This window comes from Strix aluco, chromosome 1 (assembly GCF_031877795.1).
Source record: "Strix aluco isolate bStrAlu1 chromosome 1, bStrAlu1.hap1, whole genome shotgun sequence".
NCBI lineage: Eukaryota > Metazoa > Chordata > Aves > Strigiformes > Strigidae > Strix > Strix aluco.
Window position 1 is genome coordinate 150,082,621 of NC_133931.1, and position 71,382 is coordinate 150,154,002.

Sequence of the window (71,382 nt, forward strand, 5' to 3'; positions counted from 1 at the left end):
GCAGCCAGGGCTCTGGCTGCCCACCACCCCAGGAGGCAGCTCCCACAGCTGGTAATGGAATTTTTGCCTTCTGGCCCCCCCTAACACTGGCTCCTCAGGGTGGTTGGGTGCAGGGAGGAGGGATTGTGCTTTGCCCATCTCTGGGTGCACGGCTGAGATCTGGGACAAAGTGATGCCCCGGCTGGCTGTGGAGCTGTCAGGCCTCTGCACCAGCAACCAGGGAAGGCAGCAGAGGATGCAGGCTCCATCCCTCCTGTGTGTTAAAGTACAAACCGTCTGGCTGGGGTTGTGGGCCTCTCTTTAAAATGGCTGGTGGAAAGGAAAGCCATAATCTGAGACTGGTTTTGGGTTGTTCTGCCTCCTCAGGGCTGTATTCCGTGGTGCATTTTTGGAAAGCATGGTTTTACATGAGGGGAAGTTTCCCAACAGGCTCTCCCCCGCTGTCACGTAGGAGGAATGGCTCAAGGTGCCAGCCAAAACCATCACGGCAGTGATGGCCTTGCCAAGAGGGAAGGTTGCAGGTGTGCAGCTGCATAGCATGGCAAGCAGTTTAATAAGCTATCCATCCCTCACAGCAAGCTCAGAACCAGCCCCCCAAAAGTGGCAGTGGCAGGGGGAAACCCACGGCATGAGGGCATTGTGTTTGTGCCAACCCAGCAAGCGGCCTGCCCCAGCACGAGGGCATTTGATCTGGCAGGGCTGATGGCCGGCTGAAGCAAAAGGCAGCAGATGTGAAACTCATGGCCCCACAATGTACTGAGAAGAGTGGAGGAAGAAAAATGAGTATGTGCCAGGGAAGCAAAAACTACAGTGGGGGAGGGATGTTTGTATAAATAAAACTAATTGCCCAGCATGGCAGTGGCTCTAGATTTGTTGTTTATATCTTTTCTTCCCAGGTTCTGCCTATCCCAGATCACAGGTGCAGCACAGCTTCCTGAAAAAAGCTGCAAAGCAGACCAGCAACAATGGGAAAACTTCCCTGAATGCCTCTCCCATGCACCTAGAAGAGTTGCACAGCACAACCTTGACAGGCACTGCAAAGAGAGCAGCCTTGCAGCATGGCAGGGAAGCCGACAAGCGCAGTAACAGCACCCACTCCTCCCTAAAGCCTCATGAAGAAATTCAAGCCCTGATTCTTCAAAGGATGTGAGGGATCCTGATTACACCTTGTGTAATCATGACTGGGAAATCGCCCTGCCACATGAGAGAAAGCATGGTGAAAAAGAGATGGAGGCAGAAAATAAGGAGCTGGGATCATTTTCGTAAGGATAGCTGTAGGAGTTATTCGCAAATTCGTTAAGAAGGACCCGTGTTTCATGCATGCCTTAATGATCTGGAAAAAGAGGTGAGCAGTGAGGTGGCAAATCTGCAGATGGCCCCAAATTGTTGTAGCTGCTTGGGATGAGTCTGTGAAGAGCATTTCTATGGTGAGGCCCCTGCCCAGGAACTTGGCCCTCAATTCAGAACGGTGGGGGGGTCCTGCTCATTCAGGGCTTGCTGGTGACACCCTTTGTGCTCTGGCTATAGCACACAAGGCAGCAGGGCTTCCACTGCCCCATCTTTCTGATGAATCCCAAAATAAAGCCTGTGACAGCATATTTTGGAGTCCTCCACCAGTCAGAGATCATGTACCCTGGGTGTAGTTCAAGCAGAGTAACAGGGAGGCAGCTGTCCGGGCAGACAGGAAGCCAGGGAGGAAGAGATGGGGAATATTTTCCTAAGGCACAGCCTCTCAACTGAAGTCTGAACAAGGGGGGCTCCCATGCCCTTATCTCCTTAACTCTGCCCCCATAAATCCACCCCTCACTCATCAAAACCAAAGGAGGCTGCTGCTCTTCTTTAAAAATCAGGGAGGCTCTCATCCGAGGCTGAACTTTGATGCACCACCAGGAATCAAAATGTCCAGAAATGCCTGCTTTCTCATATGTTCCCTATACAGTTGAGTGGTGGCCAAGGAGGGGTAGGATGACACTCAGGTCAGGCTGCATCCCACCACCCATGTACCCGTGGTGGCCTCACCAGCGCCCAGGGCTCTGTCCAGGCTGTGTCATGCCCCACTCACTGACAGAGAGATGCTGCGTGGTGCACATTGCCAGGTCCAAGGAATGCAAAAAGTCATGTGGAAATACAATGCATAATCAGACCTTAGTCATATATATATCTATCTATAACTAATATATTTATATGGAGTAGGTATAAGAAAGTCATGAAACATTGGAGAGAGGAATCAGACACTCTATGTCACAATATTTTCTTTGATTTTTCAAAGCCTGTGTATAAAATGGAGATAGTGCTTTACACAGGGGTAACTTGCCCATCAGTGTTTGTAAGATGCTTGGACATTGACAAGGTTGCAACCACAGAAGTAGGCAATAGAGTGGCACTGTGCTCCTTTTAATAAGTCTCATTAATCTAGAAATTAAACATAAGGTGTTTGAGATTTACTGAGAATGGAATGGAATGGAAAAGAAGAAGGGAGGGAGAGGGGGAGGGGGAGGGGGAGGGGGAGGGGGGGAGGGGAGGGGAGGGGAGGGGAGGGGAGGGGAGGGGAGGGGAGGGGAGAGGAGAGGAGAGGAGAGGAGAGGAGAGGAGAGGAGAGGAGAGGAGAGGAGAGGAGAGGAGAGGAGAGGAGAGGAGAGGAGAGGAGAGGAGAGGAGAGGAGAGGAGAGGAGAGGAGAGGAGAGGAGAGGAGAGGAGAGGAGAGGAGAGGAAACAATTTCTGCCAACAACAGATGCCAGAGCCTCCCTGTGGAATAGGCACAAATCCTGAGGAAGACTGCGTCATAAGCCACTTCCTCTTGGACCAGAAAGCAACAGCTGTGTGCTAAGCCTCTACTGCATCCAGGCACAGGCTTAAATGAGCTACATTGAACATCAAGACACCAGCATCCCCACATTTCCTAAAGATTTTGGTCAACTTATTTTAAATTCAGGACCTGCCTCAGCAAGATGGGAAATTTACACCGACTCAGATCCCAGTTTCAATGGGTTTAAATATGTGCTCAGCAGCACATGAGCCTGATGGACCAGACTGTTTAACGCAGCAGTCTGTGAAGCTATGGAAAACACTAAGGCTAGGTCTCATTGCACTTTCAACCTGCTTAAAGATGTTAGTGTGTGTGTGTGCTAAGATGCTGTGCTGAATCAAACCTGAGAAAAGCACCTTGTAATGCCGTGGTTGGTGTGTTAGATGGCATTATCTTGTACATGGGGGGAGCTGTCAAAACTCAAGAAGATAAATTGTGTATAGCTTCAGAAAGCATGTCTTTCACGTTTTCACATATATAATAGTGTTGTGGCAGCAGTAGTGAAGTGATAAAGTCGAGTCTTGAGGTAGCTCAGCAGGAATGAATAAATCTTCATAATTGACAGGCTGTAATAATAATAAATATGTGAAGAGTTTATTTCTCCCTCTATCCAGTTAGAAAATGACTGCACGGGAACCCTTGCCAGCAACTGGGACTCTTCTAAATAATCTAGTCAATCCACTCTGCAGCCTCTGCCAGCTTCAGCATCTCAATAATTAAAAAGGTACCACTTGTAGCTAATGGTAAAAAGAACAGATGTTTCCCCTCAGAAGCTTTTTCCTTCTTCTTTCCCATCATTTCCACTGCCTTAAGCCACACTCTGTCTGAGTATCTCCCAGTTATGCTGGCATGCCTGTTCCAGCAGGTTGCAGAGGCAAAGCCCAGTGCAGTCCCGCACCCTGGAGCACATGAAGGATGTATCTGCAGAAGCAAAGCTGGGTTTATTGTACTGAAGGTGATCACTGTCATTAGCTGGAGACTGAAGTAGCAGCATGTTTTCAGTGAGCTGGCTTAATACCCTTATCCATTTTCCCACTGGCGCCCAATGACCTGAATGCCAGGCAGGATGAAACACACAGCCATGGGCGCAGGCTGGCCAGGGGAGGAACCTTCAAAGTTATCCCACCTCTGCATGGAGGTGGCTTGTACACAAAACTGGGAGTCGTTGTCTGCTAAAGGTTTGTACAACACCCTTAGCCCTGGCACCAGTCTGGGCTGTGCTCAGCCTCTGCATTCTCCAAGTGTGAATTTTGAAGGTTGCTCTTCCAGAAGCTCAATGGTGCTGTTTTGCTTTCCTCTGACATTATAGCTCTTCTGTGGCCCAGTTTGCTTTGGTTGTTACTACAATCACACAGTATGTTATCAGCACTCAATAAATGCCACAGCCTTCTCAAGGTGAGATAAAAGATATGAAATACGAACGCATCACTGGGTTTTTAGTTTGGGGCTTACAATATGCTTAATCAATCTGTCACAGCATCTCAAAAGGTGGCATGATTTCTTCTGTTTAAAATTTGTGGTTTACCCTGTGAAAGGGGATTGTTGCTGTTTGCTAGCATTTGACATAGTAAAAATGACTACTGGAATGCTACAGGTCACTAAAGGATGTTGGCAATAAAACTGCAAACATTTGCCACCTTTAAAAGGAGTTTTTCTATTTGAAGCTTAGGATTTATGATACCATAGTATGGCAGATTTGCAAAGAAGATAAACAGAGTTCCTGGGTTTGGTCTCAGCAAAGCTCAGTCCTCGTGCACCTGATAGACAGCAGCATGAGAGTGACATTGACACAGTTTTATGCTTGGTTGAGCTATTGCTGGCTCTGATCTCTCCATTCCTGCATGGTGCCCGAAGTGACCTCTCTGCTCCCCTTCTAGGAGCAAATATGAACAGGTTCAAATATAAACTGTCCTAAGTCAACCAAAGCCTAACTGGCTCATTGAGCTAGAGTAGTTAAGGCACATAAGATGGTGTGACTGACATTATCCTTCACATTAACCTTTGATTCCATAGGTCAGATACATGTTTATAGAGGGGCAAGCCGGGGAGGTGGAGGCACAGATGAAGCACAGCAGTTGAAAGCCCATCTGCAGACCATAAAACCTGTCATGAACCTCTCTATACAAATACTGCAGTCCATAGGTGAAAGCAGTGGAGCTGCAAGGGTTTCACCAAACTACAAAGTAGTCAAACTACTGGCAGCTACAGCCAAAATGTCATGTTGCTCTGAACATGGAATTTCTCAAGGCCCCTTTGGGGTGAGCAATGATCAAAGAGACAGCAATGGCAGTCCAGTGACACACCTTGGGCCATGAAGGGTGGCCAGACATGGAGTGGGGTCTGGCAGAAATTACAGCAGAAAGGCAGTAACTGGCAATGTGGAGGGGAAGGAAGGGAGTTGATGGGGGGGAGGGAAGGGAGTTGATGGGCACAGGGAGCCAGAAAGTGGGCACAGCAACCTCTTCCCCCATAGCAACTGGTCACCAGCACCACAGACAGTTGGCAGTGCCCACATCAGGCTGTCTGGCTGCGCGGCACAAGGGGTACCAGAGCTGGGGAGCAACCCCTCTGCCTGGATCCAGCCTATGGCAGAGGAGAAATGAGTGACCCCAGGATCCTCATCCTCAGCGTATGAGACCTGACAGCTTAGCTGGACTTCCCTTCATGGACCTGGCCCCATCAGGTCCCATTCAACCTCCAGGTAAAGCTGTACAGACCCTTGCATCCTTCCTAAGGCAATGAAGGGCTGGGTGAGGCAGGAATATCCTCATTTCCCTTTCATTGTCCAAATATCCTTTGCCCTGGAAGGGTTGCACAAAGCCTGCCTGCCAAGACAGCTGGACAATATCCATCAGCCTGCCTTGGTTGTGCTGCAGGGAGTATTTCCAAAAGCAGCTGAGTGACATAGGCGCTCCTATCATCTTGCAAGTCAACAGGACTTGTGCTCCTTTGAAAACTTCCAGTCTGCATGAACAAAGGTCTTTAAATATTTTTAAAGCCACTGGAGAGGCATATAAATATTTGGGTATGGTCAGCCCTATTTTAGACAAATAAAACTACCTACAGGGACCCTCAAAGATGCTCACATCATGCCAAGGATCAGTGTGGGGCTGATGTCTCCTCTGAAGGTTGCTTGTTTGATCTGTTTGCTGTTCTGATCCCTCTTTCCTCTTCCTCTTCAGCCCCTGCAGAGAAAAGTGGTGACATGATTTATAGATGTATTCCAAGGTATTTGAATATTTCCAGCCAGCTATCTTGTTCCTGCTACCTGCTCCAATGGCTGCTGTGCTGAGGGCTCCCTGAACAAAGGCTCAGGACAAATGAATCCTTGTCTTCACTCCCAAGGAAGGTTTAAAAAGAATCACCTCCTTCTTCTATTATTTCCTTGTCTTGTTATTTTAATTTTTTCCCCTGTGCAGACAGCAGCATTAAGCCCACTAAAGAATGAATGAATATCAATGAGACAGGGCGAAGATGGAATATGCAGCAGTTCTTTCCCAAAGTTATAATGAAAATATCTACAGGGAGGTGGCATTGCAGCAGATAACACACACACACCCCCACACACCCCATTTTTAGGAAACATCCACATTTACTGAAAAATACCTCTTACATGGACAAGTTTCTAAATGTCCATTTAAGTTCATGGTGCACAAACTTTTCTAGCAATTTCATTGAGCGATTGCCTCCTTTCTGTTACAAATGGAGATGCAGCCAGAGCCCAGGGATGCAACAGGCTGGGAACACTAGAAAGTTAGACACGGGCTTTGCTGTGAACTCCCAAATCAAGGACTATTTCCAAGTATAAAATACATTACTCAGGTATTAAAGGAATTGATTCCTTGCTGACAGGGAAAAGAAAGAGGGATGTGTTTCTAACAAGGGCAGAGAGAGAGAGACACTGTCTATCCCATCATAAACACTGCACCAGCTAAACCCTCCCTTCAAAACTTTCTGCTTACAGTCTGTCTGAGCCCAGCCATTAGCCCAGGATGCCTTTCAGCCGCATCCCCTCCTGCTGCAGCTGCAGGGATGCCCTCACAGCTCTCCAGTTTTATTAAAAATCAGGAGGGAACCAAGTATTTAGTGAAACAGGGACTGAAGCCCAAAGCTGGAGCACGAGACTGCCGTACGCAGCAGGAGCTGGTGGCTCCCCCAGATATTTTCTCTGCCCCTGCCCCGTACCCCTCTTTTCTGTAGTCTCCCATAACAGGGGAACAACAGCTGAGAGTTACAGGACATGTTTCCCTTACAAGGCTGCCCAGGTACTACCCAGCTCCAGAGGCTTTCATGGCCTTGGTAAAGGAGGAGCGGCATGGCCCCAGCAAGGGGCAGATCAGAAAGCAGAATATTCCATGAAGCTGTGAGAAAAGAAACCCTGCTCTGCCTTCCCCCTGACAAAACATCCACAAAAAATAGCCAGCTTTAAAAGGAAATTTTAGTTAAAAGATAGTTGATAACACAGTTTTTGAAAAATGTGAGTGCTAGGCTTTTCACTGCAAAGAAACGTCTCACAGCAGAGTAAATATTTTGCAAGCAATACGAGCATTTCTTGTGATGGAAAAAACATTTCCCATGGAAACTTCTGATGGTGAAAACAGGCCTTTCTGACAGGGAAGCATAAACAGAATTGGATTCTGGTTTCAGTTCTTCACAATCTGCTCTCTGCTCGCCAAAACACAGGGGCAGGGTAGCTCTCAGGAGGGCTCTGCAAGGGCTCACCAGCCCAAAGCTCTGCGCAGCCGCCTCCTGAAAGCCACTGTGGGATGGATGGAAGGGACAGAAGTGGTGGTACAGCGCATCCCATTCTGGCAACCCTACGTATGCATTTCGCAGAGTCATGGGTACCATAGGCATGTAGGGTTTGAGGATGTGATGGGAAGAGAGGGCTGGACGGCTATGGGTGGCCAGTTGGCAGACAGCAGTGAGCTGGACTACCAGGAGGGGGAAAAGTATTGGGAGCCATGAAGCACGACACAAAAGCTTGCCAGTGACTGGTGCAAGGGGTCAGGATCCTCTTAAAAGAGTAAAAGAGCTGCTGGGAGAGGGAGGGCCAGTAAGGGAGCCTGGGGAAGGATGGAGGAGGCTCTGCCAGGGCAGCAGCCCGCACAGATGCTCCTGCCAGCTGGTCGTGCCACTTCTCTCATCCAAACGCTTGCTGCCGTCACATCTGCTCTAAGTGTGAGGCCGGCTGTGAGCATAAATGCAGCTTACTTGTGTGGCTCCGAGCAGAGGCAGAGGAGGCTGCAAGAGCGTGGCAGCGGGCTGGGGGAACACAGGAGTGTGGGCAGGAGATGGTCGCTCTCTTGCAAACCAGTTCTCATATTAACTCAGCAAGGCTGATAGTCAAACAGCAAGAGGTTGCCAAGCTTTTGCAGAAAGCACAACTGAGCAATGTTGGTTGACTTGTGCTCTGTATGTAAATACTTCCCCTTCTCTGACTACAGTGGCAGCCCTGCTTCGGGGTCATCTGCACCTAGAACGCTTTGAGCATCACTAGTAGCAAACAGCAATATAATTGTTGCCTCTGTTGTGACCAAAAACCATTTTCCCTTCATCTTCTGTCTGAACTGCATAATCACCGGAGAGTCAAGTGGTTGGGGTTTTTTTTTGTATGATAAAAAACTCAATGCTGCCCTCTGTCAGAAATGCAGCAGTACTGGTCTTAAGTTGCTTGTCCTTAATTAACAAGTACTATGGGTTCTTTCCGTGGCACGGCTTTTAACCATAAATCCCCCTCCTCACATCCGAGCCCGCTCATAAAGGCGAGGAGGCGATCCAATTGCTTTGCGCCACACTATTTCATGTGCTAAACATCTGATGGTGATTAATAACGCAACTCAGCTGCTCAGCTAGTTAGAGTGACGGCTAACGTAAGGATGACTTAATGAAAAGAAGATATATTATTGCCCAGGTAAAAAAAAGGAAAGAGTGCTGCTACTGTTTCTGTTTAGTGCCGCTTAAGTGGAAGAATACATGGGCGCTCTGTTAACGCTGATTAACCTAGTGAGCAGGATAACTTCCCATTTCATGAAGGCCAAGTTGGGGGCAAGCCCCCCAGGTATACTGGCAGAAAGACGGCCAACCCCCACCCCAGTGTGGCACAGCACCCCCAGCTGGTATAGCTCAGTCCCATGCAGCGTGGCTGTAAAATGTGCATGTGGTGGTGGTGTCCGGGCTTGTGCTGTCTGGGCTTCTGCCCAGGGGTGGCTTTAACACACCAGGAGAAGTGATTGCCTTTAAAGGGATAAATTACAGCTCTTAGCAATGTATCTATCAAATAAATGGCTACATCCAGAGCTGTTTGGTCCCAGCACACTGCGCCATAGTAGAGCAATCAGAAAAAGAGTGCCATTACAGGGGATGCTGCCTGGCTAAGTCACCTCTCAGCGGGGTCTGGCAACATTCACACACTTCAGACTTATAGATTGCTGCCCACAACCCCCAGCGAGACAGGATGCATGTGCCAGGCACCCCACAGCTGCCCCCGGAGCACATCCGAGACACCTTTTCTCTGGCAACGTGTCCTGCAGGCACGTGAGTCTCTCTCTGCAAGTGTGTGACAGCCGTGGAGGGGATCAAATGGCCAAGAGGGTGATGAGACCCTCCCGTCTCCTTGCACCCCAACACTCATTGCCTTTGCAGTGCTGCTGGGGTCACCAGTATGCAGTCCTCTCACCTCCCTATGATGAGATGTTACAGGGGAGCCCACCTTGCAGGCAATCTGTCTGCAGCCAAAGCAGGTCTGCCCTCGGGGGCCACTGCGGACAGCATGGCCACGCTCTCCAGCGAAGGCTGGCAAGGCCAGCAGCCAAGGGAAGGAAATCTGTGCTTGTAAAACACCACATTTGGTCTGGAGCCACAAGCACAAAGCACCGGGATGCGTCGCTTTTCAGGCGGGTGTTGCCCTTGAGAAGGCACAGAGGTCTGGGATGAATTTTCCTGAACGCTAACTGAAGACACCGCAGATATCACTTGGTTTCACAATGAGTCACTGAAACTCGAGAAAAGCAATTCACCAGGGAAATCAAAAGGAGTAATTAAGAGAACATAGTAATTAAAAATGTATCCTAAGAGATCCTGTACGTGACATCCGCACCAGACAGAGAAGCATGCCTTTACCCACCGCAGGTTATGTGAAGTCTGGGGAACGCTGCAGTCACAAAATCGCCATGGTTACAGATGCACAAAACTGAGAGCAATGAGACGCCCTGCTCTGCTATGACCACAGCATGCATCTTCAACTATTAAATTGCAACTGTTTAACTGACCCTTGATTATGTAATTTAAAAAGAAAGAATCCCAGAAAGTCCTAATATATTCAGGGGTATAACAGCAGACAGATTAGAGATTTTTGTATATGTGCACTGTACAGGGTGTGGGGAGGAATACATATGATGTTATTGAGCTGTAAATTGAGGTACTCATTATGCAGTCCTCATTCCATGTCCAAAACTTCTGCTTAGATTTGTTTATATCACCTTCTGTCCCAGAGATGCCTGCATTTGTTAAATATATATTTATATATTTAACTGATGTATTATATGTGTATTTGTGTGCATGTATACTAAGATGTAGTTGTAATACATCATAAATCCTACATACTAATTATCACATGCTAATGTAGCAAATTAGCTGTATGTTAGTTTCCATCAAAAGCAGATTTCCTTTGCATACAAGGTGCCAGATACAACCTCATATGGCCTGATCAGAGTGGAAATGACGGGTGCATAATAACCACTTGAATACACTTTCCATTCTATTTTGCTGACATAAATCCTAGTGATAAAAGCGTAAGAAACCACCAAGGGTTTTAACATCACACTCTTTACTGCACATGATAAGGAAACTGGATTTTACTGTCTGAATGCATTCCCAAGGGCACACTGGTACACCGACATGTTTTTAGGGTAGTGGTAGTAAAACCCAAACTCACTTTTCAGATTTCTTAAGGTGTCTTGCTATTTTTCCAAATCCTGTCTTCATCTGATGCTGAAGGGCTGCCACAGCAAACTTAGCGGGCAGCATCTTGACACTATAAGCAAGTCTATTGGCAGGAAAAAGCTGTCTGGAAGCACAGGCTGTGTCTACAGCAGGAAATAACTCACATAAGGGTAAGACCAGAGCCAGATCCTATATCTTGCCCTGAGGTTCCCAGTCCATAGGACTGTAATAACCCACCATGCTTGTTCTGGTCACCAGAGAGCAAAAAGCTTTTCTGTGGCAGCGAGGAGGCTGCTCCTTCCTCTGTGAGTATAGATATGGGACAAACAAATTACATACTCATACTCCCACTTTTTGCACAGATGTGGCTCCTAGCTATGAATTAAGGCTTGCTGAAGGTGCGTGGAAAGAGGTACGGCAGCTTTCACTGAGCCACAGAGTCTATTGCATCTCACCAGTAGTTTACAGGAGTGCTCTTCTGAGTTGAGGCTGTCTCTCAGCAGAGGCGACAGGATAACTGGCCTTGTTTCTGGGAAGAGGAGGACACTAAACAGCAGCCTTTTTGCTCAAAAATCTGAGCTTTCCTTTTGTTTTCAAAATACAGGTTTGTAATTCCTAAGCCATGGATATGCAGTATAAAAGGTAAAATGGTTTTCCTTGGAAGCACTGGAAACACCTGCTCTATAGATAATAATGCATCATAACACAGAGCAACATGCATTTCAGACACCGAATTTCACTAAAGTTGTTACAAGTAGTGGTTTGTAGGCAATGAAATTACTGGCAGCAGTTGGCTGTAAAGGATTATAACTGCTGGGCTGGTAATAGGACTCAGGCATTACATAAACCCTAATTAGAAAGGGAGTCATTTGCTTACCCGTACATGATTACACCTTAGTCCTGCCACACTGCCATCTCGGCTCAATTTCCCTGCAAGTAAGGTGACCAGAGCCTGTAATATCTACTGTGACACGTGTCTGCAAGTGTTTCGGTGTGAGCTGTGCTGTGTGGTGCCCCTGCAAGCTCCCATGCAGCCCGTGCACACAATTCCTTTGGCCTGCACAGAACAATCCATGGGCTTCTGTGGCAGCTGAAATGGGTCCTAAAAGTTTAACTTTCAGTTACTGGGGCTTCTTCACCCTAAAAAACAAGGTCTTGGAACCAGCCTTTTCTCAAAATCTGAATTTTCTGAGCAGTTGCTTTCCTCTGTGCTACCCAGACATTTAACTGTATGCAGCATCAAGCTGCCTGTCTGTGCTCTTCACAGAGGTTCTTGCTGCTTTTATTGGCCTCACTGCCTTTGCTGGTTGAGACATCGCTTTCCCCTTGACTTGTTCAAATATCAGTAGGGGGCATTATTGTCTGTGGCTGCCTAGTCTCAGAGCGCTGCCTGCGATGCCTTATTTCATTCTAACAAAGGCTCCGTGAACAGAATCTGTGGCAACTAGAGACCTAAGCCTGCTTTGGTGGGTAATCCTACCAGGAGTTAACAATCCTAGTACCAAACCCACAGCTGAAAGACTGGGACCATACTGTCATACTCACACATTAAATCTATTATTTGAAGAAACGATCTGTAGCATAAATTTGTCTATAATAGTTCCATCAGCAGAGTCAGATGAGTTTTGCATGCACCTTCTTTGCTAGACTAAATATCACTATGTCTCATAAGCAGGAATAGAAGAAGAGGAATATAGTCTACTGCAAGTTAGATTCAAAGATAGGAACACATCTCAAAGTTTCCACATAGAAGAGTGGTATTTTGCGATTTTACTTTTGTAACACTTAGATTTCTAAAAGAGTCCAGATCCCATTCACCTTCAAATTTTCACTATGTGTCAGCACACAGTGTCTCTCCTCTGGTCAGATTTTCTTTTGTTATTCTTTGACTTTGGAACTAATAAAGTTGTCTTCAAACATGACCTACAGCAGTGCTCTGACATGAGCGTGTACTTGTGCCTTGGATCCAATTCATTCATGCACATAGGAACGAGCAGAGGGATCTATGTGCCACTAACACCCTGAAAATAGGACTTACAGAGCGTCTTTGCGTACTTTAGCGTTGAGACCACTAAGGTGGGTGAATTTCAACTCAATATTGGACATCATCTTCAAGCTAAAATGGGATTTTCACGACTGGGCTTTACTTACTGAAGATTTCTATTACAGCCCCAGGACAAAAATGCTAATCCAATAGCTTTCATCTTTCTACAGTCTCTCCCACCTCATTCCCCAGCCATATTCTGGGGTCTGCTCTGAGTGGAAGGATATGCAGCAACAAAGACTGAACAGATGGTTCGGTGATTCTTTAACAGTTGTGCATTTAGCCACTAGCCACTATGAAAAAGTTGGAATTATTCTTATTGCATAGCCTTCTCTATGGAATAAATCAGTCATTTGCTCCAAGAAGAAGCAAGACTCCTCCTCTCCTCTATCCCTGCTCCAGTACTCAGGTGAGACCCATCAGATCTGCATCATGCACAGTGAAGAAGTGCAGAGGACTATTCTGTCCCTTAAACCGGAGCTTAGTTGGGAATGTCAGCCTCATCTAGGGCAGCTGTGCTGGGTTTGTGTGTGTGGTGGATTTTTGGTAGTGAGGGAGGGGGCTACAGTGGTGGCCTCCTGTGAGAAGCTTCTCGAAGCTCCCCAGGCTCCAAGTTGGACCCATCTCTGGCCAAGGCCAAGCCAATTATCGATGGTGGTTGTGCCTCTGCAATAATGTACTCAAGAAGGGGAATCTGGGAGGAGGAGTTGGAGTTGTGAGGAAGAGTTTTGAGGAGGACACGTATGTGAACACTGAGGCCAGTGGAAGAAAGGAGGAGGAAGGGGTGGGGAGGTCTGCCGGAACAGAAATTCCCCTGCAGCCCATGATGAGAGGACAGGCCACCCTCCTGCCACCATGGAGGTGGCCAGTGGAGAAGAGACCCACCTGCAGCCTGTGGAGGACCCCACACCAGAGCAGGTAACTGCACCCAAAGAAGGCCAAGGCTCTATGGGAAGAAGCCCCCACTCTTGTAGTTGTAGTCTGTCTTTTGCCCGTGACTATAATGGGTAGATCACCCCTCTCTATCCTTATCTCAATTCCTGAGCCTTTTGCTTTATTTTTTCCTTCCCATTGCTGAGGGGGGAAGGGGTGAGTGAGCGTCTGCGTGGTGCTCAGTTTCCCTCTGGGCTCAAACCACCACTGCAGCACAAGAATTGACATCACGAATAACCACTCAGGCCATCTCATCTTCCCAAAAAAGAGACCAACACTATCTGACTTGGAAAAAGAAGGAAGAAAAACTAATAGTGTTGCTACAAAGGTTAGCTTTGGTCTGGGACCGTGAGGACTGGCATCTTCTAAACTCTTTGAGTGGTACATTGTTGGTGAATGCAGCTTTTGGCTGTTCCAGCTCACCATATGTCAGTGACTTCTTTCAGACTAATAATAAAGCAAGCCAATGATAAAGACTGGGGAATACTAGAAAGCTGCAAACAATTCACACATTTAAATCAGGCTCAAGTGAAAGAAGCTATTTCCAAAGTATTGGTTTGCATGTTTACTGTACTATATGTATCCCATACCAAGAATTACTCACTCCTGGCAGCATCCTTGCCTGTGAAGCACAGTAATTGCAATTACACTTCCTAAAGAATTCCAACACTTTACCTTAAACAACCCAAACGCCTTTTGTCAAACTCACCTGAAAGGAACTATTTTTGATTAAATGTTTGAGAAGTCACGACAGCCATCAGGTCTGACTTCAGTGTAAGCATTCCTTCACGTGATGCGTCATTTTGGTGTGTGGAAAAGAAGATTAAAACTCTTTCACCACTGGGTGCTACTCTGTAAGCTAATTGCTACGCTAATGTGCAGATGTTCTTTTGATACAACCTTTTTTATACTCCACACAGTGGGCTGTTTAGGTTTTCTGTGAAGAAAATGGAAAGAGACCCAGTAGGTGCCTGAAGTACTGTGTGTTTGTTATGATCCACCTCACTCATCATAACATCGTATGAGTCGATGTGCCTGTGAGTTCTTTTTTTTGAACATCTAATGCAGTCACTAGGAGTTGCCACTATAGCGGTGCTCTCTGTGGAAAATAAAAGGACTGAGGAGAGAGGACAGGTTTAAAATCTACAATTTAAATCCAAATGGCACAAAAGGAAGAGCTTAATTTTCTATATCATTTCAGGCGTGAAGCAGAAGGTGACCCCATGGAAATCATTTTAATAACATAAATGAGGTGGGATGTGTCATCTGTAAGTGAAGGAGAAGGGGGAAGGCAGCCGTGGTTCACAGAGGGCTGTACCTGCAGGGAGACAGAGCAGCTTCAGATGGAGTTGATTTTTCTGTCAGCATAAAGTGCAGGAGGGGAGAGCCAGGGCATGCTTACAGACAGTGGTGCTCTGAGGGAGGAGGGAAATGATGCTGTCTGAGAGACGCTCTGCCTTTCTCTAAGATGAATGCAAGGAGCCAAATTCCCTGCCCAAAATGCACAGACAAATGTTATGTGGTTTTGGCTATAAGAAAAAAAAAAAAAAAAAAATAAAAAGAAAAAAGAAAATTAAAGAAAAACAAAGGAAAAAAAGAAAGGAAAAAAAAAATGTGCAAGGAGCTGTTGCCCTGGAGACTCCCCATCCATCTTGTATATAAATTCTCCCGTAAACAGACAGGTGCTCAATTCGTGTTACAACCTTGAGGTCCTGTGCTTCCAGCAGAGCGGAGCCTTATTCTTTGTCTTGTTTTCATTTATTTTGCTGTGTTAGTTAAAAATTGAGCTCCTAGCAACATACTTTCTGGGGCAGGCAGACTCCAACAAGGGGAGCCAGCTCTAATAACCGAAATGGGCATTAACTGGCCGTAGCTCTCCCAATTCACTATTCTCTTCAACTTCTGCAATACCCAGGGCTGCTACTGAGAAGGGCACAGTTCTTGTAAATTGTGTGCAAGTTCACAGGGGCCAAATATTCCCACTTCAAAGCAATGTTACACAAGGACTGGCAGTGGGCATGCTCTCCTTCTGGCTGGCCTGGATCAGGGTCACCTAGAAAAGTGGGACAGCCAGTTTCCCTTCGCAGTCACGGTCCAGCCCTCAGAAGAGGAGACAAACAGACCATTTGTTTCATGGTTGCTTTGGGCACCTGAGAAGAAAGATCTGAACCCTTTCAGGCTGGAGACAGCCAGTCCAGTCTCCTCTGGGGATGAGACCTGCTGGAAGAGTGGTGGGAGAAGGGTGGATCTACCAGCACTTCCCCAGGAGGTGGGCAGTGGGCATCACTGAGCAGAAGAATTGCCTGTAACTCATCCTGGCTCAGTTTTGCCAACCACGATATTTGTACTTGCAAACTTGAGAACAGTTAACAGATTGCTGAGAATAGAAGTAATCTGTCTGAAGAAAGACTAGGGTGAAAAGAGAAGGGGATTTTAACATTAGATTTGATGTTTCCTATTGTTTTTCAGGATGGACACAGCTCTCAGCTGCAGTCAGTGGGAAGCTGCAGTCTTGGAAGGGGGAATAATGCCTCCTCATTTCATAGCCATGTGTCATTAAATGAAGGTGACGAAAGTCAGGCTGTGCTACGCTGGGACAAAGCTCACATCATACGAAAAACAGGTATGAAGATAAACAGGCTGGTCGATCAGGCGATCAGGTCCAGAGGAGAGCCATGAAGATGATTGGGGGGGCTGAAGCACCTCCCTTATGAGGACAGGCTGAGAGAGTTGGGGTTGTTCAGCCTGGAGAAGAGAAGATTCCAGGGAGACATCATAGTGGCATTCCAGTACTTAATGGGGGCCTACAGAAAAAGTGGGGAGGGACACTTTATTAGGGAGTGTAGGGATAGGATGAGGGGTAGTACTTTTAAACTGAAAGAGGGTAGATTTAGATTAGATATAAGGAAGAAATTCTTCCCTGTGAGGGTGCTGAGACACTGGAACAGGTTTCCCAGAGAAGCTGTGGCTGCCCCCTCCCTGGCAGTGTTCAAGGCCAGGTTGGACGGGGCTTTGAGCAACCTGGTCTAGTGGAAGGTGTCCCTGCCCATGGCAGGGGGGTTGGAACTAGATGGTTGTTAAGGTCCCTTCCAACCCAAACCATTCTGTGATTCTATCACTGCTGTCACAGTTCAACCATCAAGTGAAGCAGGAATGGTTATCTTCTATGTCCAGACCTCATACTTTTGCTATGGAGGTGTAAGACATAAAACTGTTTTCCTTACCTCTAAACTGACTTCCTAAAAATAGAATGTGCATCCCCAAAAGCATACGTGAATGAAGGGCATCTTAGGTAATTAGAGATGCAGAGAGGATTCAGAGAGTGAGGATGATCTGCAGCAGAAGTACTCTTCAATGGAAAAAACAAAATTCTCTCCTGTGTGATGGCTCAGTACTAATGTCAATAATCTCTTGGAATTTCAGAACTGAAAGAGATGGCTGAAGAGAGACTCTCCAAAAGAATGTCCTCTCAGTGAATTTCAGATGTCAGCAGGTAAAAACTTCAGTATCTGAGCTAAAGAGTGACATGGTCACCTGCTCAGATTAGTCATCCTAAATTACATTCTAGCCACAAGATACCAGATATTTTCTTGAGAGGTACAGATGAATACATGGGAGACATAACACAAGCTTAAAAAAAATAGAAAACAAATATTCTCCTAACCACAAGTTGGCAGAAAGAACTGTTAAAAATCCTGTCCCCAAAGAGCTCATGAATAAAGGAAAGAAGCTCTTTGGAAAGAGAGACGGATCTTGTGAAAGCTGAGGTGAACCGTATTTTTATTAGTTATCACCAGCCTGAAGAGTTAACCACTCTTTTATTTTGTTACAAACAGTTACATATAGAAAAAAGGAAACTACTCCTCAGTGAAGACTTTGTTTTGTTATTTTATTAAAGAATAAATGCCATTTCAAGTTACCATTTGCTGATGTTAGTTTTGTTTCTCAAACAGTAGCAGGAAGCCCTGTGGTACTGAAACCCAGCTGATACATCACCCTGGTACTTTTACAGTAACATATGAGTGGTAGTTTATTTCGTTTTCAAAATCAGGTGCTTACGGTTTGGTGAAGGTGGATCTGCAGCCTTAATCCATCCCCTTGTAACTACAGACTAGAATCAGACTTTACACAGGCATGGTTTACAGGAAGAGGCAGAAGGAATAGATGGGGCATATTGTTAAAAAAAAATGTGACTTGATAAATTATACTTCATGATGTATAAATAAGAAGGTAAGACCAGCTGTATCAAGCCAAATCAAAGGTACAAATTTATGTAGTCACAGTTCAGGTTGCAACAGTCTGGTGAATACACAGACATGTTGCACATTTTTAGTAATGTCTCTTACCAACAGTTATTCTCACAGAAGCAGGACAGAGTCACACGTTAGAGGAATTCCTGCCAGCAGAGATGGGAGGATGAGAGAAGTTGTGGTGATAGGAGCCCCTCTTTATGGAGGGCAGCAGATGTGAGAGGGTAGGTCAAGGCACACAGGGCTGGGGAAACTGAGTCAGACAACTAAGAGTCAGGAATGTCATTAATATGGGGGTCATTCTCAATGACAGGGGCACCAGGAGAAGAAGTTGGAGGGCTTGTAATGACAAGACAGGGTTAGCAGGTCTCATATCTATCTCATATGGAAGAAGAGTGATTAAACGTGTTGCACTCCTCCTGCGTTCAAGTGATCTCCCCTCTCACACCCTGCCAGTGGCAACGGCCAGCATTGCTCCTACCACTTCCAAAACTGCCTCTGGGTTGAACACTGCTCAGTGCAGAAGGGAACTGGTCTCTTAGGACCTGTGTAATGCTTCTCACCGGATCCAGGCCCATGTTCTCCCATTTTCTGCCGGACAGCTCTCCACCTCAGCAGTTGTATGTGTGACAGCGTTGTCATCTTAAATGGGCAGATTACAGAACACCAGAAATAGCAGAGCATCATCAATTCAGTTGCTGAATGACACGAGGTACTAAGAGTGATGAATCTTTCCTACCCGGACAAGAAATGATTGATTTGAATAATTGCCCAAGAATATTCACATGACACTCGAACACAGTTGCTGTCATGATTACCAATGTCTTTCTTCCTCACAGCAAGTCTATAATTGGCAGGACTGTCTCAGATAATTTATACAGCAACAAGATTTTCACACTTTCCCAGTTCCGGATAGTTGCTAATATTTCATAAGACAGTCACTTTAACATACAAGGGAACTTTCATGAGTTTTTGGCACTTCTATTGATGTCAACTGTCACTGAATTTCTACATTTTCCTGTCTTTTTTATTCATTGTCACTAGTAACTACCTATTCCTTCTTTGTATTGTGGAGGTTTGTATTTAGACATGGTATTAGATTAGTGCAGGACTTTTTCTGTATTTAAGAGGAACATCTATTTAAAGTCTATATATGAATCTCTCTACAGTTCTGTTACAAGGGATAATTCCTTATTTCTCACATCCTCAGTAGCTTGCCTGTACCATGTTGTCAAATAAATGAATGGCTAAATAAATAAGGTGTTTTCTTATCTAACTGTCCTGCATTCCAAATGAAGCAGACCACTCCAAAACCAAGCAGAAGTTGCCACTGCTTCACAAGGAGCTAGAAAAGAGCTACCCTCTTTGTGCTTTGCTGTTGTGCTAGCGCAGATTGTCACACGCTGCTCACTTCTGCAGTCAGTGGGATCCAACTGTTAGTGGCAGAAAGCAGGGGTCGGTGCCCTGGTTGTGGTACTCTAACTCTTTTTGTTCTCTTAATAGCACCACAAAACTACTGAATATCTTTAATTGACATTCTTAAAAGTTTTTTCAGTATCTCTTTCTATAGAATAGTCATGTTTGCTTACCTGTTTAGCTGCACACGTGTTCATTTCACCTCATTTTACCTGCAAGAAGAGAAAAAAAGCCTTAACCTTCCCTGGCAACGCCAGCAATTACCCAGCCCTTGGGCTCAAAGAGCGCAACACTGGGACCAGAGCTGCGCTTTCAGAACACCAGGTGCCCTCACCATCTTGTAGACACGAGTCACTTCAGTGGCAGAGTTGCTCAGAAGCAGATTTTTTTATTTCCTTTTTTACTCTTGCATGTGTTCGACATCAGCATGTGAAAAATTGATACCAGAGGATAAGTACCGATCATGATACAGCTATTACTGGCTTTCGGGTACTCCAGAGAGTGGGGCCACTGCTTGTATTTTCCAAATAAGAGACAGTTTAATGAAATCTTGCTCTTCGGAGGCAACAAAATGTCTATCCCCTCCAAACAAATTCATACACCTGAGGCAGAATGATATGAATATGTATCATTTCTTTAGTGAATTAGATGAATTCGTAAGAGAGGTTTGAGGCATGTAGCACTTTCAAAATCCCTCGTTCAGCTTTCTCTGCTGCCTGCATTTAGAATACACTGAGCTGATGTGCAGAGAGTTACATGCTACCTTTAGTCCCAAATGGCTTCACTGACGTTTTTGGCTGAAATGGTTCTCTTTGGCAGGATGATTAGACAGCAGCACACTCCATGGATGTTGCTTATTACCTTTTACAAGTCTTGAATCACTGGTGCTCATCCAGTTTTACATACTGGCTGGTCAGCCCACAAGCTCTGCTGAGATGTGACTACACAGGCAGACTGCCACATCCCTTGGACTTGTGTGACACCCTATACCCACCTAACAAATTTTACAGAGCTGACATTTAAAAAAATCTGGGTGTCTCAATCCCAGCAATATCCTGCCAACAATTTGTGTAGATGCTCTTGTCTGTCCTGGTGTAGAATGGTTAACAGCGCCAGTGCCCAACAAATATCCATTTGTGCAACACACACAGACGCAGTGAGAACCCTGGGAGAGCAGAGGCATTAAATAAACAGACAAAACATCTGAGGCAACATTGCACAGAAACACACAACAAAGAAGCGGGTGGATCTAGTTGACTTCAGCGGAGCAAGGCTTGGAGTGCTGCTGTGTTGATGTTCATGAGCAGGTACATCAGCGGCTCTGCTGGACTGGGGCAGCTTCCAGGATCAAGCCCTCAGACACTTCCTCATTCAAAGAGGTTGCACATACTAAGGGAGCTATAACCCAAGTGCAGAAGATGAGGTGAGGATGTATGAGGTGGAAGCATTTCAAAGTTTGCTTGAGGTTGGAGATACAGCTCTGTCTATTGTACTGTAAAAGGTGGCTCAACTGTTCTAGCTCCTAATTGTGAGCCCATCGTCTGCCCGTGTCTCTAAAAGCTAATTTATTCCCTGAACAGTCCCATTGGAAGTGATTCAGGCAATGTGTGTGGTACCGTGATGAAACTCAAGTTTGGGCCAGGCCTCCAGCTGCCGTTACACTGGTTAGGAGTGTCTTATAGGTCCCATGTCGTACCTACCAGCCTTGCGCAGACATCTTGGGCAACATAAACTGTCTAAAATGGCACTAGGCACCTGTGTCTGGGTACCTAAAGTGACTGTCCCTGCCATTAGCATATTCACACTGCTTTCACTAGCTATCTCCTGTAATACCTTGTATTAAGGAAAACACTTCCCTACCCCTTACAGGCAGTAGACTTAAACAGATGTGGGTCTACAAACTTGTTACTCCAGGAATAATGAATGAACTATTTTGCATGAAAAGTTTATCAGATTATGCTCTTTTCCCATTACAGGTTATTCTGAAGCAGACATGACAATAAATCACTGCAATCCTATGAATATTTCATAGAAACACATTTCAGCTTATGGGTGTTCTTTTCTTTCTTGAATGATTATGTCTGTGTCTTTGGCCATTCATCGTCTGTGATACGTGACTGGCCACTTAATTCAAATTACTGTAATGTCTGGCTTTTTGACTCATTCATTAAATATTTCATAACAAGCAGGAAAAGTAGCACTGCAGATGACATTTATGTGAATATGCAAACAGGTATTTGTGAAATTTTAGTCAAGATTTCTACTCACAAATGCTTTGAGAAAATTAATAGAGCTCTCTAAACATTGTTGAAATAAATACTGACTTTTTATTCCAACAAACATTAATGAAAATGGTGACAATGATGATTGTTTTGCAATGTTGCTCTAGTTATAAGGATGCAGGTCCAGCATTCTGAAGTCTCTGTAAGACTGGAGTATAACTCACAAACCTAATGAGAAACGGAGTAGATGGGATCTCTTGCAAGGGATTTCATTAGTGTAGCAGTTCTTAAACAAACTCTAGAAAGTGAATCTCAGCAGCCTGATATTTACCTTGTCAGTCTATGGGAGCTCAACACTAAAATTCAGAGACCGTAATGAAATTAAATTTAGAGTAGCAACAAGCATTTCTGAAAACCCTCAGTTCTTGTGTGTGTTTCTTATAACACAAGTTGGTTCTTCAGATCTTTAGCTACAAAATCTGCAAGACAGAAAAGGAGGCTGGAGGAAGGAGTACTAAGCTATTAAATTTGATTTCCCCCAAATGTCTATCAGCTTTTCAGGGGCAAGCATTTCAACTGTTAAAGTTTCACATAATTTCCTGCACACATGTTTAGCAATCCTGTCACTCTGGGAGCATTTAATTATACATACAAACACCAGCTAACGTGAAAGATGCTACCAAACCATTATTTGTCCTTCTCACTGACCAAGAGCACTGCATGGGTGAGGAAATGGAAAGCTCCCATGGGAAATCAAAAGCCCCGCTGAAGCGAATGAGAAAATCTCCCTTGGGTTTGGGAGAGACTGGTTCAAGCAGAGGTGCTGTCCACACAGGTGTCCATGTGCTCAGCTGATTCGACCTCATATATCAGATTCAGTGCATTCTTGGTGGTTTACTCAAGCTGTAATAGTCTTGGTGCTGCCCTGGTGCCAAACCCCACCATGTAAACGTGACCTGCTGCTGCCGTCACACTTTCCCTGGTGGGAAGGAACCTTCCTCCAGTAAAGATGCAGGTGCCTGTTATCTGTCGGGTTTTGCTGGTAGATTGGAAGCCACGTAGCCATAATAAGGATGGTCACCCTCCGCTTTAGCATGGATATTCGGAGTGAAAGAAATCAAGAGGCCCGGGAGTGTGGGCAGCAAGCTAGGAGGGTCTCGGGCAGATGAAAGCTGAGGGTCAGGGGGGGATGCTGAGGGGCAGGGGCAGGCCGGTGTGGGTAGGCGGTGGGAGGACAGCAGGACGGTGAAGTGGAGTTGAAGGAGGTTTGGGGGAGAGGTGAGGACCGGGGGGCGAGCAGTGCAGACGGCTGGGAGAAGCAGAGGGCTTTAGGGGGTTGTCTGGCTGGGAAGGCGAGGACCGTGCAGCCTGGGGAGAGAGCTGTGAGGGGAAACCCCCGGACTGAGGTGGGAGCCGAGCTGACTGGGACCGGCTCGAGGGTCCGTACCACAAACCCCGGCAGGGAGCCCCCCCGAGGAGCCGGGGCACCCCGGGCACCCGCAAACTACACCCCCCAGCGCGCCTTTCGCGGCGGCCGCCACTGAGCGTGCGCAGCGGCCGCCGCGCCTCCGAGCACGGCGGGCGAGGGGCCGCCCGGCCCCCGCCCCGTCACCGCCCGCCGCCGCCGGGAGCGGCGGTGCCGCCCCGCCCCGGCCCCCCGGCGGACAGCGCCCGCCTGCGAGGAGGTGGCGGCGCCGCCCGCCGCGGGCGGGGAGGCCGGGAGGAGGCGGTAGGGCCGAGCCGGGCCGGGCCGGGCCGGGCTGAGGGGGCGGCTGCTGCCTTCGCGCCGCCGGCGGCAGGTGAGGCGGCGCGGGGCGGGGGCGGTAGCGGCCCGGGCCGGGCACCCGCAGAGGGCGGATCGCGGGGGCCGGCGGCTGCCGCCTCTTTTCTGAGGGGAAAGTGGGTGCAGGGGAGGCGGGGGGACCGCGGCGATGTCTCTCGTGGTCGGCGGCAACTCCACAGTGGGGAGGCACGGGGCAGCGGGCGGGGGAATAACCCACGGAAGCCCCCCCGGGCTGCCCAGAGCGGAGCTGGCGCCTCGGACACGGGAACCTTTCGTCCCCAAAGCCGGGGAGCGAGAGCGGTCCGGGGCAGGCGACGCTGTGAGGGTTAGTCCTTGTAGGCAGCTGCCTGCACCGCGGAAACGCGGTTCAATTAAAACTCTAATAACCTCCCTAGAGGTCAAAGACGCTGCAGGTTTAAAGCCTGCTAGGGCAAGCAGAGATGTAATTATGTTCTCCTGACAATTTTCCTTGATGGCTGAGTGCCTTGGGAACCCCCCCAGGCACCTGTCTTCAGCTTCGAAAGCTTATCAGTCCGTGTGAATTTGGCCCCAGTGGATACGGATGCCGAATTTATCGCATCCTGCCCCTTCTAATTATTGTGTGCTGACTAAGCATGGTGGAAAAGTTTCTCTTGCATATGTCAGCTCCCGGTGCGTTGCACGTGTGTGTTCTGAGGTCAGGCTTACGGGTCTGCTTGTGTCCCCTTGCTTCCGTCCAGCCCCTCTCATTTAACCCAGTCTTTAAACAGGTTATTTAAGATAATGGCTGCTGCTTTGAAAGGAAGTGAAGAGGCTCGCTCTTCTCTGGTGATGAGAATAATGACTGTATCTGAACAACTGGTAAAGGCAAGGGAACATATTGGTGTTTTCACACCAGTACCGTAGTTGGATAACTATTGACAAATGCTGACTTTTAAACGGTGACTGCTGATTTAGGAGAATATGTTAACTTTGGTAATAAAACAGCCATGGCTCCTTTTAATAGCGTTCTCAAAACACTTGAACTGATAGATTGGCTTGTTAGCTCAAGCCTTGACTTAGCTGAGAACCAGAAGAGCTTTTATTCTCTGGGAGGACCTTCTCCTCCAAACAAACCTGACGTATGCTAAACACATCAACTGCAAGACAGGATGTTTATTTTGCAATGTCATTTTCAGGAACGTGGTAGATACCAAATGCGTGAACTAGATAGAGGAAACCTGCTTTGCAGTCTGGTTTTCTGCAGGAGTGCATTTTGAGCGGTTTATGATTGCAGGGTGGCAGTTCTGCTTGGAGTCTCACTTCTGTGTTTTAATTAGCTGTCATCAAAGCTGGAGCTGAGCCTCCAATACTTGTGAAGCGTGCCATGAACATGCGCTGTAGGGTACCTGGTTAATGTTTTGGGACTAATTGCCTAGAGCCCGTTCCTTATTAAGCAGTGTACAAAATGGATTGACTATATGGAAGTCTTTCCAGTTAAATTTCCAGTCTCCTGAATTGCATCTTGCTGTGAACTTACTGAGGTTTGCTTCAATCATCTGAAAATTGGGTATTCTCATTCTCCTTACTCTCACCCCCTTCTCTTACAAATGGTTGCTTTAACGTCTTTGGTAAGCACTGTTAGTTTAAGCAGTTCCCTATGACAGCAGCCGACATTCAGTTACTGTTCCCCAGAGTTTTTAACAGATTTATCTGTCCTGTGCTCTAACACAGCAAGGTCTTTAGGAAGTGTTTTAAAGCATAGAGGCTTAGAGATCGTCCACTAGTAAAACTATCATTTTATTCAAATAATCAAAGCCATAGATGACTTCTCTCAGCAGAAGAACCTGCTTTCTATTTAAAATGGCTTTTCCAACTGGAGCGTATCTAGGCTGTGAAGGAGTGGATTTTTCTAGGAAGTAGTGGGAGGCAGGGAGAATCATGAAAACGAAGGTGGCGCAAAGAAGAGCATTAAACCACAGAGCTAGAACCAGATTAGAGGTTCTCAGCTGTACAGAAAAAATTTTGCCTTCTCATGCTGTGGGACAATAATATCTTTGGTTGTTATCCAAGGTGGTCACAGAATTCGGTTTTGTGGTTCAGATCGAGGGGTAAAATGCATCTGTGGGCCCATAAAGCTCGGGGAGGAGTGGGCTAGGAAGGGTAAGTGGAATTCTGGGGAAAATGGGTGACACCTTGTTTTGCTGGCTACCTTCCTGGGAAACCAGTGGCTGCTCCTGAGGGACTTTGCACAGTCGGCACAGAGTGCTGGCGGAGGGTTAGCATTGGTCAGTGGTTCTGCTGTGCTGGATGAATGCATGACATGGGACCCTCTTCCTTCTCCTTGTAGGTCTTCACCCCTTTCCTTCACCTTCTGTGGTAGGACGTGTTCCGTCCTCCTCCATCAGCACGCCGCCTGCTCCGACAACATTCTGCCTTCTTCCCTCCACAACTGTCTCTCCTTGTCCTGGAAGTGAACTGGTAGGTGTGAGGTGCTGGAAGAAAGCAGGTTTCTTTCTTTGCTCTCCAAGTACGCAGGCTGGGCCTGGTGGCACAAGCAGCGGGAAGGTGGCTGCTCACATTTGGTCATGCTAGACAGCCCTTGGCTCTGCCTGCGTTTGGAGCAAGCTGTGAGCGGGGCATTGGACTCAGCGTGGTGGAATTTAAACTGCGAGTTTTCAAAGCCAATTACCGGACGCAGTCTGTGTCTGACAAGCTTCAGTTTCGTTAGCTGCCTCCCAGGAGTATCGAGCTGCGCGGCTCACCTTTGCAGAGATCAGATTCTCTTTTGTGATGCTATTAGGTGTTTTTAAAAATAGCTTCATCAGTCCACTTTAAAAGAGCTGGTCTGCTCTGATAACAGTGCCTGCTGGTGCTTTTCCAGATAAGGAACTTGTCAGTTTCCTGCTGTCATACATGCAGCTTCTGCCCTATTTAGAATACAGCTTAAAAAAAGACTACAAAATAACCACCAGTCTTGTGTAAAGATTTTTGTATTTGGTTTAGGAACAACTGAACACTCCTTATTTAACTGCTTTGGACGGTATTGGTTTATGAAGAAGATAGAATCAAACTAGCCGCAGAATTGAAGGTAATAACTTCATATATCTGTGGCTTGAAGAAATCTCGATCAGAAGATCTCTTATATAACAAAGTGACAACAGGCCAAAGATCTCTTCTTTTTTTCTTTCAGTCCCAGTTAGAAGTTCATTAGCTTTTAAAAGGATCTGAAGTACTACATTGTGCATCTATGTGTATAATCTATATGGTGGTGGGAAGCAACCAGATGAAACAGTATAAAAACAATTTCAGTCTCTTTTGGGGGTCTGAAAAGTAGTTGTGTGCTTGTGCACACCAGGAGTATTGTGGGGAAACTGCAATTGCATGACATACCTAGTAATTCATTCTATAATGGTGTATGCAGGAGCAATGTTCTAATTTACTAATTTCTTTGATGTTTTGTGAGCCGATGGCATTTTTTAAAAGGTCTATTAATTCTGTGGGAATTTGATAAAGGCTAATTGCTGGTGGATCAGAAGACAGTAGCAGTCAAAGCGAGACTCCTGACTTCTCTGCTCTCAAAAGAAAGGCAGCCCTCTGCAGCCTCATTTGTAAGCTACTGTCCTCTTAGAAATCCTTGCTCAAGAATATTCACCAGTGTCCTCAGCATAAATTGGGAACTTGTTGATCGCTCTTGATTAATTGGACTGTGCTCCATGAGCCAGTCACTTTCTATTACAGGACAAAAGCACCAGGAAGATCATGGCTTATTGTAGGACCCAGTGTGCTGTGAATTTTCACAGGAAAGCCCTTTACTCTTTCCCTTGTTCCCTCATTCTCACTTGCTTCTCAGTTCCTTTCTTGTCCTTTTTCCTTTCTCTGTTTCTTTCTCTTTCACCATGTCTTTGACTTAGGTCTATTCATGTACTTTAAGGACCCACCTAAGTGTTTGCAGCATAGGATGTAAGTACCTATTTGCACTGTATCATCAAAGGATCACATTTCCAAATTACAACTTTTCTTTTGAACAAGAAGAAAAAAAGGTTCCTGGTTGCTATGGTGATGATCACTATATAAATGCCTATAAATAAACAGCTGATTCTTGGACTTTGATTTGAAGTATTTTTGCTTTTCTGATGAGATATAATTAAATATCAAAATGGGAGGAGGTGACATTTTACTAATTTTATTAAATACATGTTATTTGTATGCCTTCTGTTTTATAGTATTTCTGCTGAGAACAATTAAATAGTAAATTGTTTATTTTCCTCTCTGTAGAAAGTTGATGTTTTGAAAAATCAAAGTCTAGTATTTATAGAAAAACTTTTAAATGCCAAAAGGCACTCCACTAAAAAGGTGGTGTCCATTTTAAGTTTAATCAGAACATAGATTTTGAGCTAAATACCTATTTTTCTTATCTCTAAGAGACTATTATGTGCTGTCACAACATTTAAGTTTCAGTCAAAAGTGTCTGTAAATGTAATTATGTTCTTCTGCAGTATTTGAAACCCCACTGGGGCACAACAGCAAAACTTGAAAATGTCACTGACTTTTTCTTTTATGTTAAAATGACAAAGACAGAGTAAAAAATTGGATATTCCTCATTGAAGTTTGAGGAGGAGAGGAGAATTGACTTTTTTGTAAGCCTTTTGTTCTCAGGTCCATGATGTAAAAGTAGCTTCCTCTCTGTGCTGAAGGTGATAACTAAAATGGATTGGATGGAGACAATAAACTGCTGCTTCAGAAGTCAGCAAGTAGCCATCAGCCATTGCTAAAAAAGCTCTTTTCATTAGTAAGCTCTGGAGCCCAGTCCACCCACTTGCAGTTTCTGAAGCACGACTGCAGCCCAGTTTCCCACCAGTGCACTGGAGTATTCCCCCTCACAGGTGTTTCTCAATCAGGACATGGGTGCACTTTGTTTAACAGCAAAGGAGAGTTTATAATGGAAGGAGCTTGCCTTAGGGGAAGGAAAATAGTTATTTATAATATACAGAAACACTCCTTTGTCAAAGGCTCAGTCTAGTTCCTTGGTGGAAACTGATTTTGCCACAGTGGCCCAAAGAGAGATTTCTTCAGTCCTAAACTGTGGAGTGCAGCTTGTGGTCTGGTAGGGAATAGATCTGCTTTCTACCACCGTCACAGCTTTGTATTCAAAGAAGCTCTCAGATTTCCAAAGAACTTTGAAGCACTGTCCTGTCCTGTTAAACGTTTGGTAAAATAACACCACATTATTCACTGTCTTCATTCCCTCTGTGCATTCAGATTCATATCTACTTGTTTTACCAATTTAAAATATATTTGACTAAACCCCTTTTACTTCAGAGCATGTGTAATTGGGAGGACAAGGATACACAGTATTGGGTTTTTTTTCCAGTTACACACAATTACTTTTCACAGAGCAAAACACGTACATCTGCACACAGCTATTGAAGGTAGGGGCAGAACAGGAGCAAGGAATGGTGTCCCCGAAGGTCTCGCCTGAGCAGTGACAGCCTGCCCAGGTTTGATTTATGTTTCATAGGCCTGTCACTTTTGTCTCGGCTGAGCTGCTGCTGTGGCCAGGCTGGTGAGGATCACCTGAAGAACAGTGAGTGACAGCTTCAGTGATTTCCTGGCAGTAAATTAACCCCAGAGCTGCCTCTGGACCTGGCGCTTTGTGCCATGGTACTGCGCTCACCTCCCAGAGGGTGGCACAGAGTCCTGACCCTGACCCTGTGCCTGCCTCAGCACTCTGTTTTGTGTGAGCTTGAGGCCAGAATCAGGAGCAGGTTGTGCTTTCTACCTACTGAAAGGTGATTCGAGGTTTGCGTGTATCAAAGGCGGTTTTACCTGCATTGAGGTTAGACCTGCAGGTCTCAGCTGCCTTCACAGGATTCTGTGGCGGACAGTGGACAAGGCAATCCAAGGTCTCTCCCAAAAAGGCCATTGAAAAGGCTGATGAGGTTTGTAGGCATCTTGAACCCAAACAGACTCTGTGCTGCCTACAGGAGCAACAGGGAGATTGGAAGGGTGGCAACAAACAAGGACTCTTGAAAGTGCTCCAAGTTCACAACCACTCCCAGGCTAACTGCTTGGCTTTGGTGTACCTGGAGACCATGTTGATGTCGGAGCAGGACCAGGCTCCAGAGTCACAGAGAGAATTTTCTCAATTGGAAAGTACTGTTACTGCTAGTACATACTGCCTTTTAATGGAGTGATATCTTTATTTAGAAGCCTTTTCTTAGGGTAGGAGGATGAAATACATATATTGATATTAATGACAGTATGAGCTGGTGAGGACAAGAGGTGGAGGGAGCTATTGTGTGTTGCCTTTGCTGGTGTGGATAGGACAAAGGGTGAAACAGTGCATATACCAGATTTTTTTTTTTTTTTTCTTCTTCAGAAGTTCTGCTTTTCTGTGTGTGGTTTTTTTTTTCTTTCAATTTTAAAATTTTTTTTTTAATGGATGGATATGATCCAGGACCATCTGGTGGAATTTGCCGTTGTCACATCTAGGTTTTCTGATGTATTGCCTGTCAAGTTATAGTGTATGTTCAGATGAGTTTCTCATATGATGTGCTGACAACTACTGACAGCCCTGAGATGGGAAGTTGGAAGCTTGGGGAAAGAAGAGAGGGGCAAAGTTAGCTGTAAAAATGTAACCTTGATCGCTCTTGATTGGTGGATTTCATTTCTGTACCTTTTTTAGTAAAGAAACGTGAATGAGTGAACTCTAAACCAAGTGCATCTAGGTGCACCTAAGGTACTGTAATTAAACTTGGAAGGTTTGTAGTCCACTCCTAGTTCTGTCATTGATTTTTTTTTTTCTCTTTAACACTGGGTTCCTCATTTAATCTTTCTCTGTCCTTAACTGTCCATCTGTAGCCACTCTTATACTTATTTAAATTGCAGCCCTTCCTTCCTCCTTTACTCCTCAATCCTTCCCCAGTCCCTCCTCAGAAAAGAGATTTTACCACCAGGTATCCTAATAATTGTGGTATCCTAATCCTAATTCTGTAGTAAAATGAGCTAAGATTTTTGGCAAATTAGTATTAACCTTTGCAGACAGATCACATGTACGAAAGCAATAAGCAACTCTGAAATAGCTACAGTAATTCTTTTCTTGCTGGTATAATACATAATTAAAGCAGGGGGTTTTGATGTAGAGGTCCATGGTGCAATTGCATTTTCTCACACACTGACAAAGATAATGCTGTACTTCGTAATCCAGAATCCAAACAAGATATAAACCAGTTCCATTTTGTTCCCCATTTTTTCTGCTGTAATTTGAAGCCTGAGTAGCAATTAGGCTGGTGACAAGATAAATTTCACAACTTGTTATCATTCTTCATTTTTTAATTGGCCAGATCAGTACAGAAGTGATTTGTGTTTGAACTTGAAAGGTTCTTAGTTTATGTAGTACTGGTAGAAAGCATAGTGCAGGTACTTATGAATGTGTTAGAAGGAAGCCTGTTTGTAAACAGAGATGGGATTGCACTGCAAAGGCACGTCCAGGTGTGGTTCCGAACACAGATCCACCCCCCCATCCCTCTCAAAGCTGCAATGGTTATACTGGGCCTCCTGCATCTTAGGTCCTGCCTAAATGTTGACGAAGTTGGAAGTCGCCCTTGGAAAGGGAAAAACTTTCTTTCATGGGGGTTTGAAGCTGAAGATGACAGTCCCCACGCTCAGGGGACTCTTGCTGCAGTTTGCTAAGGAAGAAGCTGGAAAGCATTTACTTGTCTCTACTCATTCCTGTGTCTCCTTGGTGCTACCTCCTGGCCTGGAGACTGCGAGTGCCCTTCTGTAGCTGTGGAGGGACGTCGTGCTAAACTGACCAGGCCAGTAGAGCCTGAATATAGGAAAAAGCGACCAGTGTTTCATACTCTGATCTTCTGCAGTTCCATACTTTGTGAGTATCTGATAAGGAGACTTGGAAATGATCCAGCTACTGTTCTGTTGTAGGGGAGGGACTGGAGTATGCAAGGGTCAGCAGCTCTCTGTGGTGGTGGTGGGTTTTGTTGGGTGGAGCACTCTTCTTGTACTCATCAAGCATCAGCTCAGCTATTGTCAGAAGTGGAGTTTGGAGGAAACCCCATAGATGGAATACGGCCAGATTCTCTGCCTGTAACATGTTTGATAGCACTGCAGGGAGGCGAGGCTGGTCTTCAGCCCTTAAACACATTAAATTAACTCTGGGCGAGCTTGCTGGGAAAAGGGTAATGAAGCAGGTCAGAAACGGGATGTGTGTGCTCAAGCACATGCAGTGGGCTTAATACTCCAGGCAGCATTCCCGCAGGCACGTGGCTGGGGAGCAGCCAGGTCCTGGAGCACGCTGTGCTGTTCGTTAAACGTATCACAGTCCACAGATGCAGCCAAAATCACTTGTCCAGGCATAAAAGATAAAGTCAGTTAGGAAGGAGAGCAATCCCATCAGGAGAAACTTGTGAGAGGAGCTGGATGCAGCCTAGCGTAATGCTGCCTGTGTAGGGCATGTACTAGCCAGCACCCTCTCAGGCGTTGCCTGCGTCTGTTGCAGCAAAAATTTCAGCTTCTGATAGTGGAGACTGATGAAGATCTTGACACATCTATTCTGTTGTTTCAGGTAGAGGCGGCTGCTGAATGGATCTGCAATGTGACTGACGTGCGGTGCTTCATCTTTATTTCATGTGATGAGGAGGTGGGAGGGTGGAGATCACTTGAAGTGCCTGGCTAGAGACAGAATGTAATTTATCAGTGTTCATTTGTCTGGAGGGATACACAGCCCATATATAATTTAGAAACGTGTTAAAAAATAGGGAGCTGTTGTCTTTTAAAATCAGTGAGCGCTCAAGTCTGTTGGTTTAAAATCTTGTTTCTGTGACACATAAATGCACTGCTATGCATTTTGTATTTATAGTGTGTGTACAGTATAAGTGATATGTCTAAAATGAACCAAGAAAGTGTGTATAAATAGTATGGATAAAACTAAGCCCTTCATAAACTCAGTAATGTGTATTTTCCATATTTAGGCTGAAATATCTGGAACTGCGCATGGATTTATCCTAGTCAGTTTTTCTGAGATCACATTTAATATAGATGTTCTTTTCATATGTGATGTGCAAATGGACTTTTTTGTTTGTTTCTATTGTGGTAAATATCCTTTCCCCCACTTTTTTTCCTTCTCCCTTTGAGTCTTTTTCTCCTTTTTCTGATTCAAGCCTGATGATGATACACTATAGATAAATTATCAGAGGGGGAAAAGGGGTATTGGTGCCCTCCACCTTGCTGTTGAGAAATCTGTATTTGTTTTCTGCAGTGTACTGAGAGCAAGAGAAACGAGCAGGGTGTTGCTGTCCTTTATCACAGACAAAATGATAAATTACATGTCCTGGAAATTTTAGAGCTGTGTAAGAATGCACATCCTTGGCCCACAAGGATGTGTGGTTGAAAGTGCTTATCCAGCCAGGAATTAAGCACGTGCTTAAATCAAAGCACAAGCGTTGCTTCCACTGGGTGTATCTACCTGGCACCACGCTGTGTGGGGTAAGCAAAGCTCTTGCTGTGAAATGAGGATTGATTTCTTTTAGTGGCCTGAAGTAGGAAATGAGCCTTTTCCAGTCACCTGGAAGAGTGGTCTCTGAGTAGCGCAGTTGTTGCTCTTCTGTGATACTGTCCTTGATTCTATGGTGTGAACTGACGTAGGTGGAAACTCTAATGGTTTGGTACCTTACAGTGCATCTGTCCACTTCCCCTCCTCACTTTTCGCACTCTGCCCATGTCTGCTAACCATGAGCAGAACACCTCGTCTGTAGTAGGTGGTACAGTAGGGTGGTGCCTCTGCCTAGAAGGCCTGAAGCATTAGAAGACACTGAGGACGTTACAAGGGAGTGCATAACTTTTCCTTCCTTGCAAACAGGGAAATACGTGGAAATTTTCAATAATTTACAGTTCAACTCCTTTCCCTCCTGTCCAGTGTAAAAGACTTTGGACCAAAGCTGTGTATGCTGGCTTGCTCTCTGCCAGCCCAAGAAAGAAACTGCTTGGAAAAGCGGCTAAAGGAGGACTGGGGTTTTTTTGGCTGCTGATGGCAGTATGCGGTAGGCAGAGTGGTGTAGGTCTTTTCTTCATCTGGTTGTTATTCTGGTTGTCCTTTAGTGGAAGCACTCTTTTTGGCTCTGTTCTCTTTCCTCTGCTTTAGTTCATTTTCATTCTGTTTCTTGCTCCTTTGAATTTGATGGCGTCTGTGCTTTCTGAGGACGCAGCGTATTCTCTGCTCTGGGTGATGTCCACGTGCTCCTGGTGGTGTGAAGTTGTTTATCCCCTTCCTGCTGGATTTGAGCTTGCATTCTAACTGGGAGGGGAGACATAATTTTTGTGTACAGATGGAAATGTCTTCATTGGGTTTTTTGGTGCTGAATTAGATGTCATCCCTCTTGCATCCTTGAGACTTTGAACAAGAGATGGGGGCTGAGTTTTCCTGATGTACTGATTTTATAGCATCATTCGTTTTCATTGAATTACCTCCAACTGATCCCACAGCATTGTAGCTGGCACTGCAATTCTCACATCTCCTGTGTTTTAAGTGACTTTGTTTACTTCATACAGTGCAATGAGGTCTTAGGCTCATGACTGGGAATTCCTTGGTGCTTTACTGATAAACACAGATCAAAAAGATAATCTCCCAGTCTGGTCTTTTTTTCTCTGGAGCAGTCTTTGAAGGTTGCACATTCTTCTGCTGTACATCCTTTGTCCAAGTGTGTCTTCCTTTTGTTCTTTATTCCCTTCCTACTTGTTTCTTTTTTTCCTTCCCTTTATTTCAGTCCTACATCTTCTATATTCTCTTGGATTGCTTTATGTTTGAGAAGAGACACACCTTAGTTTAAGTATAGTTGGCTGTTTGGACTTGGAAGTTTTCCTTAGGAATGCTTTGTAAGTGAAGGGCTCAGTAATTTGCCCCTTTGGCTCTTAAAGCTTTTTCCACCGACAGCTGAAAAGTTTTACTAACTTTTCCCATCCTGCCTGCAGCTTTCATTGCCATTTGACTGTCTCACAGGCCAAAGCTTGCTTTGTCATACCTATGAGAGGCTGTGCTGCAGAGTTCTTACATCTGAACCAACTGACTTTTCCTTTTTCCATTGTAAAATATTTTGCCTTTTCCTTTCAAAACACACATGCAAGTATCCTCCTCTCCCCTGACCTTTGACTCTGCCTTATAAAACTGCAGGAGAGATCTAGATAATTACTGACAGCTGGACTTGGCACAGTTGCGTCCAGGAGCCCCTTCAGCTGCTAGATGTTCTGAAGGTCACATGTGTGTAAAAAGGGGCCAAGGGGCATTTTGATGTTAAACAAGGATTGCTTGGTTCTTGTGTGGAGATGGCATATATGGAGATGGCGTTTAAAGATGAGAGGAATAAGAGTTTATATGATAATAGAAGGGGGTTTTTTGTATTTGTGAAAAAGTGGGTTTTGTACCATCCAGCCAAAGTTCAACTAAGAAAATGTAATTCTTAGTAAAAATGGTTTCGTTTTTTAGTTGCAAAGATTTCTCTGTATATGGTGTTAATTTCCTTTCCATCTTTTTACTGGCTTAATTTAACAATTTGATTACACATGTATTTTTGCTCTTGAGAGACAATGGGTGCGATACAATCTCTGTTTTAAACTTATCATGTAATTAGCAGGAAAAGATGTCTCTAAAGTCTGATCTGCCTACTTCTTTGTTGCTTGAGGAGCTGAATTATGGGATTTACATCCTTGACTGGAAGCCCTTGTTGTGTAAATTTGGCATAGGCTATTTCTGTTCCAGAGAACCATCTCTTTCTTCATCTTAGAGCTGTGTAGATGCTAGGACCATGCCTGCATGAAGCCAAGTAATGTAATGAGTTTCCTAGTCGTGCTATATGTACCTCTTACATGAAGTGGGCTTGCACACAGATCTTTCTTATTCGTCTAGTTATGCTTTCTGATACAGTAATCAGTAGACCATATAGTTTTTAAAATATTCCTTTATGAAGTCTTGTGGCTGGCATTGAAAAATAAGCTTTGCTCTCCCTTCTCAGAGCCTTGGTCTTCAGAACCAGCATGTTTGGGGTGTTTCTGCTACAGTCTTCTCAAAGCCGTGCTGTGAGTTTTTCATTGCTTTTGGAGATAAAATTTAATTCATTATGTTTTAGGGCCCACTTTTGCATACTGCTCTCTGAATAATACGTATTCTTGACAGTTCAGTTCCCTTCAGTGGTGTACTAGTGTGAACATGTTTTGTTCTAGAAGTGGTACCCAATGAAGAGTTTAGACCCTGATTTCTTTAAGCTCAGAAACTTGTGTGTAGTTTTAAGCTGTACGTGAATGCTGGATCACTGGTGACCAATGAAACATCTAAGCACAGTCTGTGTAAAATACCTTGGCTTGGAAATCACAAATGCCCTGAAGGAATTTGAAGCCATCTGGCTCCTTCCCTTCTTTTGTCCCCAAAAAAGCCCTCCTTAGTTTGAAGCGTAGGGACTGCACTCCCTCCTCTGCACTCTCTTGGTATGGGTAACGATTTCCTGGATGTGATGGGTTTTGCATTTGCTTCTGGCAAGCAGTCAAATGTAGTTACTGGATGACCACAGTCCATTGCTGGGGCAGCCACTGATGAACCTTTGATGCACCGGGAATGAGGTAGCTGTGAATTGCTTTGTATCATAGTTTGCTGTTGGTTTCCCCTCTCCCAGCTGGCCATCTGTAATGTAAATTGAGTGGGATGTTGATGGTTTGTGGATTGAAATCCCTTTGCACTGACAAGATTAGTTTCCAGTGTTTGTTCCCCGGACAGATGAGCCTTTCCCCCATACCCCTGTGGAGAAAAAGTCCTCTCCAGAACTGTGTGGCACCAGTTTCATGAACTTTTTTTTTTTGCACTGACTGACCATATCATAAGCTCACTTGTGTGAGCCAAATCAGACTCAGACTGTTCTTGCTGTTGTGAATTTATTTCAATTTTTATTTAAATGTTTTCCCGCTTATCTTTCACAATGGATGGGAGGAATGGAGAGAAGAAAGAGGAAGAGGGGTGGCAAATAAAAAGGTGCACAAAGATTAATTTGCTGTGTAGACTCCTCTTTTAGATGGAGGGAGAGACACACCTGGGAAAACAGGTTATCAGACCTCTAAGCACAACAGATGAAATACTCTTCTTTTTAATAGACACTCTGGTGTCACGCTGAGGCGGTCACTCAGCACTAAAACTATATGACCAGATTCATTTTGAGGAGACATGAGGTGTTTTTCTGGGCGTGTGCATTTTTACTGCCTTTAGCTAAGTTAGGGCCCTTGGTGCTTATCACTTTTTAATGATTTGTTCTTACCCCTGCTCCTTGCTTCTGGCTGTTTGTTCTTTGCTACTTAGGTTATTACTCATGTTCATGCAGAGACCTGAGAGTTAATAGAAAATGAAGATTGGAGTTGCTTTCCCCTTCTCTTCTCCTGTAAGGTTATCTGGGACAGCTTCACATGCATTTATATATGGCTTTGCAGCTTCTTGGCTTCTGACTGTGTTACAATTGTGCCAAAGGTATAAAACGAAAGCTGGAAAGCTAGCAGCTTATTGAAATTAATTTCTTTAGATTTATAAAGCCACTGATTAATCATCTTTTAACGCAGGTACAAACTTAACAGAAATATATATATTCTGTATATTAATTTTAATCTTCTATATGATTTTTTTAGTAGTCATGCATGCGTATTATATACCGATATATATTTAGCACAGAGGTCACAAAGTCAAGTTATTATACAAAAAGTTCTCTAGTCCTTGCTTAATTTATGTGCATATCTTTGTCCCATTGGAACACAGGGCTCCTAGGTACATGCTTGTCTTTAAGCATTGAATATATTCAAACAAATTAGAGAAGAGGGGTTTTATTCTAGTATATTTTAATTTTTATTTTAGTGTATTTCATCACCTTGATGGTAAAAACATGGTGGTTATTTTGTGTAACCTTAAGTCATCTAGCAAGATGGCTGTTTTCTAGTCAGTCCTCAGCCTCTGACTTGGGTGTTTTCTCCTTTCAGATACCTGCTGCATTAATAGAGGTGCAGATTTGAGTCATCATAGTTGCAAGAGGAGCTTTTTGTGGCTGAAGCTTTAATCCCTTTGCCTGGGAAGAAGGGTGGTTACCTCAGCAGACTGTTCCTGTCAGCTTCCAGGGCAGGTTGTTAAGCACATTGTTCTGCCATGGAGAGGGTGGAGCTGGATGAGCCAAGGCAGGAAGATTCTGTCTGGGATGATGTATGTCCTCCCTCTCTGACCCCTCCAGGTTTGGGATGGGTCTCACTGCCTATGGCCGATATATATGTATATTTTAGTCTTGTCTTTTCTCCAAGGTCACAAGAACCTTCCTCTTTGAGGATGATGGGTGTGACAGCACATATGTTTTTACTGTGGCTTATCTTGGTAATTCTTTGCAAGTGAGAGGGTTCAGACCTGCTCCAACCCTGCCTGTGCTTGGGTTTTCATGATGCAGGGCTTTCATGATGGCTAGATGGCTTCAGTGGGGAATGGCTGCATCAGCAGCAATTCTGGCAGAAGGCTAGAGGTGGAGAAGCACATCTTGTTGTAGAATACTGCCTGTAGTGCCCTTGATGTCTTGAAATACTGTGTAAAGTAGCTGAAAGACCACTCCCTTCTTGGCTTTGCCAATACCTGCACATGGATCCAGAGCTGTACATAAATGAATGGGGGCAGGTGTTTTTAAATGGAGCTGTTTTATATGGGAGCTGCTTTATTGGGCTGATGTTGCTCTTCTCTCGGTGACATTCAGGTTACGCTTCAGTTATTTGAAGAGATTCTTGTTGCTAAATACTTGACTCAGCATTTGACTCAACTGAGGCAGCAGATCTTGCCAGTGGGAAGGAAGGGAAGAGAAATGAGCTGCTGCAGCAGGGTTGGGTAAGGAATTTCCCATCGTCGAAGGGCCACCAGTGACAGCAACTATGTCAGTGGGTTTGCAGATGTTTCTCTCCCAACAGATACTTTCTGCTTTTTCTCTGAAACTTTCACCTTCTTGTGTGTATTAAACGTCACATCAGCTATTTATGGGGCTATTGTAACCTCCACAGAGATGGGGTGAGAAAGGAGGGTGGTAGGGAAATGATGCTTTGATTTATTGGTGGGATTTATGGGGCAAAAATTAACCACCTTATTTTTTATTACTATTCAAATAAATATAACAGCAAGTCTTATACAAATAAAACCCCAACCCTCAAGTCAGACTTGAACTTCTTCCTCTTGCTGCTGTGCCCTTGATAAATATGCCTAGATTCAATAGTCCTTCCATGAATTTTCAAGCTGCCAAGGGCATGAAGAAGTTCTTTCTAGCTATTGAACTGTAAATTGTTGCATATGACACCTGGAGGAGTTGGAATGGTTTTGTACAAGTAACTCGGTGTATTCATCACACTTTCCCTATTGCGTGCAGTGGTTCATGTTGAAGCTGAGAAAGATGATTCATATTGCTTTCTTCTCTTTCCCCTGTCAGTAGCAGCAGTAGCCCTCAGAGCAGCATTTGAAACAGTAAATGCCTGGCCCACAGCCATGTGTTACTGCTGCTCTGCTGGGCCCTCTGATGATACTGTAATCAGATGAGAGACAAAGTAAGAATTGTTCTTTTCCACAGGGAAAATCAGACTAGGGTATTTTAAGTACTAATCGAAAAACAGTTTTAAGAAGTGTTTAAATTGGCCAGCAGACATTTTTCAGTCCTATGGCATATGCTGTCAGGAAACACCTTTTTTTTTGTTTTGTTTTTTTTTCTCCAGTATAAGTTATTTTAGATGACTCATGAGACCTTATGCTTTGTTCTGAATTCTCATGTGAATATTAGCACCCCTGGGATATGCTGCCAACCCAGAACATGGATGTTTTGTGCTCCCTTAACATCAGTCTAAGTGGTTACACTAGAGGGGGGGTTTGTCCAGTAATACTGTGCTTCTATCAGTTGTTAGTATTATACTACTATCATATGAATAGGGTTGGGTTTTATGCTGGCTGCATCCCTTTAAAATGTGGGGCTGTGGTGTACAGGTGTGGCTGAAGGGGGCGTTGGAGGTAAAACAATCTGTTTACAATTTTGGGACTCAAAATGGCAGTAAACCTTTTTATTTCCCCTGATTTGATTTAAATTCTCCTTTACCTTGGCTCTGAACTACATTCCTGTCATGCTGCTGTGCTAGGTACCTCCAGGCATTTGTCAGAGACCGGCTAATTGAAGCACACGCTCCAGCTTGGATCGAAACTGCTATTTTGATCAAGATTGTAGGCGCTGCTGCTGCTACCTTGTGGAGTTCTTTCCATGAAGTACTAGGACTTTGGTTTGTAGATTTTGGTTCTCCAGGGTTTTTAGGAAAGCGCAAAGTCTCTGAACATACCAGAAAGTGGAAGCTTAGGGCAAAGGCAGCTGCAGGGAACACTCCTGCTGTAATCCTGCTCGTGAACTGAGATGTTCTCATCAGTTCTGCAACAACTGCAGCCCACTTGCAAATGGGTGCATAATGCAGTGAAAGCAGTGAAAAGCTTGGACATCTTAAGCCCTGTCCTTCAGATACTTCCACACACTTACTAGCTGTTCACCCCTACAGATCAGTCAAAGTGCCAGACAGTTCCATTGTTTAGCCTAAAATGCAAGCTTCATATTTCTGTTATTTCTTTTTACATACCTTGGCGCCCCTATGATGTTCACATTCAGAGATGTTTTTTCTTTCAACAGCTGTATTTTGCTGTGGTATTAGCATCTTAATTTCCTAAGATGTCTATGAGACTTGCTGGTTATGACTACCCTGTTTGTGTCAACATACAGGAAAAAAGGGCATTCTTCCTCTCCTCCACCCTTCTCAGGACAAGTCACTGCTGACAGGGCCTCCACCTTCAGGCTAAGTTGTGGCTGCAGGGGATCTCCCAGGCATGCAGGAGGCCCCATGGCCCTCTGCACAGCAAGTGTGGATGGGGATAGAAGATGGCAGGAAGGTGTGCGGGGAGCAGAGCATGTCAGGGTTGTGTCTGCTCCACCAGCAGCTCTGTCAGAGCAACAGTGACAGAGATGATAACTTCATCCTCTCTGTCCTTTATCATGTGTAAACTGTCACATGTGATCTTGGAGGCCCTGGCTCCTGTCTTCAGCCCTGGAGCCTGTGGAGATGAATACAACCTTGGGGTACACAAGAGGGTTTGATTGTTGGTGGGTTTTTCACAGGAAGCTGCTACCAGATTTGTGGCTGCTGGTGTGGTGTGTCCTACCCAGATCCCTTTGACAGTTTCAGTCTTTTAATCTGTAAAATGGGAGATGTGCTCCTTCAGGAGATGTTGTGGTGATAAAGGCCTAATATTAAAGTGTTGTCTGAGAGAGGACAGATGATCTTACTGCCACCTGGGCCAAAGTAGTTAACAACTAGTGGGCTGTGAGCAGCACCACGGTGAGGCCATGAGCCACGAACAATATGCAGGGGTCTCACAGGCAGTGTTTTACCCTTGGTTTCTCATGTCACTCTAGGTGAATATCATTTATTTAGCAAGCTGCTCTTATGAGCTTCCTTTACAGACACACTGGCACTAAATACATTTGCAGGTACGCAGTTGGCATAGCTGTAGGAGAGGGAATTGGTTTATCTGTGTCACCCTGCTGACCTGTCATTACTGGTGACAAAATGGGAACCTGAAAGAGCAGAAGTGACACCTAGCTTGAGTCAGAACAGCTACTGAAGCCACCTCCTGCCTTGGGAGCTAGCAGGCGGCTCTCCCATGCTGGTCATCTGAACAGACATGGCATACAGCTGCAGGAGCAGGCCAATATGTCCCTGCAGTGCTGCTAGGGCAGTTTCTAATGGGGGTGGAGGGATTGTTAAGAGTGAATAGTTCAGCATATGACAAATTTGGATAGCTAGTGTGCTTTTCCGTAACAAGTATATATTTTATATGCATAAAATATGCACATATCTGTGGAAGAGAATAAATATCTATGAATTTGTCAGGTTGATGTAGAGACGTGTAACCTGTGTGTGTGTAAAATGTGTTTGATCGTACTTGCACCTTTGTAAAACTATACTAATGTAAAACTTGCATCCTACACCTCTTAAGCCTGGGAGTATGTCATACTTGAAGCAGTTGAGCAAAGTGGGGTTTGACCATTGAGATACTCTTCAAAAATTACCTTTTACCCTCTCAAAGTATATTCTTGTGTAGGAATTTTCAATATTTGGCTGAAGTCCTGGTCCTTTTGACATCAGTTTTAGTGTTAACTTCTGCAGAATCAAAATGCCATCCTCTGTGTGTGGAGTCCTGACCCTGGTGTCCAGAAACCCAGTGCTTGCTTTGTCTCCTTATGTATTTATCAATACAGGGACTTTTTTTTCGTCAGTTCAGGCATGAAATTTTTTTGTGGTCTCAAACTGAGATGCACTTTTGGTTCAAAAGCACTGCAGGAAGAACAATTGCTTATAGAGCATACTTCTGGGACTATAAATAATAAATGCTGTGACTCAGAGTGACGCAGGCACCCCTGCAACATATACATTCAAGGCAAAGATTCAGTAAATAACGATTTACCTGCTCTTCGCTAGTCCTAAACCAAGAGGGATCTATTCAGACTTCTTTGCTAGCTTGATGAGTTTTGTTTGTGTTGTACTGCTTTTTAGCAGTTCTGAAAATGTTAACTGTTTTTCTTTTGTGGTGCTGTTTTTAGAGGCTGCAACTTTATGAGGGGTGTTAAATATTTATCAAACTCTTAGTTCTCAGCCAAGACAACCGATGCAAACCTCATCGACTTGCAGTAGGCTGGTGGTGCTGGCTGTTTGAGAAGAGCTTGGGACTGCCACACTTTGTTCCTTACACTGCAGTAGTAATAGACAGTTGTTATTTCAGAGTTGCTGGATATATATGATTATGGTTTTTTCCCCCCTTTAATGATGCAGTTTTGTTCAGGTACTTTGTGATGTGGCAGACTGACAATAGCACCCTCTTCAGGATTGGGATTAAACCATCCAGCTCCATGGGATAAATTGTACCTGTGAAATCTATGTGTATACCTCATTCCAGGGGTAGAGAAGAAGCTTATTCATAAATAGAAGACCAGTCTTTAAATGTTGTACTTTCTTCTCCATTAAAATCAAAGCTTAGCTAAGACAAGGAGCCCAGCGTGGTATCTCTGGGTTATCAGGGTCCCACTGATAAAGTCCGTAACTGGAGCTGAAGGTCTCTGAAGTCAGTGGAAAGGCTCCCATTAGCATCGGTGAAAGCTAGGTCATGCAGTAGAGCTTTCCGAAGTGCTCTACAGAGTCAAGATGTGTTTTCTCCAGTGAAGTTGGCTACAAATCTAACTCCACTCATTAACTTTGAAAATTCTGAGGAAAAACATCTGACTTGTCCCACACGAGACAGCACCTTTGCATTCAGAGGGCAATGAGATGAGCTAGGTAGAGAAGGGTGACTCTGGATATCCTTAGTCCCGACAGGACAGGCTAGGGACAGTGGCTGGGCCTGCCAAGGAGGGGATCTCTTCTGTTTGCTCTTTTTTAAAAATTTATTTACTCCAAGCAGCTGTGTCTGACCAGTGTCCCTTTGAGATTCTCTCAGGACAGGCATAGGCTCATGCTGTAGTTCAAAGTCCACCTTGAGTTGGTGGAAAGAGGTGGCACAGGCCTGGAAAGGAGGATACTGAGGTAGATGGCACCTTTCCTATCAATCCTAGTAGTTTTTAATGTTTCCACATGGGCCAGAACCATTTTGCTTGTTCTGTAACAGGAAGGCAGAGGTGTAGAAGCAGCATTCCAGAGCAGGAGATGAGAAAATGTCTGATTTACTTCTGGGATGCCCTAGTTTAGTAGGTACAACAGTTGTGTTTATTGATCATGTTGGCAGGCTCATTTTCAAAGGTCTAGCTTTGTCAAGAACCTTTTGTTGATTTTGCAGAATGTTATTTGGGTTTATTCTTTGTTTCTTTCAGCTTATTTTTCTTTTGTATTTGGCTTTTAGCTGTCAGTCAGAAACCCAAGGTTATAAATTCTGTGGTATTACTGTGATTCTAAGCATGTGTGATGCTGAATGACACCCACATTTCTCAGCTCTGACAGTGGCTGTATTCAAGCTAGCAGTCTTGTGTCCTGTACTGGACAAGTCACGATATTCCTGGGGCTGCTTTGTGCCTCCCAATTCTGCCAGACCTCTGCCTTAGGACTACCCCGTCTTTGTCTTGTATCAGAGAAAGCGCTACTTCTGCTGCAGCAGGCAGGAGAAGCTGGATGGAGGGACATGCTTGTCTTGAGGCAGCGGATCCGTGTCCTGGGAGGGAGGAGGAGATACCCAAGTGCCATCCTTGATTGCAGGTTGTCCCCACGAAGGGGACTCCTGCAGGGGAGTCCTGACTTCAGTAAGGTCAGGGTACTTGGTATTGTGGTCTATTGCTACTGTGATTCAAAATGTATTGCCCCTCACTGCCCTGTAAACGCTTCAGCCTGCCACTGCAGATTAATTTGGCAGGGCTGCGTTGCCTTCTGCATGGAAACAGGTAGTTTCTCAGGGCTGGGGTCCCACAGTAGGCAGGGGGTGTTCATGGACAGAGTTAGTGCAGACGTGGTCAACAGTAACCAGCCAGGCAGTGTGACTCCTTAGTGCAGTGAACCACCACAAGTGCTGTAAATCCATTTATCCCCTCCCTTAGGTGATTTCCAACATGATTTGGGGAGGGTAAGAAGCTGGAGACACCAGCTTGTCTGTGATGCATATTTAGAGCCAGAGTTTCGGTGCCATGCTAACCCTTGTGCCAGACTCTCCTAGATTAGAGTTTTGAGTACCCCATATCTTACCTAATTTCATTTTTTAGTGCAGAGCCATTTGAACTTCTTCATTTTGGCAGTGATGATAAGTCATGCCATGTGCAAAAATCTAGGGATTCTTTTCTCTTTTTCCTTATGTAAAATGGCTGCTCTTCATCTGAGACCTATCTGTATGACAGCTGGATGAGATGATTGTTGTAGGTCCCTTCCAACTGAGTCTACTCTAGTTTAAATCTGTAGACATGTGTGTACACATGGGTGTTGGAGAACTTTTCCTCTTTTTCATCATTCTTATTTCGCTTGTTAGGTCTCACTTGAAGAAGCCTCCTAGATTATCAACAAGATGTATCCTGCAAATATACAGACAACACATTTGCAGCGAGCCCTATGTGTTTGTTTGCGATCTATCTGCAAGTATGTTCCTGCAGGGAACGTACTCTCCCTCCTAATAACTGTGTTCACTGGTGTGACTTCCTGCCATGAGCCTTTTGGTGAGTGCCATGGGCAGAACGGGGCTGCTCTTCTGATCCCGCATGTAGATCCAGTTGCGGGATTAGGACTTGAAATGTTCCCGGTCAGTACCGCCTGGTTTGCCATCTTCAGGAAGCTGACAGGTTCAAGCTCTGCTGAAAAGGTTGGTGTAAGACACTTTCGCCTCCGTGACCTTCAGCTTGTTCGCAGTAAGAGACTCTCTTACAAGCTCCTGGCTCATTTTTGTGCCTTTAGGAATTACTTGTTTCTACCGTAAAAGACAACTTCATTTTGAAAATATGGTTCCCTGGATCTCTGAAGGAAGGCACTCACAGCCTTGTTCAATACCAAGCCATTTGCTGACTGACCATCCCAGCTGGGAAGTCGCTTTCCCGGTGCCAAGGGAATTGCTAGAAAGCATGCTGAATGGCTTTCATGTCCTCTAGCAAGGGGCACTTTTTTCCTTTTTCTCCTATTGTTTTGTTCTTTTGTGTGAAGTGTTTGGAGTAGTAGTGGCATTGATGATATTCAAAAGCAGGATTTCTAAAATGCATCCCCCCCAAACCAGTTTGCTGTCTCCCAGGACATGCTCAGCTTTGTGAAACAGCACGATGGTGTTTGTTTCAGTGTGGCCGCCCACTGGGGATTTGCAGGAATACTGCAGCAAATCATCCTGCATGCAAGGCTGACCTCTGGGAGGCTAACAAATTGAGGTGAGCCAGCTGGAGCGATAGGACACTGCCGACAGACGGAGCATGCTCAGACCTGGGGGAGAAAGGTAGTTCAGTCTGCAGATGGTGCACGGGTTACTGTGCTGAGAGCTGTTAGACACGATTTTTTCTTTATGGTAGTGGGGAAAGAAGAGGACTGGAGAGTGTTTATCCCCCGGCAAAGCATAGCTTTAAGGTGTCTTCTTTTTTCTTTCTCCTGTGAAAGAGAGGCACTGGATAGCATTTCCTGTTATTTAGCAACGCCAGGTATGCCTGCATGTGCTGAAACACTAACCTAGCAGTGATAGTACTCCCAAGATTAAAAAGGTTGCAGATGCTCTGAATTACTGTGTTTCTTTGCTGGGTGTTATTGTAACTGTGCTCTGTTTGCTGTGCTGATCACATACGGCTCTGAATTCAGTTTTGTTGTCACTCCTGGCTGCGGTGTACTTCAGGGGGAGCGGGGTGGGGGGGTTAGTATGGTTTTTGATGCTATCTCCTTGCTTCCCCCTGCAACTTCACGCTGAACGTCTCCTCCACAGCTGTGCATGTGTGGGAAGGAGCTCAGTAGTTCATTTGTAATCTCAGGTCTTTGTAGTTCCTCTTTGTTTGACTGGTGGTTTGCTTTATCATTTTTAAACAAAAGTCTCACGGGGAAAACATCTTTGATCTGGACTAAATTCTGTAGGTTTTCAGAAATGTATTTCTTACTGGACAGGTGCTGCTTTGGGATTACTTTTTTTTTTACCCCATGCAAAACCATGCTAATGTAGAGCCTGTGGTAACCAAGGAGGGATTTTCACTGTTCTTATTGGCTGTGCTGTGCTCCGAACAATTTCGGCTCCTGCTTAGAATTTGCAGCACACAGGAGCGGTCTCAGGCACCATGCTGATGGGAAGCGGGGAGAGCTCAGGCTGTAGATGCTGCTAAGCACCAGTCCCAGTATCCAAATAACACAGGTACTCTTCCCGTCGGAGAATGGAGAAAGAAAGGATGGATAAAATACAGAGAATAACAAATGGCAGCTAAAGCCCAAAGGCATAGCTGGAGTGGCTGAAGCTCATCTTGTTCAGTACTTTGGGATTTTTCTTAATATTCTTTTAAATTCACTTTTGCAACATTAGTAGGTTTTCCTTTCAGCCACCCCTGCTCTGCCTTTGCTTTAGGTAGACCACTGAAGTAAGATAAACCTGCTGCTCTCTGGCACATTTTTGTTTCTGACAAAGCTATCTTGCTTACAGACTAAAAGCAAGAGAGCAGGCAAAGGGAGAGGTTTTTTACTCACATGACAGTGCTGCTAATGCCAGTATAACCTGATAGGTTTTGATGGGATACTCAGGTGAACAAAGGTCAGCTGGAATGAACTCTGTCTGTTAAGCTTCCCCCTCTGTCTAATCCTGGTTAGGAGACAAGGTACTCACCTTGGGTTTTCATCTTAAGGCTTGGGACTGACAGAAGGTGAAGACTTGAGGTCTGAGAGAAATACTTTTTCTTTTTCAGCTCATTTTTCTTATATCTCCCACCTCAAGCTTGTTTATCAGAAATGCATCTTGTTTAGGGGAATTTTCTGGAGATCAGGGTTAGTTTTTGTTTGGGGAAAGGACTTCATATTCCATGTCATTCTGGATGGAAAAGAGATCTTGGAAATATGGATCTTAAAAGCCCGAAAAGTATTATTTTTAGTTTCATACTTTGAGCTCTGTTTTGTGGCTTGCTTATATGTGTTGACTGCTTAGTGTTGGAATTTTTTTTCACCTGTTCTTTTGTAGATCAAGATAGCAGTATCAACAAATACTAAATCAGTGGCTGCTAATCAGCATGAAAGTCAGGTTGGATCTCTTATCGTCCCAGCTCTCTCAGACTCTGAAATTAAATGGAAGAAAACTTAGAGTTTTCTGTCCATAAGCACAACTGGTAGGTGTCCAGTAGCCACCAACATTCTCCTGTTCATATTGAATGTACGTTTGCAGTAGGAACCATTGCACAGAGACTCCTTGGTTGCAGACTTGTATAGAAAGATTTGCGGTTTTGCTTTCTATTCCTCACTAATGCTAAACCATAAAAACTAAAGACAAACCTAATTTTGATCACAACTGTCTATAGATACCTAAGGTTTTTGTGAGACAGTTGTTTGTTTAAAAATATGTTATATTTTGATTTTATTTTTTCTAAATAAAGTTCTATTTAGAAAATTCTACTTGAGACTACAGGGTTAAGGTATTCTTATTTTTCCTATCCCCTCTTTGTATCTGGCTTCATTAATGATATTTGTATCTTTAACTGCTGGGTTTGCTCCCTTTGAGAATCTGCTCTTTTCCTGTTTAAAAAGTCAGCACTTCTACACTTCACTGCTTTTTACAAAGAAAATGTTCCAGTATTTCAATCATTCAGTGTACCATCTTCTCTTTAATGTGATATGTACTGCAAAAGATATATATATCTCTCTCATTAAATAAATACAGTGAATAAGATGATAACAGCCTTTTGGGCTGTGGGGACTGACTTGCTTGTAGTTCTGCAGGAATCTGCGACAGAAATGAGAATAAAAGCCAGTTCTTGGCTGCTGAATCCTAACTCCCCCTCCTTCCAATCGGGAAAGTTGCCTTCTAGCAACTTCTGCTTTGAGCATGAATGAAGTAGGTATTTAAAACTGCATGTGTTACATATACTGCATCCTTAGCTAAGCCTCTTGCATCAGGGATGGGAGAAAGAACAGAAGACATTTTGCAGGGAGAATGTGAAATGCCATGTTTGCACACTTTTCTTTTCCTGTACTGGTCCTGGAAAGCCAATGTAGCAAGAGATGGATCCTGGCGTATGGAGTGCTAACAGGGAAGATGCCCTCGAGGAGGGAGTATCTGTTCCCACCCCTCCCACTGTGTTGCTGAAACAAGAAGGGTCAGGGTCCCCTTCCCGTTTCCCGCCCATGCGGCTCTGCCCCGACTCCTTCCCTGTCCTGTGGCAGGAGCAGCCCCAGTCCACTCCAAGTTGTGCCATGTCGCTGGGAACTGCGGAGATGGTTCTGCTTGGACACCGCTGCCACGACTGGCAGGCTCTGCACGGGAGCTGGTCAGCTGGGCTGAACCCAAGTTGGCCTCCGTGTGGAGTCACTTCTCTCTGTGCACAGAGTGGTGATGCTCTCTGGAAATGTGTGTCTTTTGTGCTTTTTTTTCCATTTTGTGAGGTTTTTTAGCCTGCTGTGTCTTTGGAAAACTCAGCATTGGCTTGGAAGGTGCTTGGGCAGTTGGTAACAAAAGCTTGGCAAGGCCTAAGTAGACGAAACCAACACTTCTGATTTTGTTAATACCTGCAGGACTAGGTGGTCCCCCTTCAGGTGTGCTGTTCACTCCAGTGATCCTTGTTCTCCCTAATCAAGCTTGTGGTTTTTTCCTTTGGGGGTCTTAGTAGTGTATGTTTGTGTCTTTGTTTTTTATTGTGTGGGCTCTGTAGCTTTTTTCCCAATTTCTTACCTAGATTGTAATTTTTTAATGGAGATTTAAAACATTGTACATCATATTAATAGCTTTGAAGTAGTGATTCATCCTACCCTAGCCTCACAATTAAAAAAAGAACAACAGAACTCGTCTCTTAAATGAATCCAAACAGTCCTTTATGCCAACTGCCTATTAGTAGAAATTCATCTTTCCCATCCCACCCACTCTGATCTCCTCGACTTGTTAACAAGAGATGAAGAACAGTGTCTCCATCTATGCTTCCTGTTGCTCTCCCACTTCCTGAGGATGGTTGAAATGTTTAAAACGTCAGGTGACCGGCAGCTAACAGGCAGAAGGCGCTACTGTGTCCAAACTTTTGTGAGAGTACTACAGACCTGCAAGATGCTCAATGTCTCTGCCAGGAGTGCCTGCTGGACACACCAGATGCATGCTCCTGAAGGCCTTACCTGCTCACAGTAGTCAGTGCTAGTTAGAGAAGCAGGAGCTGGGCTGAGAGGATGAAGCTGTGACCCTTTTGCTAAGTGAGTGAGGACAGGGGAAGAGAATGGGGTAAGCCTTTCATGCCTGTGATGTCTTTTGGAAAAAGAGCAAAGATGAGCCGATCAAAAATAAGGGTCCCTCCCACAGGCTCTTAGCCTCTGGAGTGGCATCCATTGTGGTTGAGCTGCAAGCCTCAGGACATGCTCTTACTTCCATCGCCAAGTCTTGAGCTGCCCCTATGCCAGTGTGTTTGTTGAGCTCCCCATCTTTGACCGTACGGCACTGTAAGTCAGCTGCCCCGCTGCCCCATCAGCATTGCTGCCGGGGAGATCTGCTGCTTGTCTCTCGCTCCCACTCCTCCCCTGCAGCCTGATCCTGTCAGGAGTCCTCAAGGGCACGTCCTCTCCCCTCCTGTGGGGCATCGTTGCCCTCTGCCAGCTTGGCAGCCAGAAGCTCTGTGCTGCTTTTATGTGCATGTCTCTTCTGGCTAGGCTCTAGTCTCAGCTGTCGCATCTTCTGTTGCTGAAGGATGGTGCTTTAGCATTTCATCAAAGCAGAGAGTAAAAAAAATGTCAGTCCATGCAATTTCCTTGGTAACTGGGACGCGTTGCTCATGTGGAGCAAAGCTGTAGTTATCCCAGTGTCACTGGGAAGTGAGAGGGCGGCTAAGTGTGTTAAGGATGGGGAGGAAATAGTCTGTGGGCAACTGGGGGTGTGAACAGCCTAGATGCCAACCTGTACCTAGAAAGAAACAGCACAGAGGACTCTGCTCTTAAGGAAAGTAGTAGTGTGTCTGGCCTGAGACTTCTGCAAGTGCATGAGACTTCTGCAGTTTTTAAGTGTTTTCCGATGACACTGTGGGAGGGAAGTGGCAGTTCTAGACCCATTTTGGGAGGGAGATTTAATAATAAAAGTTTCTTTTATTGTGAAGCAGCTCTTTTCTGGTGGAAGACTAAATGTTTTCACCTATTTCAGAGTTACTGGCTGCCTCCTGGGAAAGTTTCCCATCCCAGGACTTCTGCTGCTGACAACGCTTAGTGACTGATCTTGGCTTGGGGGACTGAGGAACCAGGGGACATGGGGATTGATTGCTTGCCTTTACCACTTTTGTGCAGCCTCTCCTGGGTATGTAAAAGCAAACAGTGGGATGGTTTGTTACTATTTGTGTTCTGTCACTCCCTGAAGGACCAAAGATTTTCGTTTTCTAAGGTTTGTGTTCACTGAAAGTGTCAGATTAAAAAAAAAAAAGTGGATGATAAAATGTGGGAAAGCAGGCAAAGAATTAAGACAGTTCCCTGAGTACCTGTGAAATTCTCCTTTCAGTTCTGCCTGCGACACCCCTTCTTGTCCACATCCCCTTGTTCACTTCCATCAAAAGCAACTTTCAGCCAAGCAGTATGAACCAGGATGTACGAACTGGCAATGAGGAACAGGAACGAAGATGGATTCCTTTAGCCTTGCTAGCTTTTAACATTCATTCCTGACACCTGGTTGGCTAAAGCACATGCACCCACTTCAGCTAAGTGCAGGGAAGGGTAAGAGCTGCAGTGAGGGAAGAGATGGAGGAGGGCCTTGCAGGTGATTTTTATTAAAAAGCTGAGTTGTTCATTTGTAGCCATTTAGTGGGTATTGCTGTAGCAGAGTCTGAAATGAAAATTGCTAACCTCCGAACTCTGGATGCATCCATCAGGCTGCATCTCTGAAGTGCCTCTCATGCCCTTCCCTTGGGGCTGAAGAGGAGAGAACAAATCAGTCAGGGGTGAAACATTAGAACTGGCTGTTTCCAAGGAGGCCTGTTCAGCTCAAGGAGTTTGTAATGGTCGGCAGAGCTCTCCACCACTGAGATGCCTGTGAAATGCAGCTGGTATCAGTGGTGTTTTTATGGACTGCTGGCTTCTGATGCCTTTGAAACACCCACACATACACACTCTCCCCGCTGTACTGGAATAATAAAGAGGCCATGTGGTTTTCCCCCTCTGCCAAGTTCTTGCAACTTGCATTGACTCCGTTGAACTTGTAGGTGCTTTGTTCTGACCTGCAGTAGTTAACTTTCACAATGCCTGCAGACTGGTCTTCATTTGAAGTGTGTGCTTGTGGCAGAGGACATGATTGTTAAAGTTCTCCTTCACATACTGACTAGCAGGCTTTGCACATGGCTGCTTGGGCTCGGTCCTTTCCTTGGTGGTGCTGCTGAAGTCATTTAAAGCTGTGCTCACAAGATGAGAGGTCTGTACTGGGGAGATTATGTGGAGAGTTGGATTATATCATTAGAAGTCTTTCAAATATAGTGAAGAAGTAACATGAAGCTTTGGAAGTCAGGTACCAACAAAATAACTTAAGATCTGTCCCCATCAAAAATTTCTTTTCCTGAAAACTGTTTTCGTTGCATTAGCAGAGCCTGAGTGATGTACGGCTGTCCCTAGTAGATTTCCATTCAAGGCTGTCCGTGAAACAGCCATGGTTGAGACTTGCAAAGCCCTCAGGAGCAGCAGTCATCCCCTGTTATAGAGAAGGAATGATTGAGAGGTGATGTGACAGTCGTCATCCTTCTGTGCAGGGTATCTGTGGCACCTGGGACAAGACCAGGTCTAAATTGCTGTGGTGGAAACAAAGGCTGAGCGTTAGGAAAGTTTATCACAGCCCTTCATGCCTTTATTGCTAGAGGCTGGCTGAAGAGACTAATTAGTATTAAGAATGAGATAGATAAGCATCTTTTGGGAGTGGCTTAGGGAGAGCTGATCCTGCCCTGGTAATTAAATGACCAGTCTGGGTCCATTCCCATTTCCTTTTCCACAGTTGAAGTCAAAACACCTTTTTAATTTGCTGCTTGCTTTTAGGGAGTTGCTAAATGAGGCAGTTTTTCAGACCACTTGCCAAAGGAGGTGGACTTCATTTCTGTTTCATTTGAGTAGCTAGAGCTGCTCTGAAATCGAAATGAATTTGTTGCTCAGATCCCCGGAGGTGACCTCTTGAATCTGTGCTGTGGCTTACAGCTAGCACTTGGTTCTTTGGCATTATTCAGTTTCCCACGTACCTTCAGTTCTTCCTAAGACCAGGATCCCGCAGGCTGTTGGGATCTCACGAGCTGTAGGGATCCTTTCTAACTTCATTGAATTCCATGAATGATTCTCCATTCAGTTCCAAGTTGTGTGAACCACATTGCAGGATCAAGCTTTTAGGGTGCAATACCTGTTCTGAAAAGAACTCCCTTGGTGGTAGAGGAGGTGTTTGCATTGGTCCTAAATATGCCTTGCTATCTTCCTCCACTCTGCCATATAAGAACAAGTGTCTCTGCTGAGGGACTATTGCTTGGGATGTCAGACCATGTGCTAGAGACATTGCTTTTTTTTCCCTCCCTGCAAACTTGCATCAAAGGGAGTTGAAATTGCCACCTTTAAAAACTGCAGCTAGAAACAGTGTATTCGGGTATACACCAATCAGAAATTTCCCTTCCGAAAGTTCCCCACAAGTCATGGCTGCAATTATTTACAGCCTGACTAGCAGTGAACCTTGATGCATAATGAAAATTGGAGCCCATAAATACTATAGGTGAATCAATATCTCAATTGAAGTTCACAGTTGAAAATATAATCAATACTCTGATATAAGCCAGTAGTGTTTCTACATAGAAAGACAACAGTGTCATGATCTCTTCCATAACAGAAAAAGAAACAGGGAGGCCTTGGAACAGCACAGAAAAGATTCTCAGGTTGGGATGGGAGAATACCAACACTAGAAACACTTCAAATGTATTACCTTCCCATTTATGTAAGGGTTGGCAATGATGGTGCAAGTCAGACTCACTAAATGAAGGTCTGATTGCTTTAATGAAACATCAGTTCCTCGCCTAAAGAGCAGACCTCTCTCCCATGCCAATATTTCTTTTGGAAGAAGAAGCCTTTGATCCCAGATTGCAGCCAAAGAAACGACCGAGTGACTTGGAAATCTCCCACAAGGCAGTCCGTAGATCTGCAAGTCCTCTCCCTAGCCCCCCAATAAAATTAAATTGAATGTTATGTTCACCAGTTCATGTTTCATATTGGAACGGAGTGTAGCAAAATCTATACTTGGCAATACTCCTTGTACTATTATTGACTGCACGGTAAAGGTGAGAGGCAGAGTTGGGTACTCGCAGCCATGCCAAAAGCCTATGGCAGGTCAGGAGAAGGAACTAGGTCTCCCAAGCCCTGTGTGAGTGGCCCAGTGATTGCAGTGCTCTCTTTCCCCTCACTGTTGGAGTGGTCTACAAAAAGCAGTGAGCCAAAGTCCCAGGAAACATACCATTTTTTCTGACAAAGCTTCATCCTCAAACTCTTTTACTTTTTCTTCTCCAAAGAGGTAGAAATGAAAATGAGAGAGGAAGCCTTCCTGTAGAGCAGCTCCCAGTTCTGTTTGCTTTATTTTTTTTAGAGTTTTGGGTAGTGCTTTGGCACTCTTTTCTTCTTTTCCCTTGTTCCCTGGAAGGGGGAAAAACTACTGAAAGAAGCCTAAACTCTCTTTGAATAGTCCATAAAATGTGATTTATGGTGGAGCTGTAAACCTGATGTTTAAATGGTTCCTTTCTTGTTTTATTTTCCACAGGTCTTTGCCCTCACCATGTCAAGGAGTGTTAATGATGTGTTCCCTCTCCATTGCATTCCCCACCTGTCATCTTGCTAGGATCTAACTACAGAATGAACATAGCAGCTGTGTTTAATGCCCTGCTCGTGTCTGTCCTCGCTGCTGTGCTGTGGAAATACATCAAACTGCGAGAGCATGTCTTCGTGGTCGAAGAGGAGTTGGTCCTCACGCGTCAGTCTCAGGAACTCTCTCAGGTTCAGATTGACTACCATGCAGCTCTCCAGGCACTGGTGGAGGACGGTACCAGGATGGTGTGCACTGGCAGGATGCACACCGACCGCATCTGCCGCTTTGAGTCCCTCTGCTACTCTACTGAGGCTGAGGAGTTTGTCTACTTCCACAGCAACTCCTCGGTCATGCTGCCCAACCTGGGCTCCCGGAGGTTCCAGCCGGCTCTGCTTGACCTCTCCTCAGTGGAGGATCACAACACCCAGTACTTCAACTTTGTGGAGCTGCCAGCTGCTGCGCTGAAATTTATGCCAAAGCCAGTCTTCGTGCCTGATGTGGCGCTGATCGCTAACAGGTTCAACCCCGACAACCTGATGCATGTCTTTCATGACGACCTCCTCCCCATTTATTACACCATGCAGCAGTTCTCCGATTTAGATCTGGAGGCACGGCTCTTCTTCATGGAAGGGTGGAGCGAAGGTGTCCACTTTGACCTCTACAAGTTACTGAGTAACAAGCAGCCGCTCCTCAGGGAGCAGCTTAAAACCCTGGGCAGGCTCCTCTGCTTTACCAAATCGTATGTGGGACTGTCCAAAATCACAACCTGGTACCAGTACGGATTTGTCCAGCCACAAGGGCCGAAGGCTAACATCTTGGTTTCTGGCAACGAGATCAGGCAGTTCACCAAATTCATGATGCAGAAGCTGAATGTCAGCTTGGAGGAAAGCTCCAGTGAGGAGTACATCGTAGTGTTCAGTCGAACAATCAACAGACTTATCCTAAATGAGGCAGAACTAATCCTGGCTCTCGCTCAGGAGTTTCAGATGAAGACCATTACCATCTCTCTGGAGGAGCATTCGTTTCCTGATATTGTGCGGTTGATCGGCAATGCGTCCATGCTGGTCAGCATGCATGGGGCGCAATTAGTCTTGTCTCTCTTTCTGCCAAGAGGTGCCACGGTGGTGGAGCTCTTTCCTTATGCGATCAACCCTGAACACTATACCCCTTACAAAACCCTGGCAACCCTTCCTGGCATGGACCTGCAGTACATCGCCTGGCAGAACACTGACAGGGAAGACACCGTTACCTACCCGGACAGACCCTGGGATCAGGGCGGGATTGCTCATCTGGACAAAGCTGAGCAAGAGCGCATCATTAAGAGCACGGAGGTGCCGCGGCACCTCTGCTGCCGCAACCCCGAGTGGCTGTTCCGTGCCTACCAGGACACGAAGGTGAACATCCCGTCTCTCATCCATGTGATCAGGCAGACTGTGAAGTCAAAGCCTGGACCCAAGAAGCAGAAGTGGTCTGGTAGCCTCTACCCTGGCAAAGTGAGGGATGCCAAGTGTCAAGCCTCTGTCCAGGGCACGAGCGAAGCTAAACTTGCTGTGTCCTGGCAGATCCCCTGGAACCTGAAGTATCTCAAGGTCAGAGAAGTGAAATATGAAGTGTGGATACAAGAGCAAGGGGAAAACACTTACATGCCTTACATATTGTCCCATCAGAATCACACCTTCTCAGAAAACATTAAGCCCTTCACGATATACCTGGTGTGGATACGCTGCATCTTCAACAAAAATCTCCTGGGACCTTTTGCAGATGTGCTCTTGTGTAGTACATAATCTGTTGTGCTACCTGTACAGCTCCACCCTGCTCTCCACTCCATCTGTGGTTTAAAACTTCTTGTCTTGTAGTTTGTAGAGGGCTGAAGACGACTAGACTGTACCAGTGCCTAAGTGTCCATTTTATTGCACTCCACGTGTATTCTTTAAATGGTATTTATTTCCAGTAGAGTGTTTAAAAAAATTAAAAAAAAAAAAAAACAAACAAAAAACCTCTGTGTTCTTCAGAGTAACTTCCAGAGGTTGAATTACATGCTGAATACATGTAATTGAAAACAGAACGGAAGTGAATTGTGTGTACCTTGGTCGTGATTTAAATTTGTTTCTATTGTGTGGTGTGTATTTAAGCACAGCATTAAACCACAGTTAATTCCGTGGCTAGGTGGGCAATTCTCATCAGCTTTTTTATTGTAAGTTATTTTTTTCAATAACTGACTGTAACTTCGAGTTCAAGATTTGGTACGAGAGCCTTCATTAAACTGCTGTAAACCTCCTCGATATTTTTTTGCTTTTTATTTGTCAAAATTGTTATTGTGATAGATTTATCTATTGCTGTGATGAAATGTCTATATGGGTTGCTTTTTATTTTTTGTATTTTGGCTGAAGAGAATGAGACTGCAGCGTCAGCTTCACATTTAAAATCAGAGTTTACTGCACCCCAATAGCAAAAGGCTGGAGAAGCAGATGGGCGATAGAAGGGATGGAGTGGGTAAGATAATTTGCTGTGGTTTAAGATATTTTCATTTTGTGAGTTACGTATGGGTCTGTTGGAAAAGAAGGGGATGGTTTGGAAGATCTGATGGGGGAGAGATTGCACTTACAGCAATCTGCTCCAGAAAATCCTTTTTTTGGTGTTTGATCAGAATAATCTGTCGATAATGGCTGCAAACAGGTGCATGCTTTGCTACGTAATAGGCAGGTGGTGGCAAAGGGAAGCTTTCTGGGAGGGAGCAGAGTCAGGCAGGGGACAGGTAGGTGGGTGCCATGGCACTGGGCTGGACAGAGCGCATGGCAGGGGTCGGGCTGACAACACTCGCACCTCTGTTGCTCCAGTGAGGGGAGTAGTTTGTTCTAGGTTTACACTCATTTTCCCCAAGATCAGAATCTGGCTTTGTTGCTGGGGTAACACACTGACTGCTTAGGACCTGATCCTGAACAGTTCTCCTTTAGGTGGAGACTCTAAATGTCGCTGTCTCTGAAAAACAGCTCTGTGTCGAAAGTACTCTTGGGGAAGAGAGGAAAAAGGGGCAGGAGCGCCAGATGTTTGCCTGATAGATATTAGCATCCTTCATAGTTTATAACCAGTGTTAAAGCAACAGGAAAAGTGCTTCTTTCTCCTCTCTCTCCCTAGTCCCCACCGTCCTCCTGAGGTCAGGATGGATGTTTGAACAGTAGGATAAATGGCTTGCTTTCTGAGTGATGGGCTGATAGATGAGCATCTCAAGGCAGGATTGTAATATGAGTTCTAGGGAGAGGGGGAGAAAAACATTGCTGTACAAATCAGACAAGAAACAGGAGGGTTGAAAAATGAGTGGAATGCCACAGTACAACATTGAACCTTCAGGCAAGTGCTACTTCTGTATATTAATTTTCATTATGTCTCACTGTGTTTTCAAACATGTTTATGATTTAAAGGGGGGGAAAAAAACCAGGACAACAATCCCAAAGTCTGTGCTTTGCCATTGTAGCCTTACCACCTTTTGCCTTGGTTTTTTTGTGGGTTTTTTTGCCTTGCCAATTTTTGCCTTGATATTTTAAAGGGGCACGTGAATACTCCTGCTGTTGTTTACTTAGGATAAAATGGGCTTCTTGCTGAAGTATCTGAGGTGTGCCCCAAAAGGCACCACCTGGCTGCACATCACATGCCAGGTACGTCAGAGCTGATGCGAGAAGAACTTTGTAAAGAGGCGACAGATGTGTGAGCAGGCTCTTTAGGGAAGCTGCCAGGACCTGTAGCTCCCCAGGACCTCACTGGCTCATTAGCTCCCACTCACGGAAGGGTTTTGCAGCAATCTCGTGTCCCCCCCATCCATTCAAGTTGAAGGTAGCCCTGTGGCCAGTGGCCATCCTTGGCTGTTGCAAGAGTGGTAACATTGGCACCCAGTGAAGTCGGTATTGAGTGAGCCTCAAGAAGGCTGAAATTTAGTCAGCATTCGTTTTGCATCTGTTCTCAGAAGTAATTTTCTTTGGGTGTGTGAGCTGCCTGTGTTCTTTTAACCACCCTTTGTTGTGGGTGGGGTATTGGTCTGGGTGTTGCTTGCCTGCCTGCCTTTCTCAGTGCCTTTTGTAGCAATCCTTTGCACCTAATTTGTAGACCTTCCCATTTCATTTAAAATTAGTTTCATATGATTGTAGATTTCCTAACGTTTGCAGAGTGGTTACAGCACATTAACTATTTTCTTCTCATATCCTAATGATTCTAATCAACAAAATTGGCTACAGAGCAATGAAGTATTGTATATGTGGGTTTCCGTGCTCTTAACTCTGTCATGAAGCAATCTCTTGCATTCAGAGACTCACTTTTTCCAGAAGATAATTAAATGTGCTTTCCAAAAATGTGCGTTCAGGTTCCATCTTCCTCATCAGTGCTATGAGGACTTTATGAGATGGAAACAAAACTAAAGGATTTTTCCTTTTCAAATTCTGAGATAGCTGAACACTGACGTTGTGACGGTGATGTTGCCATTTGCCCCCAACACCTGCCCAGTGAAAGAGTGTCTATACCAGAGGTATATACCTCACTGCTATACCTGAATTCCTCCTCTTCTGGAGGATGCAGCATTGAGAGTGCGTGGCCCAGCCTGCAGCTGTCATAAATGGGGCACAGTAATGTCATGCTGATTCATACTACCTCAAGAACCACTCTGGAGTGCTAGCATCTTCCCACAGTGAATTTTCTTTCCTTTTAATAACTTGGCCATCAGTGCTCTGCAGGCCCTTTCCATTTGTTGCCCCCCATCCTCCTCTGTCCCACGGGCTGTTTGTTTCCCTTGCTTCACACAAGTGTTGTCTCACACAGCCTCCAGCCTTCACATTTCAAGAAATCCTGGCAGGACTTTTCTCTGTCAATGCTACTTTTTAATTGATCAGAAGGAATGCTTGCCTGGCATTGCTTAAAGTTTCATCCTGTAGCGAATGCAGGCTCTCCCTGCACAGGGGCTGAGGCTGCACCTCAGACATGCTCAGGAAGGCAGGGCTGGAGCTGCATTACCGTATTTCCAAAACAGCTTATTCCTCAGGCAAGCTCACGGGGCTCCTTTTGACAAGTTGTGTTGTGCAAGAGACTTGCACCTTCCACCATTGCATCATTTGTTTTTGCTCCCAAAGCAAATACATTAAGCTTGGCGGTGCTGTCTGGCCCCACTGTCCTGGAAGAAGAGAACTCGCTGGGATCCAAAACCCTCTGGGGGCAGTGCAGGATGCCTGCAGCAAGCTGGTCTCGAACTCACTGCTGCCAGGCTTGGCCGTGCTTACGGAGATGCATCATCTAGAGGATTTCCTCTGGCTGCAGTTTCATCTCTCCTTTTAATTAGGCAGAGTGCAAGGAGCAGCCAGCTGCTGTGGCAGGGTTGCCTACCGACATGTGTGAGGACAAAGAAGGACCGAAAGGAGCACTTAGCAGCTTGTGTGCGTGAGGAGTTGGAGCAGGAGGTGCAGGTTGTGTGGTAATACAGTTCCCTACGCAACGGGACTTCTCAGGTGTGATAGCGGCTTTAATAGAGGCACAGCAATTTACGCTACTGTTATTTTCTGTTGCTTACAGCCCAAACTCACCCTCAAAAACCATACCCAAGAATAGAAACATTTCTGAAGAGGCTCAACTCCACTCTGGCTTGGGTGTGTTTCTTGCGAAGGACAGGCTACCACCAGGGCTGTCAAGAGTTGAGACTTACGGATTGCACTTGTCTTAAATGGACCACCCCTTGCTCAACACAGTGGAAAACAAGGTGGTCTGGAGGTGTAGCCTAGAAGAATGGGGAGCAGGTTAGAGTAGCACACACAGAAAAAAAAGTGGCTGAAAAGCCACAGAGTCAGACCATCTCCAGGACTATTGAGTGGTGGGAGGGACTTGTTCCAAGCAGCCTGGCAGGTGGCATTTTGCATGATTGTCTGTGGGAGCTCGCATCAGAAAATTTCTGGAGCACTTGTTTGCCAGCTTCTCAGGAACGTATCACACTGGGAAAGAATAATTAAATCCTATTTTTTCTTTTGTTTTATGTGTATATTTTAATAGTCCTTTTGAGATAGCCTGTGTCCTGCCAAGTGACTGTCAGCATCCTCTGCCTGGCTTTTAAACCCTTGTTGCAAGCAGGAATTGTCCTCTACATGATGGAGAGTGGCGTGGAGGTGAGTGTCCTGAGCTTGCTCCTGCGGCTGGATGCAGCATCACTGAGCTACTGGCCAAATGAGAAGCAGTGAGGGTGCTGGTCCCCCATGAGCAACATTCTCATATGGTTGCAACCCATCTCCTCCTGATCTCCCTCTGCATAGCCAGTGAGGCACCTTGGTGGCCACCAGCTGATCATTTCACCAGCCAGAGGTGCTCCAGTGCTTACACAGTGCACTTAGCTCTTGCCAAGCATGCAGAATCCTAAACCTCATCCAGGAAAACGCATGCCTGCCATAAATTATTACTGGCTAGCTTTTGCTTAGCAAAATTATTGCACTTTTTTTTTACTGGCCCTATGGATTTCTCCAGCTTTTGGCTTCTTTCTTCTCGCACACTGCCCATGGGTGGTAGGGCCAGGCAGTGACGGGCTAGCTGCAATCCAGACTGGTCACCCAGTGCAGGTTTTATACCTACAGAAAGTGACTGGAGAAATTTATTCAAAATACTTGGTTTTGCAGAGTTCAAACTGAGATTTTTTTTCTGTCTCCTTCCTCTCCCCTCCCCTGATTCTTTTGGACAGATGTTTTTCTTAAGGAAATAATAACTCTTAAGAGCAGTAATTTGGGATTTTTAAGAGCTGCTGTAGAGGGCAGGAAAATAAAGAGGAAAACCAAATCCTTTAAAAGACAGCTTAGAAAATATGTTTGCAAGAGAAACTGGACCATTTCTTAGAAGATTTCGGTGAGAAATAATGCAGAGTGCCTTTTTTGGCTTCATCACCTCAGTCTTTAACAACTAAATACATTACTCAAGGTAAACATACAACATGAATATTTTTCAAAGCTGTCTATTGATTTTCTTTTTTTTTTTTTTTTTTTCCCTTCCATTTCAGGCCACCTTTTTGTCCCTGTCTCTAGGGCTCTGTGCACCCACCACTCCAGGATCTGTGAATGGTTTGTCCTGTGACACCAACACCTCACAGGACCCAAATTAAATTAAGACACTTAGGAAATGATTTATTTTAAAACCCTGCAGGCTGTTGGTGTAGATGGCTCTGAGGCAGAGCCAGAGCCACATTTACTGCAGGTGGGCTGGCAAGGGCTCTGACCTGAGCCTTTAACCTCTTTAGGGCAGAAGCTGGTCCATCTGCACAGCAAGGAGGTTGTTGCTCTCCAGGATCCCTGGGTGAAAGAGACTCTATAAGCACAACATCATTTAATTTATAATAAACAAAAGGGTGACTTCAGCATCTTTATTGCTATTTCTCATCTGCTGATCTGTATAAATAGGAGACTTATTTCTACAATATTTTTGCTTCTGGTGTCTGTGCAGTGTAAGGCAGGGTAGGTTTAGTGGATTAAAGAGCACTTAATTTTTCCCTGCTGGACTTGGGGTAGGCACACTCTTGGAATGACTTTCAATGTGATGACTGACAGTCCATCTGTGCTGTGGGTGGTATGAGAAGCATCACCATCTGCATGTGTGTGAGGCACATCACCATCCTTATGTAAGAGAAGTCACCTCCCCCAGCATGTCCCCCCTAAGGGGGCTTGAGCCAAACCCTCTGCTAGCACAGGACTGACTGTGACATAGGGAGCCAGTGTGAATTTACACTGACTGAGGGCCTGACCCTCCTTGTCACCCTCTCAAATTGTCTCTTCAGAACATGCCGATTACTAAATTAATTGTTGGCACATTCAAACAGATAAACCAAATAGCCTCCTGTTTGCTCGAAATAACTTGGCAGTGATCATCACCTTGAAATGCTGCTTAGTCCTGCCATTTGAAAATGTGTTGCCTTTAAAATTTAATTGAGTTTCCCTTTGTTTGGTGTTTATTCAAATGGCTCACTTGAATTGCCTGATTTACCTTCTGGGTTAGCCCATGTATGCGTAATACAGCATCCACAGATTAACCCACTCAGTTTAGCATCTCTCTTCTCTGTCCTAGAGACTCCTCATTCCTTTGTCCTTCCTTACTTTGATATTATTCTGGTTGCTTGCATTAGTGGTTGCTGCCTCCAGCTCAGCCAGTGTGGGGGTAAGGTGGATGGAAGTGGGACAGTCTGCAGGCACACCGTCGCTGGTAGCAATGTCATTTTCCCACTGCGTGTGGATTTCCCACGGTGTTTTCCTGTGGACGTTTCTATCAGTGTGATGTTTCCATGATGAGTCAGTTCCTCCTGCTTTTTCAAACCACCTGGCAAGAACCTGCCAGGCCCCTGTTACCATCCGCAAATGGGTACTGAGATGGCAGATACTGTGTGGACTCCAATGGATCTCTTGCTTTGAGGTGATTTCACCAATAGTGAAAAAAACCAGAGCTGAATACTGGCCTTTTCCTACTCTTCAGCCCCAGGGGCCAGGTCTGCTTGTATTCAGGGACTGTTTATGTCAGGACTGTCCCTGTGGGCAACTTGGAGGGTGGCAGTTCTTTCCCAGCAGATGTAAGTCGCAGGCTTGGCCAAGCACAGAGCTGTCCCCGCTGCCCAGTGGCTCCCCTGGCTCTGCCACAGAGTGACCTGCCCCGAGGCAGAGGAGCGGGGCCCGGTGGCTGCCCACCCCGCAGCACCCTGCGGCTCCATCCCACCCAGGTGTAACCGGCTCTGTGCTGGCTGGAGGCATCTCTCCCTGCATTTTGCTTTTCATGACATAGCTACCACCATACGGGCATGGTGTAGAGCTGTGCGGGTTGGCTTGGGCAGCCTCTTCACCTCCTTCACCCCCACCTTTTGGTAGGTGATGCCCATTTCTCCTCATTCGAGAAAGCTTTAACACTTGATTTATTTACCCAGCTCCACATCTCCCCCCAGTACCAATTTATGGCTTAAGGAAAAAGACTTTCTGTAACTACTCAGCAAGGACCACACAACACCCTGGTGTTCTTGTGTGTCTTTTTGGTGGCAAGGTGTGACAGACCTGGGTTAGGAAGCAGAGCTCAGGCTGCTGCTCAAGCTGACTAGCAGGGAAGGGGGCCTGGTGGCCATCTGGCCAACGTTTCCCTGAAATGTGCCTGGGTTTTTAATACGATTCTCATTGCAAGAAGCATGGAGGAGAGGGAGGTGGTGCGTGGGGCACTGCCATCTGAGGTGACTTACTGGAGAGTTTTTTAGGCAAGAGACCAGTGGAGAAGTGCAGGTCCAAGCCATCAGTGTTAGCTAGAGACTGAGATTTGCTGTTTGTACAAGCCCTCTTCCTAATCCTGCTCCTCTGTTTCAAGGATTTATATAATTTTCCATGACTTTTTTCTTTTTATTCCCTCTTCTCTAGACTCCATCTTCTGTTTTGCCATGAGAAGATGGAAAATTTGAGCTCAACTTTAGGCAAAGGGGAGCAGGGGTAAGAGCTCCATGGGAAAACACCAGTCGTGGCCAGTGAGCCCCTGACAGCATCGTTTGTGCAGCCCAATGGAGGATGAGGGCAGCCCTCCATATTTCATAAACATCTTTATTTTCATCTATTTCTTTCTGGCAGAGAAAGGTGCTTTCCTCCATGCATGAATACCTTTCCGTTTCAGAGCCAGTCATGAAAAATTTCTTTCCTTCATTCCTTATTCCTCCAAGTTCCTTCCCCGGGATTATGATGGTGCTTCAGAGGAGCAATTTGAAATGTATTTTGCCTGAGGGGAAGAACAGGATTTAGTTTGGGAATGTTGTCTGGGAAGGAGGGTTTCAAATGCTTTGTGTTCTTGTTCTTTTCCCACCTTCCGGTTGCAAAGTTTTGGCCAGGAAGTGACTCTGCAGGACATCCTCTCGTTAACACTGATGCCTGGAAGATGCTGTCTCCTCAGAGAAGGGGGACAAGGAAACATCGCTGCTGCAGCTCCAAGGAGCTGGACACCACGGTCGCACATCCCAGTTGCTTCTGTGAGAAACACTTTGTTTCTTTGACAATTTTTCCTCCCTCCCACCGCAAAATAGCTCTATTAGGGAGACAATCACTTTTCAGTTGAGAAATTTAAATTCCAGTGCTAGATTCCCATTCAAAACTAGTTTTGAAACAATTTTCAACAATTACTTAGGGGTTAGAGGGTGGTTTCTAAATAGTGTTTTATGTGGACCATTTATTTTTCTTTTCCCAGGCTAGAGGAAGGGCTGAGAAACCAGCAGGGCTGACCCGAGAGTCCCTGCCTGCAGTGCAGAATTTTTGGTGGAAATCTCAGGGCAGCCTTTTCTCCCCAAAAGCGTGCTGCAAAGCTTGGGTACACCTGTGTAAACAGGAAGAAAACTACCAAAGAACAGTTGGTTGCATTCTCTATATTGCATGTTCCCCTCCTAGGCGCTATCACCTTTCTGAGCAAAGACCTAATTTAAGCATGTTTCTGTGCAAAAAGACAGGATTTCTTATGGCCCAGGCTAGGGAGGTCTCTAGCCAGCAGATTACGCTTACTATAGTAGTGATGTAGATGAGGGTGACAGGTATATAATACCAGGCTATTGATGCCTACGTGGTATTTCCTAAGGCAAGCATCACTGGTCTTACCCTGCTCCTGCTCAGCTTATCTCATAAAAAGCAAGAGCAGAGCGTATCTGTGGCCAGTTTGATGCATCCTCACCAGCAGCTCAGATGAAGGCCGCCTAGGTAAGCTCCACGCACAAACAAGCCACCCAATTCTAGGCAAGGTTTTTGGCTCTGCTTTCTCAGCTCTTTCAAAGCAGTAACACTTCAGGGGGAAAAAAACCCCACAGAATTACCCACACAGAGCAGTAGTGCCCCTCAGTTTGTGCTGCTCCGGGCTGGATAAGCCATTTACCTGGAAATTCTCTCTGCTTGGTGGAAGTAAAAAGAACCCCTTAAAGCCAATTCCATATAATCTGTAGGAAAATATTACACCATCAGGTGATCAACAGCTTCAGGAGCAAGGAAACATGCCTGAACCCAACCAGGTGCAGCCAGTGCATCCAACTGTAGCTCCAGGGAGCTTTTCCCTTTTTTTCCCTGTTCTGATTTGATAGCTTTTTTCATACCCTTTGCCCTCATGTAAACAACTGCGTGAGTTGCAGAGGAATAAACAAAAATCAGGCCCTTGAATGCAATTGCTTACTGGGAAAAAGACCAAAGCAGAGAGCCATTAAATACGTGTATGGCATTGCAGGCACAGCCAGGTTTGCAGGGCTGTGAAATAGGGGGGCTCCTGCTGCCTGGGCTGCCCTGGGAGTGTACTTATCTTTACACTGATTTACAGTAGAAGGGAAAATCTGAAAGTGGCTATAAAAGAGACCCATTTATTGCTTAACTCTGAAGCTCCCTGACTCATGGGGGAACCTGTCCCTTGCCACAAAATCAAAACAGATCCAAAACGCATTTTCTTAGGCTGACCTTTTGCAACTCCAAAAGGAAACACTTCAAAATTGCAATCTATAAATGCAAACCAACTCTAAATCAACAGCTTGAAGCAGAGGCAACACGAGGCATAAAACCAGTGCCATTTATTTTAATAGGTTTTGTTAATTTCCATTTAAAGAGTTTAAATAACCACACTGGTACCTCTAGCAGAAGCACCCAGCTGATGTGCATCTGCTGCTACCCCAGCCCAGCTCTCCAGTTACCAAGTGCTCCAGGTATTTTGGGCCTCAACGTATGGCATTTTCCTTAATGTCCTGCCCACTGAAAGCCATGGTCCTGCAGCGCGCCAAGCAACCAGGCTCTGGGCTGCTTTGCTGAGCTTGATTTAGTTGCTCAAGATCAAGCATCGCCGAGAGCGAGCTGCCCATCGTTCACTTGGAGGTGTGGCTTAAGGTAATTAATTTCCCAGTTTAGCTAAGAAGGCAGCTCAAACCCTGCCAGTCTGGGAGCCCACATGTAATGGCAAGGCTTCAAAGAAAAATGCTGCTGCCAGTGGGCTCGCTCTGTTTTCCCATTATACAAGCTGTGTCCGTGGTGACACCAGGGTGATGCTCCAGGGCCGAGGCCGGGAAAGGGCAGGGGGCTGGCACGTGGTGGTGGTTTTCATCTGGCGTCCCCCGCTGAGCCCCCCGGGCTGCCTTGTCCCTGAGCCATGAGCTGTTTTCTCCACAGTTAACAGGGCGTGACGGTTCCAGCTGGTCCCAAGCCATCATAATTAACGCCACAACTTTCCCATTTCTCTCTGGCTTTCAGACTCGTGCCCAAGCTCTTGCCAGCTCTCATCAGCTGGCCCCCTGCTGCCAGCAGAGCAGCAGCAAGCAGGGGGAAGGACCAAGGCAACTGCCAGGAGATAGAAGCAAAAAAGGAGAATCACCCTGGGGAAGAGGCTCTGCGAGAGATGCTCTTGGAGGCCCCCAGGAGGTCAGTCCCCAGGCTTTGTGTTGCAGATGCCCAAGCAACCAGGGAGAGCAGTATGCACCACCCCTGGCACTGGAAAACGTGATGCTTTAGAACTGGGCTTCTGCCAAGCAGCTTCTCTGTAGCCTGTTCCTCTGCTTCTTCCTCCTTTGACCAAACCAAGCAAGCTGGTTGTCGGCCTGAGCAAAGGAGAATCAAGAAACCATGAATTCACAGTGATGCATGGTCAGACAACATGCACACTCTCCTTTACGCTGTGCGAAATGGCACATGTACCCCAGCCAAGAACAACTCCTACCCCCGCCTTCCACCACCCCTCTGAGCCCGCTTTAAGACCGCCTGGGACAGTGGGTCCTGGGATAACTCCTTTGTGCAGCTCAGCTGCATGCCAGGAGCCCACAATGGTGCAAGGTCAAGCTTTGCCAGGTCTGGACTGGAACTGGTGCATCACCTCCTACCTCAAAGGATTAAAGTTTGGTCTTGGTATTGCAAGCCTTTCTGCATTTGGTGGCAGCTTCCCGCTCCTCTCCCACTGGCTGTGGAGCAGCTCGAGCAATAAACAGCATGTCCTGTGGGTGTGTGGGCCTCACTCCCCACCATTTGTCAGAGTTTCCCCCTCAAGGCATGAGTTTCAGGCTCTCTATCCAGAAAGAGGACCTCTGCCACATGAGGGGGTTATCTCAGAGGAGTTGCACCCTCTCTATTCTCCATCTTTACTTTCTTTCCTCCTGTCTTCAGAGTCCATGCAATGGGTTTCATTTGTGGGGACTAAAAAAATTGTGGAGCAGACTCTGTGTTTTTCCCCTGTATTGCTAAAATGTAGATGAATCTGGTCCAAACCCATGCAGCATCTGGAGCTGAGACCTGCTCGATGACTTCTCTACAGGAGGTCAGAGACCTGATTTTTAACTACCAGGTTTCAGCTGAAACATTTTGATCTACCTGGTGCCAAAAGGGAAAGAGCAAGCCCTCCAAACCCTGGCTCTTCCCAGGCAAACTGAGAAAACAGCAGTGATATTCTCACGTTTGGGGGCTGACAGTTCATTGCATTCAATGCTTGAATTTAAGGATCACTTTGGCATCATCTTGCTGGAATTTTACTGGGGTTGAAAGGCAGAGCTTGTGAGTGTTTTATTAGCTCTTCCTTTACCTTTGAAAAGAACATCTATTGTTTATTAGTTTAAAAGAAGTATAAAATCTATATTGAGTTCATGCTCAATAACTCCTCCCAGTGCTCCAACACAGTGGCAGCTTAATTCCAGCACCGGGCTCTCTCCAGAGTGGTAAAGGATCACAAAACCATGGGAATGTGTTCAGACAAAACCCGTACAAATCTTCATCTCCCTGGGCAAAGGTGATGGGCAGGAGAAATGTGCTGGCAGAGGCGAGGGCAGGTGGAGGGGGGGTCACCTGGCAGGGCAACCAGCAGCAGGGCAAAATATGGTCACATGGAATGGCAAAAAAATTTGATTAATAGCTGACTATGTTAAAAAAACCCAACATATCTAGGTTTCCTCATGGATAATTCACAAGCAGAAATAGTTTGCTGGCAACAGCTCGCCTTGTTCTTTTTATCATATGTATCTTGTGTATGTTGCTACATTAAAAGCAACATGAAAACTTAGTTGTCTGCATGTACTCAGCATAGACATCTCAAGGAAAATGAGCTGTGAAGAGCCAGAGTGCTTTTAAAAGAGGAATGCTTTACTGAGGGGAAAAAATTCAGCATTAGAAAGACATCCAGCAGATATTTCTTCTCTTGGGCTAGTTACGTTTTAAAATTTATTTGTTATGGGAGGGGTGGGGAATTTCTACCCGAAGCTGGAGCCAAGCTATTAATCCAAACCAGAGGGGGAGTGTACAGCTGAGAAATACTTCCCCACCTGCCAAACCTTCCCCAACATGTAGAAGAGCTGTTTCCCCACTTCTGACAATGAGTTGTAGCTGTGCTTTTGTCTCAAGGGATCTATGATTTTTTTATTTCTCAGCAAGGTTTAATCTTTAAATTCTCTTCCTTTGCAGAGACAGAAGGAAGGGAGAAGTGACAATACTTGTAAGAAGGGCCACAGGTGAAGGATCTCATTGAGGGGTGTTGAACAAAGCCAGCCTTTGGTGATGGCTCCCCAGGCTCCAGTAAGGTTGTGTTGGAGTCACCCATGTCAGCTCTTTTGCTGTGGGATTGCTCTGTGCTTTCAGCTACAGATGGAGATCAGAGCTTGGGAACAAAACCTCCTTCTATTCGACCCCTCAGCAAACCCTGAGCTCACTGGCTTTGAAAAAAATCTTTCTGGCTTCAGACCCCAGGTCACCAACTTCGCCCCCTCCTCTGCTCAGGACCCACGGAGAGGCAAAATGGTGGCTGGTTGGTGCTGGTTGTCTCCTTCCAGCTTGTTGTTTCCAGCTCCAGGGTCTTCTGCCAGCCCCCAGGGACCCTAGTCAGAGCCTGGGGGCTGGGAAAGCTCAGCGACAGCCACCAGGCCTGGGAAGGGACTGCTGTCCCCATGCCGAGAGAAGCGTGAGCCTGGCCTGCCAGATAACTTATGGCCTGGTGGAGGGGCCCTGTGCTGGGGAAGCGAGGCTGAGCTCTGGGACCTCGCACCACACGGTACCTCATGGCAGCACCCACTGTGGAGTGCTGCTGGGCGAACACAGCGTCCCCCTGCACCCGATTAGCTGCACCGGGGGGTGAGTGGCAGCAGGTTAGACCGGCCCTAACGCCAACACTCCTGGGAAACACCCAGAGGCAGCTCGCTGATGACCACAACATCCTCCAGACACCACAGACTCACCTGGAAATAACATCCTCATAAGACAGCATCCTCATAACTGAGCCTGGACTGAGCATCTGGATTGGGGATAAGGATTTTGGGGGAAGAGTGGGGGTAAGGAAGATTAATAGGGCTGGAATGGAAATGTTTATTTTGCTCCAGGATTTTAATTTCTTTGATCTGCCTGGTGCAGCCGTAGCAGGCTCATTAGAAACCAGCTCAATAACTGGTTTTATCCACAGTCTCCTTCAGTCCTCTGAAAAGGGGGTGTCTCACCTTTCCCCGCCCCCCAGCTCCACAACCACTAGCTATATAACAGAGGTGGGGGTTTTTTAACTCTTCGGTTAAGTTAATTATTTTGAAAATATTTATTCATGACACACCTCTTAGTAAAGGTGCCTTGACAGGGTATTAGAATAAATGATTGAATCTTTATGGAAAAAGAAGGGGAATATTTTCTGTTCCTGTCTGGTATCTGAGTGCTGATTAAAGTGCATCCCAGCGCTGTGGAGGGCTTGCAGTCAGGGCAGTCCTGTGTACCACACTTACACCTCAGCACATTTTTACAAACTTGCTTTGATGCCCTTAGTTCCAGAAGCTGCTCATCAGACACCTCACACCAGCCTCCTGAATTCTGCCCAAACCTTCAGAGAGCTCCATCACGAGCACCTCCATGGAGATGTCCTGCAGAACAACTCTCTGGGGGAGTATGAGGCAGAGGGGTGGTGGGAGAGGGCGGGGCAGGCATTTCTTTAAGTGATTCCTCATTAAATGGCTTCCATAGCAGCCATACTGTCTTTGTGCCCTCCACCCCATCTAGTTAATTAACGTTTGGCCCCGCTGCGACTACTGCTGCACTGCAGAGATGGGGGGAAAAGATTTTGTGCAAAGTGAATGATGGCTGCCCCCACCCGCGTGAACCAAGGATGCAGGTTTGCTTCTGCAGTGTGTCAGAAGATGCTAACGTGATGCACCTTTCTCCTCCTGTACCCTTTCAAAAGTTTAAACTCTAATGGCTTGAGATTAAAAAAATTAATGGTTTGGATCATTGTAACCATTAGATCTTTCTCAGTCTTTTTTCCCCCTGTCTCATGCATCGTTTTCTTCCTTGATGGAGTTTTGGGTTTTGATGAGCTGACAGGACTTGACTCCTCCTGGGATATGACCGAGCTAACAACGCTCTTGCGATTTCACAATACACTGTCCAGAAGGAGGCATTTCTTTGGCGTAAGAGGGCAGAGGTGAGCGAGCTGGAGGCTGGCTGCGGGGAGCCATCCTGCCCGGCATACGCCCATGGCAGGCACAGAGGAGAAGGAGCAGAGGTTTGTGTCAAAGCTTCCAGCAGGTAATGATGGGCTGTATCTGCTCTGCCCCTGCAGGTACCTCTGTAGGGGTCAAAACTTGGCCATGCCAAATGAAAAATAACCACCTTTTTAGAGGCCTCACTAAGCTCTTTTTTGAAAAATAAGTCCATAGGGCTGTGGATAACAGAGCTGTATCTCCCCACAGGCAGGCTGTGATCAGACTTGCCATTTGTGCTTGGGTGGTCCTGCCTTTTTAATAAAGCAATATGATTTAATGGTATTGTTTTCATACAGGGAAGAAGAAAACAAATTATTGATTCTTTACTCACAAAGAGGTAGTTTTGCAGCCTCCCTGTAATACCGGCAATGATTTTTCAATATATAATGATTAAAAAAAGGGATAAGGACAGCTCATTGTACATTTGAGCATCCTTGGCAGCCCATTTTATTATTATAGGAATACACCGTTTGCCTTATAGAATTGTATAAGCACTGTATGAGATCAGACAAGTCTGACCTTGTGCCATTTCTCTCCCTGGCTCTCTCCTCCACTGCCTACTGTAACCTACCACAGCACCCAGCAGCCCTTGAAACAAATGCATTATCCACTGAGCAAGCCTGTAGTTGGTGTGAATCAGCCTGCTGACAGTGCTGGAGGAGATGGCAACACCGAGACCAGTATCTCTGCAATCTGCTGCTTTGGTTTTCATGGAACAAAACCAGATCTTGGAGGTGCCTCTGTTTGTCGCGACCCAAAGGTGTCCTTCATCATGGGAGCCCCTCACCCATGCTGGACGGAGGCGTGCTGCAGGGTGAGCATGTTGCAGGGGGAGATCAGCTGGGAGGTGAAAACCAGTTCTGCACTCACTTACCTGATTAATGTAGGCATGGCCTGAACCACTTTCCACTATCAGCCAGGAAATCTGTGAGAGGGGGAGAAATTGAATTTCAGCCTCCTCAGTAGGAAGCTGGAGCCCTAATCACTAGCCCATCTCAGAAATGTAAATTTTGTAGAGTAACTCCTGCAGACCTAGTTTGCAGCACACAGCAGGAGACAGCCCTCTCCCT

General features: G+C 45.6%; 1 protein-coding gene across 8 annotated transcripts; it reads left to right on the top strand.

The window, feature by feature from the left end:
• Positions 1-23,260: 23,260 nt before the first annotated feature.
• On the top strand, positions 23,261-56,142 carry POMGNT2 (protein O-linked mannose N-acetylglucosaminyltransferase 2 (beta 1,4-)). Of its 8 annotated transcripts, XM_074839588.1 has the most exons (6): positions 23,261-23,415; positions 25,708-25,838; positions 30,929-31,248; positions 31,942-32,061; positions 50,215-50,364; positions 53,821-56,142. In XM_074839588.1, the coding sequence occupies exon 6, from the start codon at positions 53,913-53,915 to the stop codon at positions 55,647-55,649; it is 1,737 nt and encodes a 578-aa protein (XP_074695689.1). In that variant the 5' UTR covers positions 23,261-23,415; positions 25,708-25,838; positions 30,929-31,248; positions 31,942-32,061; positions 50,215-50,364; positions 53,821-53,912; the 3' UTR covers positions 55,650-56,142. The 8 variants fall into 8 exon arrangements, with proteins under 8 accessions (XP_074695689.1, XP_074695708.1, XP_074695698.1 ...); XM_074839607.1 differs by lacking the exon at positions 31,942-32,061; XM_074839597.1 differs by lacking the exon at positions 30,929-31,248.
• The last annotated feature ends 15,240 nt before the right edge of the window (positions 56,143-71,382 follow it).

What these genes read in the sequence shown, in the direction of transcription:
- POMGNT2 (XM_074839588.1), top strand. Translation starts at nt 53,913, where the DNA reads ATGAACATAGCAGCTGTGTTTAATGCCCTGCTCGTGTCTGTCCTCGCT.